Genomic DNA, 69,729 nt, shown 5'->3' on the forward strand with positions numbered 1-69,729 from the left:
CACGGAGATGCCCACGGACAGGAAGAGCACGAGGAGCCCCACTTCCCGGGTGCTGTGTCGCAGCGTGGCGCCGAGGGAGCGCAGGCCTGCCGAGTGACGGGCCAACTTGAAGATCCGGAACACTCGCATCAGCCTCAGGATCTGCACCACCTTGCCCACGTTCTCCAGCTGAGTGCTGTCGTCCTCCATCAGTGCGTCGCAGGTCATCGTGACAAAGAAGGGCACGATCGACAGCAAGTCGATGATATTGAGAGGGCTGCACATGAACCGTCGGGCCGAGGGTGCCACGAGCAGGCGTACAACAAATTCCACGGAGAAGAACACGATGCACAAGTACTCGAAGAAAGTCAGCGCCGGATTTTCAATCTCCTTTTCATCAAGATCCACTCGATGGAAATCTGGCATGCTGTGCACGCACATGGCCACGATGGAGGCGATGACCACGCTCAGGGAGGCGACGGCCAGCGCCTTGGCGAAAGTGGAGAAGCCAGGATTCTCCAGGCGAAGCCAAACGCTCCTGCGCACGTTGCCGCACCAGGAGCCTTCGAACATTTCCTCGCCGTCCTCCGAAGAAGACAGCTCCTCAACAGACGAGCCCGAGCTGTGAAGCTGCACTTCGTCGCTCCTCTGGTCCCAGCACTTGTCCTCAGCCAGCTGCATCAATTCATGGAACTTGCCGCTGCAGCAGCAGTCCAGGTGACCCTTCTTGATGCCCCAGTACTCGATCTCCTGGCAGAACGAAACCACGCACAACCCCTCGACCAGGTGGATTTTCCCCGTGAGGTAGAAGTTAAGGACGTAGCGGAAGAAGCGTGGGTTGCGGTCGAAGTAGTACTCCATCTCGGACGGGCTGAAGTCGTCGCAGAGCTCCATGGCGGCTTCTCTGGAGCCGCAGCAGAGGAGGCGGCCGAGGCGGGTCTGCGGGAATCGTTGCAGAACGGCGTGACCCAGCTGTTGCTTGAAACCTCCGACGTTAACGTTAATGAAGCAGTCGCGGGGTGGATGCAGTATCTGACCGTACACCATGATGAGGCCGTCGCGGGCTGCACTCTGACACCCGGTGAAAATCACAGAGGCGGTGCTGCCTGTGTACACAAACACAGTGACATTAGCACCCGTCACTGCTATCAAGTCTCAGGTTGCATGTGGGTTTCTGTGACACCTTGTAGGCTAATGAAAAGGTGGAAGTGTCAACATTACTTCCTGGTGATCACTTTAAATTAGGTTGTGGAGTTGCAGTGTCTGCACAAGGTGTGACTTACACGTTTGCTTACACGTTTGCTTACATTTGTGCAGCAAATTGCTAGTGAGCAGTACACACTTCATATATTTGCATACAATTATCAACACTATTAACATCAGCCACATGCATGATGAAGTGAATCCGCCTATTTTTTTTTCCAAATAATTCAAGAGTATCACATCAAATATCTACTTAAACTAAATCAGAGTTTTTTTATTTTTTTTATTTTGTTAAAATATGGTGGCCTCCTTTTCACTTGTACACCTGCCCCACAAAATGTCATTTTACCTGATTTTGCACTGTTGTCACGCATTTTTAAGAAAATGTGGACTTTAACGATCAAAATCTGATGCCACTTATGTTTCTAAATCTAAAACAAGCAGCTCTGGCTTACTTTGGTTTATGTTACGCACTGTAATATTGCGTTTCAAACTGTCCCCAGCTCCGAGCAAAGGTCAGATTTTAAACAATTCTGCATCAAATTAAACTGCTGCACATTCAAACGAAATAGTTCCAAACGAGAAATAGTACGACGTATACAAATAAAGTAATATTTTAATAAATAAAACATGACAGAAAGAAGCACCTGTCCAAAAATATTTTGCAAACGAAACAACGACCCAGTAAAGTAAAATGCGCCCCGTTTGCACATGTCGTTGACCCAGATGCGTGCAGCGGCTTACCTGGCCACGCGCTCACGGTGCTGCGTCCGATCGCCTGCTGCTTGACTTCAGCTGGTCAGAAGCGCGCGCACACACAGCCTTGCAGCGCGCGCGCGCACGGCACGTGGCCGGGGCTCTTCGTCCGTGCGTCCGTCAGGTGCGCAGGTTCATGCAAGCTGTGCAGCGTTTATCAGCGTAAATATTTTATCATTTTCTTCGGTTGAGTGCACACATCACTCTTTCCGGGGCCGATTGTGGGTTTTAATTGGTTTTCTTTAGAAAAGTGAGCCGCAGCAGCTCAATATATAAAAGCAGGTGGGGGTATATGTGGTAATATATACATATATTAGAGGGACATATACATCTTTAATTGTTTTCTCTTATTTTCTCTTATGCTTAATGGGCAAGTGTATTTTGTAGTCCAAGAGAGGTGGAACTTTTCAACTCTCATAATTATTAAGTAAATTTTGCATATACTTTTACTTTACTCTCTCTTTTCTCCGTACCTTCCTACAGGATCTCTGACTTGATTTGACATTCCACCCCAATAAAGTCTGATGTGTGTTCATGTAAACTTGTTAGTTCCACTTCAACCGGAGACAGTTTCTATCATTACGCAATGCATTATTAGTAACAGGTTTTGGTGTCATTTAACAAGGAGATGCAGAGAATTTGTTTTGTATTACCTTTTATAGGATTTAACCAATTCTGATTCTAATTTGTACAGTAGATCAACCTTCTTTTTATTGCTAAGCATTAAGAAAAGTGCTCTGTTAAACATTTTTTATATTTGCACTCGTAACTTTTGCAGTGTTTCATGTGAACATTTGAACATAATAAATGCTGTTCAGTAGGTTTTTCTTAAACAATCAGAGTTGTAAAAAGCTGCAGGCTCGCTCCCGGATGAAGCATGTCCTTTTAAAAGAATTAAACCCACAATTAGAATCGGTGACTCTTTTTTATCCACGTCCTCATTAAGTACCACACTGACCTCATGAGAGGTCGTCGTGAGGGATTTCATCTGACCCGAGGGGCTTCGCAGCTCCTACAAATGGTCGACTTCCTTGTTCGTCAATATTCTCAGGTAAAGTGATGCTGGCAGTAAACACTGCTGATGGTGCAGGGTATCGATCGCCGCCTCCAAATGGACCCGTTGGTGTAAAATGGGTGCTGTCAGTTGTGTAATGGTTATTTTCTACGTCATATAAAACGGTCAACCTGAGACACACACAAAAGATCTGCAAGTCAGAAAACATTTGAAAGTCTTTATTCTCTGTGTGAAAATGGTTAAAGCAGTTGTAATCGCAATATATTTTGTGGCGGCTGAAAGCTCTGCTCCCCACGGTGGTGAGGGGGGAGACAGAGAGGCCAATGGAGGAAGAGATCTGAGGGAACGGGTTGGAGATTTTATTGCTGTTTAATTTAAGAGAATTGAGGGTGATCCAGGTTTTTATTTCTGAAATGCAGTCAGTGAGGGTGGATGAGGGTTTACTGGTGAGGTACAGCTGGGTGTCATCCGTGTAACAGTGGAAATGTGTGTTAAATGTTGCAGAAGATATTGCAGAGGGGAAGGAGGTAAATGATGAAGAGGAGGGGCCCCAGGACAGAGCCTTGGGGCACACCTGTGGTGACGGAGAAAGGGGTGGATTTAAGTTGATGGAAGTGAGGTAAGAAGTGAACCATTAAGTGATGCCAATAGAAGTTAAGTCTGTTGAGGAGGGTGATGGTATCAAAGGCCGCACTTCGAGGAGGATGAGGATGATGAGAAGTCCACAAGCAGCTGCCATCAGGAGGTCGTTGGTGATTTTGACCAGCGCAGTTTCGGTGCTATGGAGTGGGCGGAAACCGGACTGGAAATTGTTGGGGGATAGGTAAGAGCGGATTTGGGAGACAACTGTTTATTTTTTCCAGGATTTTGGAGATGAAGAGTAGATTGGAGAAGGGACAGTTTTAGTTCCAGTGGTGAGGGAGGAGTGGATGATGGCAGAAAGGAGGGGCACCAGAGAAGGGAGGCAGGATTTCACCAGATGTTTTTGGGGGGGGGGGGGGGGTCCAGTTGACAGGTGGATAGTTTGAATTCTTGGGTGAGTTCTGTGATTTCTGAGAGATTGGGGCGCCTGAAGGAAGACAACGAGTGTGTGGATGTTGTGAAAGTCTCATGAAGGTTCGTACCAAGGCATTGGTGGATTTTGTGGATTATATTAGTGAAAAAAGACATTATGGCTTTACAGGATGACGTTGTGTACAGATGAGGAGGGAGAGTCTTTGTTGAGGGGGCGGTTGGTGTTAGAAATCACCCAGCAGGATTATGTTGGGTGAGGGAGAGGAGGGATGGGTGAGAAAACCAGCAACTTAAAAAGTCACTTTTCGGGTCAGGAGGGGGGCGGTAGGATCAGGTGTGGAGATGCTCTTGAAGAGCAGAAAGTGTCTCGAGGAACCGCATCGTTCAGCCCACAGCGGCGTGGCACAGGGGGCAGCAGTTGTATTTGCTGATCTCCTGCTCTATGGCGCAGTGTTTGCAGGTGCCGCACATCCAGAGCTTGTAGTCCTGGATCGGCAGGCCCGTCACGACGCACGTTGGTAGTTTTCCCTCAGTCCTACAAGGAGGAAAAAAAAAAAAGAAGAAAAGTTAAGTCGATTTTTCCAAATAGTTTATAATAAAATCCTAATTTTAAAGTTAAACGGAAATCTAATTTTGCTTCCAACTGGCCAAATGTGCACTGGAAGTCTCTGCCTGACTAACGGCCATTGAAATTCAACCAAACATTTCTGTTGGAAAGGCAGAAATTAATTAGGGGAAATAAAGGAAGGGAATGTGAAGTGACAACAACTTAATGGTCATTTTTAAACAATGTGGCACAAATCAACAGATAACTGAACTCTGCTTAAAGCTGTCTGTGTCCAGTTTGTGACACAATGAGGAAATAAATGTAAAATTCTTTTCATTCCTTTGTGATGGTTATCTGTTACTGTCTGAGCTGGACCGACCAGACCAGCGCCTGTTGAGAAACTGAATCTGAGCTCAAGTCCTGGCTGGACTCGGTGGTTTCCTCACCCCTCCATCGAGCTCTCCAGCTCAAACATGCGGCTGTCCCTCGGGGTGTGTTTGGTGAAGATCTCCAGGGCCAGGGTCTCGTAGAGCTGCCGCTGCTCCGGGTCCAGACTCTCCAGGGACTCCAGCTTGATGAAGGCCTGGGAGCACGTGCCGAACGCGTGGCTGGCGGTGGCGCAAAGGGCGAGCAGGGAGTAGATCTCCACGGCCGGGATCACGTCCTCGTACTCCCGCAGGTGGAGCGCTTCAAATATAGGAGGTAAACAGTTGCAGATTCATGTCAGGACCAACTATCCACAGTTCAAAAGGACAAAGTTAAAACTTGTAAGACATAAAGGAATAATGAAAGGAGTGAAAATCATTGAAAAACAAACTGTGGTCATTTTATAATACAGGACAAAAGGAAGAGCAGCTTCCCAGATGTCAGCCACTACCAGTGCAGACTGAAGCTGAGGTGGTGGGTGTCATATTCAGCAGGGAGATCCACTGATACTAATGCAGCCATAACATGAGAGCAGGTTTCTGGCTCAGAGAGATTAGGTGTGTCACAATGGACCGTCTTGGATGGACAACTTCAGCACAATACAAAAGAGTGAGGAAGTCCTGAGTCGTGTCTTTGGATGCTTTTTTTTTTTTAAAGATTTTTTTACATCTGATACAGTGGAAAACATTTAGAGAATGGTCAGTGAATTTCACCTCATAAAGAAAAACTGCAGTCATCTTCACACTCAACAATAACCTTGTGACACATAGACTGAAACATCAAGAGCCTTCTCCAGTACAAACATACTAATATGAAGTTCAGAGTTAGATGAAGAAAAGTGAGCAGACTTTGCATGCAGCCAGTGTTTTCCATGCTGTAGCCTGCTCAGACACTAGATGGCAGTGAAGTCCTGGAAAGACATCTTTCCTCTGTTTAGTTCAAACAATTCCTCCTTCAAGAGCAGTTTGTGTCACATGAACAGACAAATAGACGTCACTAACTATTTAAAACACAACTGTGTGAGGTATGAGTCAAAATAATTGGTTTGAGATACTATTTCCTATGTACCCAGGCCTTTATAGGTTTCTGTTTATCCTACATGCAGACATTTTATTCTCTCTCTCGAATTCAGAGGATATCATGTCTGAAAAAACACACAATCTGAACACTGTTCTGTCTCACTAGATATCCGAAAGATTCACTTGTACAGCAGTTTATCCTTAAAAAGGACCAGTCAAAGAGTCCTTTCCTTTTTTCTCACAGAAAAACTCCGTAAATTACTTTGCTTATGGCCTTCCTCACCAATCATCTGACCGATGATTTCAAGCTGTGGTTTGTGCAGAGGTGTACCTGTACGCATGGCGTTCTCCGTGTAGCCTCCGAACAGCTGCCTCTGGGCCAGCAGGAAGAAGTGGTAGGCTTCCGCTCCACGCCAGGCATGATCCACAATACGACTGTCTGCGGAGGACGCGTCTTCCTCCAGCAGCCCAGCGAGAGCAAATGTTGCCTGTTACGGCCAAAAGACGCAAAAAGAAAACGACGTCCAGTCGCTTATTTCATATAAAGTGCAAGAGGGACACTTCCTAAACCAAATCTCATGGATGCAACCCAATTACTAAGCCTTGCTGCTCATCCTACAAATGCATGTTATTAACCGAAAATGGCACAATACAAAAGAGCATTTTTCTGAAAAATGAAAACCTTCCCATATACATATTTCCTTATTTCTTTAGTGCTATATTTGTATTTAGAGCACAGCCTACACATGTAAAATGTGAGTGTGATGTATATTACCTCAGACTTCTTTTCCTTGGCTTTGCTCTGCTGTGACATCTTCACCTGCTCGTGGTAATTTTCCACCAGATGTGCTGCCAGCACATAGAGCTTCTTCACCCTCAGAGGTCGGGTTCTTTTCCTCGCCTCCTCATCTGCGATCTGCACACAGTAGTTAAAAGTTCACGCTCCGCCGAATAATGAAACAGTGGTGTTCCCTCGTTAATCTACACTCTGGAACCCATAATAACTGCATAAAACCTGTGTTCAGAAAAAACTGTTGCAGAGTCGCTCAATTAAAGAAGAAGGAAAAGGGGGATAGAAAAGAAGAAGAAATGGACTTTTTCGCCAAGCAGAACACTTGGTTCTCACAGTTCAGATTCAGATTACTGGAGACCGAATATGAAGCTGAGCACCCATGCAGACCCCCCGTCCCACCCCTCAACAAGGCTTTACAGATTTTTTTATTTGAATTTTTTTCTCTCAAGATGAAAGTAAACACAACCTACCTTAAACATGAGTTTGGCTGCATCCAGGAAATGGTGAGCTTTCCGGTAGAGTTCTACCGCCTCCAAAATCTTATTCTTCTCCAGGAGATGCGACGCATATTTGGAAAGAAGAGATTTGATCTCCTTCATGTTGAGGGTCCGGGCAAGTTCCACTGCTTTGTTCCACTGCAGAGGCAACATCAGTATTAATATAAAGAAGGCGTTAATATAATTTTGATATGATAACCTTTTTTATATATTGTTGCTTCACTTATACGATCTCCGGTCAATACATTTGAAATGACCAGGAAAAGATAACAACTTAATATATGATGTGAATTTATTATTTTTAAACCATTCAGATCACCTCTATCAAGAAACATATAAAAACTGAATAATGTAAAACAATTATGGGAACATTTATTAAGCATTTATGATCCAGGTTAAAAAGAATAAGTTCAAAATACAAACTTTAGGATAAAATTTTTTTTTTTTCTCTCATTGTGTCAGTGCATTTGGTGGATGTGCAATATTTGTAACTTACATAATTATGTAATTCAAGTAATTGTACATCCACCAAAAATAAAGTTGAATCGCTTTTTTTTCCAGAGCCAAATGTCAACATTCATGTTGGAGCAGCAGCAGCGTTCACACTGCAGAGCGAAATTTCCCTCAGGAAGAGGACGGCAGTGGGAAGACGGCAGTGGGAAGACGGCAGGTGCCACGCTGACTGCCGTGCGTCTCAAGCTGTCACGTTTGTGCGTGCGGCTCAGTTAGGGTGGTGTATCGCGGCGGCGCTCGGTTGCGTCAAAGCCGCGGGCTTTTCTCGTCTGCCTCTCACCTGGTTCAGATGAACGCACGTGTCCACGGCGGCTTTGGGTTGGTTGCACTTCAGATAGGCCTTGACGGCCTGCTCGCACATGCCGACCGTGGCAAACATCTGTCCGATCTCCTGCGAGATGCAAAACGGGTTCAGAGGGGGACACCGCGGTGGGGGTGGCAGCACCGGCGTCTCAACCCCTCACACACAGACTGAATGTGTTGCTCACCGGTAAAAGTTTATGATTCTCCGGCAGAGTCGAGGTCAGCCTCTCCAGGCCGTCGTAGTCCTCTAACATGTAGTAGCTTTCAGCCAGTCTCTCCTGGTTACGACCCTGCAGGTAGTACTGCACTGCGTTCACCCTGGAAAGAGAAGTGTAACGTCAGCTTTTGTATCCACTGTGCCTGTGATCCATCAGCAGGTTTATATCTAAGTTATCTTCCTTTCATAGAATTGGTTTGCTGCTGGCTGTAAGTTGGTGGTTTCTCAACGGCTTTCTTCTTGTCGCCATTAGTTTGATCAATTTAAAACACAGATCACGGAAGTCAGAGGTGTTTTGCCACAATGACGGTCATTGTGTCTAATGAAGACCAAAGGCGACAGGAGGAGGACCGACTCTAGTGCATGGTGGAGGAATGGTTCTGCTTCAACTCATCGCATGAGCTGTACAGTTTGTATCAGAGCCAGTGTGAAGATAAATGTGGGAGCAAGGATGATGGCACAGAAAGACAGTGGAAGCGGAGATTTCATACCATTTCTGTCTATCAGCAAAGTAGTCTCCGATTGCATTGTAAGCTTGTTCGAGCAGAGCGTCGTCAGAGTCCCCGGAGCCCGTTTTAAGCAGGTGGAGCACCTTGAACCAGTCCCCCAACTTGATCCTGAGGCTTATGGCGAGATCCCTGCAGAGAGAGCAGGCGTGGGCCATCCATCATGTCTGAAACAAGCACTTTGTGACAACAGCATGTCACGGTGGCTCGCCATACCTGCGATCCATGTCCAAGTACATGCGATCGGCTTCCTCGAACCTGCCGAAATAAGCCGCCACCTCCGCCTGTTTCATGGGCTCGCTCTGCAGGTGGCCAAGGCGCTTCACAAACTCGATGCCCTGGTAGTCGTTGCAGCGGACGAAGGCCTGCTCAGCTGTCTTTAGATCCAGCTTCTCTAGAGCCGCTTCAGCCAGCAGACGCCTGGACAAAATACATGATTACATACATCTTTGATTTCTGTATCAAAACGAAGCGAGAGGAAGCAGCCTCTAGTTTCTATGCTCTTCAATTATAGAACAACCCTCTTAAAAATCAGCATCAAACTCATCATGGATTGGTTGGAATCAAGCCTGAAGCACTTTAATGTTTACTGGATTGCTTTTATACGTTTATGTCCTCTTGTTTCCTTTTAAAATTCTAGTTCTGTTTCATATCGCTTGTCTTTCTTTAATCCTTCCAAAGACCTCAAATCATACAGCACCTTGTTTTGCCTAAATGGTGCTTTACAAATGACCTTGCTTTGTCGCTACGATGTCATTTGGGTTTTGACAAGAATGGAGATAAATGGATACAAAAAGCAACGGACATGTGAATAAACTTCAGAGGCTGTTTGATATCTTAATAACTTTCTGAAGGTGGTGTAAAGACTGTCTTCATGTCCCGCTTACTGTAACTGACTGTTCGAATCAGAAGGACTAGTTTGTTGCTGTTGCCAGTTTTTGAAAGACCCTGCAAAAAGTGACACATCAGCCAGAGAACACACAAACGCAACAGTGATCGCATTGCGGTTTTAAGACATAAATCTCCAGGACTCCTTCAGTATCCTCCCACATCAACACAACGTATGTCTGTACACACTCAGACAGAAAGTAAAAGCTTCCCGTAAGTAACTGTTGCGGACTGAACAACAGTAAAACCACAAACTCACAGTGGACAAAACAGATCTGAAGAGGCTTTGCAGGAGGAGTCTGAGGTTTACCAGAGTCTCGGATGAGGGTTGTCTTCGATGAACTGAGAAGCGTCTTCAATGCCCACTTTTTCGATCAGCGTGCGACTGTCTCTCAGGGAGCGGATTTCAAAATTCATGAGGTTGTCTTTGTTCGGCCTCTCGGGATCCTGAAAGGAAAACATCCCGCTTGCATTGATTCATTCAAGGAACGGAAAACGATGCCTCAAATCAAACCACAAGAGAGAAAAAACATGCAGTTTTTGCAAATTAACCGGTTGTGAAACTAAAAGACGTGTTAAAAAAAAAACTATTTTTTAAATTTATATTTATTGTCAAACATAGAAAATAAACAACTGTCAAAGGAAAGTAACCTGAAAACTCCATTAAAGTATAATGACACAAGAATAACACTATAGCAACAACAACAATAATAATAATGAATATGATATGCTCCATTTTTATAATTAGCTGTCAGACAAAAAGACCAGTAATTCTCGACACTATAGTAAAAGTTACTAAAAACATCCAAACTTAGACCTTCTCTCTAATTGTGAAAGAAAAATATGCGGTGACAGTGTGATCCGAAAAAAATATATATTTAAAATGCTGAAGGTTTACCTTCATGATTTCATCCAGCAAGACAGACTTGATTTCCAGATCCTCAAAGTTGCAGATGTAACCAGATGTTTGGATGGGCTCCTGTTTGATGTGAAATTAAGAGAAGGTTGTAGTAGTTAGTAATTTAGTTATTTAGTAATACTATGACCAGGCAGTTCAAGTTTTGGTTGTAAAGCAGCGACTATTTCCACGCTCACCTCCGGGTCCAGGTTTCTAAAGACATACATCCTGGTCTTTTCCATCATGGCAAACAGATCAGGGTTGTCGTTCGCCCACTTCATGTCCCAAACATCTTTGCGCTCGAACTTGGACGGATCTCCTGCAGAAGCCTGGTTCCCCGCGCTGTCATCCGCCGAGACGCCGACGTCCAAGTCCAGCAAAGACAGGACGCCCGCGATGTTGATCATGGCCAGACGACTGAGGAGAGCAGAGATCACTTGTGATGGGACAGTGACTGATAAACTCAGCATCAAATTTGAGAGAAAAAAAAGCATTTAAATACTTATTATTTCACTCTGTAACAATGAATAGCTCAGTTGTTGCTTACCTGGAGTTACAGTTCAAAGAGAGATAATAAGCTCTGCTGTTTAAAGAGTATTTCTGGATGAGAACAACATTGGGAAGGCTGTATCTGTGGATGGTGCCCGACTCACGGCCCTAAAAAAAAACACACACACACATTTATTCCAAACTGGATTCCACAGTGGGACTCTGGACTCTCCTTTAAATGCAGGTGTGTACCCACCACTATCAGGGTCTTATCGGTTGCTGTAATGCTGCAGATGGGATCTCGAGTTGCCTGAAATACAAGTGAAAAACTAAATTCTCATTTTGTAAAGAAATTAAGTCAAAATTGTGTTTTACTTGACTGTAATTCGATGGATGAAGTGCTCGGTAAGCCTAAATGTTCAGTGCTCATCAAACAAGAGATGAAAATCATTCTCACGGGGAAGGCTTTCGCAAAGTCTGGACCGCTGTCACTGGCTCCGGATGGGTTACTGTCGATGTGATAGACCCTGAAGGAGCAGTGAGCGAGAGCACGTGAGAAAGAAGCAGACGGACACACAGTAGCCAGCTCCCCTGAGCTGACCTTGTGGTGCAGGTGCGAGGAAAGCCCTGGCAGAACATTAGGTCAGCCTGTCTGGAACCGCTCAGAGCTATTTGATTCAGATGAATAAATCCTTTTCACTGCGCCGTTAATACCAACACTTCACATTGTAGCAGCGAGGCAACAAACCCGAGGTTCCATCCACCGGCTCACAGAATAGAACGCTGTGGATCGGATCATCCAGTAACTTTCCACAAGCAGCTTGACACCTCCTGTGAGCTGGACCTTCCATCACAATACTTCGTGACATCCAGCTTAGATAAAGCGTCATTCTCTTTTTCCTATAAGAATCCAAAAGTAAAATCCTCACCTTTCCCTTCCCTCCTTCTTTGTTCTGTTCACTTGGTTGATCTCCAGCGCCGTCAGTTTCTTTGCCACTCGGTACTGCCACAGGTAGAAAGCGTCTTTGGATGCAGCGATAACGTGAGTCTTGGTCATGGTGACAAAGAGCGGATCTGGGCCGAGACACATGCGACACATTTCAGTACACATTCAGGAGTAAAAAGGCATGCCAACACACAATTCTGTCTCTGGATGGATGGTGCAAACTTTTGCTATAATAATAGCCCCATAGATAAGAGCGCTAACCACTACACCACCTTGTGGCCTCTTTGGGGAAGTGAAATGTATAATAAAAAAAAGAAAGAAAGAAATAAAAGCACATGTTGTCTGTAGGCATAGGCAAGTCTCAGGGTTCCGGTGTTTTATGTCCCCCTGAAGTTAAAATTCGACCCACAAAATGGTCCCAAGAGCAAAACTCCTGGTCAACATCCTGGAGCAGAACAACAGAATTTCGCCCCGTCGCCAATCACCGCAACACAGTATTGAACAAAGTAGAATCTCTCGCTTTCTTGTATATAACCCACTGCCACGATTTCACACTATAGATTGTCATACATGGAAATGTTTGTTCATCATATTTACGTTACATTCGGTTCTAAAAACTTTCTATTCGACAAAAAATATTAGATCACTTTCACAATTCTTTTGACAAATTGTAAAGGAAAAAAAAGATTATTGCAAAAAAGAATGATACTGTATGTGATCCTTTTGGGACATCCATCCATCCATCCATCCAGCTCGCTGCAAACTCCCCGTCAGGGAAACGAGGCAGCATGCCAGCTTCCACGTCTATGCGATCTCTCACACAGGACTGAAGAAATACACCAACCCGATGCTGCTCCACAATTTGATCATTTCACCTCTGCGAGCATGCGAGTTAGCCGAGCCTGAAAAATCCCCATTTGGTAATAAAGTTGTGATATTTAACTCACCAATGTCAATGTGTTTTGTGTCCAGTGGAGTTCCAATGGAGTTGCACAGAATCAGGACGTACTGGAAAACACACGGCAGAGGCGCATTATTCTGCAGTTTGATGCTTCGCTTGTTGTTTCAAGCAAGACAAATAGTCCTCTTTTAGGGTTAAAGTCATACATTACCCTTGAATGACTCCCAGACTCTACCTCAGCGTCCTCCTTTCGTTGCAACAAATTAGAGAAACAGGCAAGACAGCAGAGAAACAATCGTGACGCCGTTTCTCTCACGCTACTTGGCAGAGTCAGATTCAGCACAGAGCTCCTCAGAGGAGCAGAAAAAGACTTTTCTTTATCTCACTTGGCAGAGCGAATGAGCAGTCGATGTTTGTACCTGAGGTTGGGTGTCATCCGCCTTGCTGGCCAGAATACAGAAATCCCCAGAGGTTGTGATGGACATCAGGCTCTTGACGTATTTGACAAACTTCTCGTTGTTCTTGGTGTCCCAGAATACCACGCAGTGCTCTTGGCGCTCCGGCTTTGTGAAGGCATACACCACTGTGCTGCAACAGTAGCCCCACTGGGAAGAGACACGGACGAGGCAGGCGACCATCAATAATCCAAAAGGCAGGTGTGATTGAAAAGATCACCTCTTGACTTACTTCATCTTAGTAATATTCTAAGCAGTTGCTATAGAAGCAATAAAAGCAAATACTAATTTCCAGTAGCCTGCACAACCCCGAATATATCTTAACACGTAATCGCACACATACGTAATGTTCCAGGGTGCTGCAGCGTTATTTGCCTAATAAATACCTTGATTTACCACGATCGAAAGTGTGTCAGTAGAAAACAATAGGCATTTCATGAGTCGTGTTGTCGCTGTTGTCGTTGTTCACCTTATAATCCGGCCTTATGTTGGCAAAGTAAATGTGGGAATCCACGGCCAGGCCAATTCGCAGCCCTCCTCCCTCCCAGGCGACTCCGGTCATCTGCTTCCCGGGCACTTTCAGAGTTCTCAGATGCTGTGTGAACACCAAAAAGGGTTTTATTTATTTATTTATTTAACTTTTGCAATGTCACTATAGGTTTTAAAGGCAAACTGGGGTTAATGTGGGTTTTGGATATGTGGAATGAAGGACGATAATTACCATCATTATCATTAATATCCACAAAAATCATTTCATCATTGCAGAATATTTTCTGACTGCAGTTGCTTTTGTTTTAAAAGTCAATTTTGCAAGCAAAGGTTAGTAAGACTGAATAAATTAGCAGAAGAAAAGGAACCAACTGGTCCGGCTGGTTTCCTTTCAGACGCACACAATGTTATGTCTAAAATGGAAATAGGAAAGCGTATTGTTGGAAACCCCCTTGCTGTAGTATAGGGGACACTCTTTTTCTGTTGCTCTGTCATTTGAATTGCACTAGTATTCATAATTCAAGTTGCAAATAAAAACAACTCTTAAAAAAAAAAAGATTTGCACACGACGTGATAATGTTAGATGCTTGAAGGAGACGGTAACATAAAGGAAACTCTATATAATTTGAGTTACTATAACTTACTATTTTAAAAAAAGCAGTACACTACATTGCAGTACCACTGTCCTCTGATCGATGGAGCCGATACGTTCTTGCACTATTTGGCTGTACTTCATATTTGACCATAAATCTAACTTTCTGAATCATTTGGCCCTCACCTCCCCGAATGGCGTGTAGAACTGCACCACATTGAATTCTTTGTCCACGTTTGAGGCTCGTAGGCAGCCCGCCACGGCCAGCACGCTGCCGCAGTGGTTCCACTGGATGCTGACCACATTCATCATGGTGTCGATGCACACTGGGCCTGCGGGGGAAGGACGCGACGTTTCATTGAGGTGAAAACATCTAAACACGCTGACGTTACAGTACCTGAGAGCGGCGCTCATCCCTTACTTTCATCATTCTCATAGCGCATGATCTGACATCGTCCATTGCCGAAGCAGATGGCGAGGCACGGGCAGTCCGGCTCCACGTAGCCGCCGGACCCCGCATACCAGTGGATCCCGGCGATGCTGACTGCTCCGGCCACATTGGTGTGACAGCTGATGGTCATTTTCATCTGCAAAACAAGGCAGGCTGAAATGTGTCGGCAGAGAGATCGTGCTCTTTTCCACGTGGAAGAAATATAGTCTGTGCTGTGAGACATTATCTGAGCCGAGGGTCAAATGTTTCAGTCCTTCACTGCTATTTGCCGTCAGGCAGCGGACAAAACTTTGAAAGAACAATTTCATCTTTTGGTGTATGAACAAAGCTGGTGGAGGTGAAATATTAATGAGGGATCAAACAGATATATTCTCCTGTATATATTCTGTCAGTCTTGAAATGATCAAAATGATAGAAAGATACAAAAAGACCGGTGAAGCTGTCTTCTGTTCTGATGCTCCATCTGCTATACTTATAAAAAAGCAGATTAAAACCTTCTCATTTGGATTAGCTTTCCCTTAAACTGTTGTCTTTCTTTTCTGTAGGTTTTACTGTTTTTACTGTATTTATTTTGAACTGGATTCTTATCTGGATTATAATCTCATTTTGTTTTTAGTCTACTTTTAAAGTTTTTTTCTCTTTTAATATTGATCTGGTGTTACTATTTTTTTTAATCTCCTTTTTAAATTGATAATCACTTTGAGCTGCTTTTTATGTGTGAAATGTGCTATAGCGATAAAGTTATAAAAATAAGGATTTATTGTTATATGAAGAAGCTGGTTGTCTTGTGCAGATACATTATTGTTTATTGAGTAAAGCAATAGATGAAAAAGCATTTCTCATTAATGCGTTTAGAAGTCTGTAATTCTTGAGCTGCAGTTACTTGGCCAAACCTTCAGGAAGGCCTGAAAAAACTTTTTACATGTCTGCTGCTGAATACAATAAATCTAAATCTAAAAAGGTCATTTTTGGCCGCATGAAATCTGCTGATTAACCCTCAACTTTAACGGAGCCGGCGCACTCACTATGAAGTTTCCTTGATTGTCGTAGATTTGCACGTCGCCGTTGGCCATGCCGAAGAGTAGGATCTTGCCGTCTGGTGACCAGGCCACGTGTGCGAGCTGGTTTCCCTTCAGCTCCTTCCCCCAAATCCTGTTACCTAAAAGATAAATTCAATCATTTCACTGCTACCCTTGTTGGAATTTTACGACAACTTTTTTTTTTCGGCGATCACTCTCAACGGCTGTTCACCGTCTACAGATCCAACGATGACCGCCCCGTCTTCATACACAATGCAGATCTTTTGACCGTCGGCGTTCCAGCTCATGCTCCTCACCACCGACTTGTTCCTGTTGTTGATCATCTCCTCGTACCATGCACCTGGAAATGGAGGGCAAAAGACAACAAAACCCCGTAAAAGACAGACCACTGAGGAAATAACAGGTTGTATTTACGACGGATCGCGGTCGACACCTTTGTAAATCATCCACACAATGATGAGTCCATTCTGGTCGCTGGTCGTCAGCTTTTCGTGCTGTTCGTTCCAGGCGACCACCTGCACCGCACCTGCACGTGTGAAAGAACAAGTACCAGGACATGCTTTACTGGTTTGGCTTGAGTCATTTGTTGGATGAGATTTGGGGTGATAATTGGCTCAGAAAACAGCTTCTTCCACAGTAATTCAATAGGTCTTTACTCCTAAATAGTTAGGTCTGGCTGCTGGAACGTTTCACGGGATTTCTGACGTGATTAAATGTCTTTTTTTCCCCCAAAAAAAACATTTCAACAGGCCCGGCTGCATATTTATAGTTATGACATTCTGAAAGCCTGAATAAAACAGCTTGAAGATTCTAAAGGTCAAAGTAAAAAATGAATGAATACATAGAATATGTATAAAACAATAAACATTTAGTGGGAAAAAGTTATTTCTATAAACTGAGCCTACAAACAATACACAAACAATTATGGTTGCTGAGTGTTGTAGCTGTTCCCACCTCACAATTATACAATTATTGATTTGAGGATCTGTGAGGAGTTTCCATGTTCTCCCTTCTCATGTCATAGTTTTGTCTGCGTACTTTTAGAAATTGACTTTTTTTATGAGATTAATCTGTAACTCCAAATTGCCTTTTGTTATTAATTTGAGTGACTATCTTGGTTTGGCGATCTGTCCAGGCTAGATGGATGAAAGGATATTTATGAACTCCTTCCTCAACCAAATTCTATCTAACATCTTTGTCAGATCATTTCAAAATGGAGTGAACATACTTGACAGAATTCTGTAAATCCAACTTACCACTGTGTCCCTCCAGAGTCTGGTTCATTGACAGATTATTAGGTGCAGCTAGACCTTTAAGTTTGGCATCATCTGTTGACAAATCAAAGAAAAGAACAATGCTTTCATAAATCTGAATTATTTTTAATCGTCGTGTTGTTTATTATGGCAATCACATTCTTAAGTAGATAATGTAAAAAAAGCCACCATGAACATTTTGCCTGATGCTTAATGCAGAGATGGTCAAAAACAGAGAGGGAACAAACTGTGAATTGTGCTCGATAACTATAACGTGTGAACGAAACACAGAGGAAGGAAATCTGTGTGAGTTAATGTTTTTCTTTGTACTAAGAATGCTTCTTGTCGAAAAATATATTGTGCCGTTTCTTTGCTTTTTTAATCGAGCCACATTTATAAGCAGCGTGCATTTGCAGGATGAGCGGCAGCGCATGTGGATTATGCATGAAAAATGTTAAAACGTATACTCGAGAAATAGCACTGCAAAAGAGTAGCCCACATGTAAGATATTAACACCAAATTTGAAAAAGAAAATGACTTAAAACTAGTGAAATTATCTGTCGATGAGTCCAAGGACATTTTATTTGAGAAGAAATCTTTTTTGTATATTTAGATTCAAGATTATACAGTAAAATCAAGTAATAAAAATAAGTACATAACTTTGAAAACAAGGGAAACCATCTATCATGTTGGGAAATAACATTTTAAAGTCCCAAATAATTTGCAGTGAGTGATGAACTCATTGTTTGCCAAACAGAATCAAATTGGAATTAAATTACGTGCACTAGAATAAGAAGAGTAGAATATACCCTACTTACTCTCTGGAATAACGGACAACACAATTTGATCAGTATTTAGCACCATAATAAAGTAAATTATTAGTCATCTTGTCAAGAGTCTGAGGAAAAAAAGAGTAAATAGTTACTCCCAGCGTTTATTACAGAGATACCGATGTGAGCTGAAGAACCTATGTGAGTACCCAGGGTAAAATAAAAAAGCTAAAAGATGCCTTTTCATAGAAATAAACTTGTGAAATGTGATTTCAGAGCCCCACTGAGGGAAAGGTGTGTGCATCTTACTTGTCTGGGTTTCGAGCTTGAGAACTTTCAGGAGGCCATCATCTCCCCCACATGCTATAAAGCCTTGGTCTTTGTTCCAGGAGACACATTTTAGATTGATATTGTTGGGTATAGCGATCTATAGGACAGAAAAACGACAACAATAAGCTGTGCTCTGTCTCAACTGTGGTTAGTGATGTGATGAGTGGTAAACACTCACCTTCTTACTCAGGTAGATAAACATGATGCTGCTGGTGTTAGAAGCTTAGAGAGATCTGTCGATCAAAAACACCTTGATGGAAAACATTGATTTAAATGTATTTATTGGTTATTGACCCCGAGAGCTAAAACAGTTTAAATATGCTGAATTAGTCCTGAGCGGAGACTGTTAGGTTAGCTCGGCTAGCTACTAGCATGTCACGCTAATCACGATTAATTCGTGCTAAAAGCGCGAAGAATTGCGGAAATTCACAACATCTAAAAGCCAGAACTATATAAGGCAAATGTAAGCGCGGACTCAAGAATCAGAAAACTGCTTAGATTCGACGTTGTGGTAACTGAGTTGGCAGATCTCAGCACTCGGAGGCTGGAGCTTCCCCCCGTCTCCCGTGGTAACCGTAAACCGGAAGTTGTGAAGACTGGGCCTTATGGGAGTTGTAGTTTTTTAGAAAACATCGTTCCTACTTGTAAATCCTTTCATAGACTCACATTATTCAGCTTTTCAACAGTTTCATATATACGGAAGCGTATTGCATTCACATGAAAACATTTTTAATTTATTTTGTTTTTCTGAATTAATGACACAATTGATTTTTTTTTATAAAAAAAACCCGTCTGTTTTTATGAATTTATGAGATAATTGTCTCAGAATTGTGAGAAAAAATTAATTTAATTGTGTAAAAAAACTGAGGCTCTGTTTTTCTGAATTTATTAGATAATGTTTTCTGGAAAAAAAAAAAAAATGGCTCTGTTTTTCTGCATTAATGGGACAATGGTGTGTGTTATTCCAAGCAGAAGCTCTGCTAGACTGTTGTAGGAAACAGGCCCGCCCAAGCTCTAAAGTTTAATCCAGTTTTATTCCATTTGGTTTGAGACATTGGGAGATACTCTTGTGTTTAATATTGTTGGTGGTATTGTTATTAGTTTGTCAACTTTGCAGTGTTACCTACATAGTTTCACTTTATCCTCTCAATTATGTAATCATATAAAAATTTGGGGAATTTATTCATATAATGATTAAGACTTGGATAACATGTTTTCTTTGATGTTTGTAATAGTCTCTATCTCTTGTTTTTTGTAATGTTCCATTTGATCGTGTTAGCAGCTCCTCTGGGATGTCACTCACTTATATAAGTCAATTTAATAGTAAAATAAATCCAAAGCATAAATTATTTATTTAGACTTTATATGCCTGTGTTGGTAATTTTGAGTGCAAACACAAGATCCTTTTTTTTTTTTTTAATAAATCTTTATTTTCCAACTACAACAATAAAAAATATACAAACGTTTTGTTTCTATGACACAAGCACCAAAATATTTCATACACGTGTGTATGCACAAAGCCTGCATGGTTACAGCAGAATGAAATACAGTACATGAGGGTTTTTGTTGTTTTTTGGTGTGTGTGTGTGAAGAAAAAGTGAAGAAAATGTTCCAAATATTAAGAATCAAAAGTCGCTCTCTGTGCCCGGGAAAGCTGAAAAAAATAAAGTAGTGCGAGATCTGCCTCAAAAGATTGTACGATCCAGTCATCCTTGAGTTCCATATACGTATTATCTATCTACTTAAAACAGATCTATATATTTGTTATCATCATTGCGCATTAAAGTCACAGAAACACTTTAGGTATTAAAAGCACACATGTCGTCACTGTAATAGAGCATGTCTGGAGCTAGGGATAATTTGATTAGGACATTTATTGTATGATGCTCCAATTAGACAGACAACAATAACACTTAGCAAAACAGAGTTGATTGTCATGCAAAGAGGCTTTCCATTCAGGTTATCATGCTTGACAATTCCAAAAAGCCCTCACAATGAAAGGACAGAATACATTTTTTGCATAGTTTCAGATTTTAGTACATGAATCTGAACTCAATGATTAACATTTAAGAGCCTATTTGGTATTATATGTAAACATCTCTATGAATTCTACCTCACGTGAGGAAGGGAACCACAGACTATGCAGTGAATGCAAAAAATGCAGTTTTAGATAAGAAAGTGCTATCAACAATACAATGAGACAATACCATGTGCTTTTTTTTACTCAAGCACTGAGAGATGTTCGAGGTTCCAGTTGAACGTCCACCGGCGAAGAAATGTAGACGACCTCCTGGAAAATCCCATGACCTGTCGCCTCCTAATAGTGCTGAGGACCTTCAAGCAGGTTCACTTTGTCTGAGAGCTCGTCGAGTGAACAGACCGTCAAGGAAATGGAATTAAATTGGGGACACAAAACAGCATCTTCTCAAACTCTCGTATAATACAGATAATTTACCAATATAGGTGCAAGATTAACTGTTATGTTAGTATCGTTTGTGTGCAGGGCGAGGGAAAGGATATGCTTTCTGCTCAGCTCCTGAATTGATGACTGTACTTTTTTCTGGAACACAATCTGAGCTTCACACATGCATGCATCTTGAGTGATTTCACCTCTCATCTCCTCTGAAAGCATCAGCAGAAATATAAAAACAGTCAAAAGGTGAGTGGAGGATTACTAATGGGAAATAAGGTTATTGAAAGAAAAATAAACACAGACAGAAGCACATTGTAGTAAAAATTCATTCAGCAATAACAAATCTTCAAGCTGAAATGTATGAGACCAGACAGGATTGTTGTTTAGGCAGAATTTCTACAAAAACACATCCTGCCATCAATCTTATATCCCACTTTATCCAACTCAGGGTGCTGCTCCCGGGTGATAGGCGTGAAGGTATGCTTCACCCTGGACAGACTTTCAGTTCAACACAGTCAGAAAATCACTTGCATTTGAAAGCTACAGAGAAATGTAACCCCTTGATGCCTGACCATAGTACAGTGAACATAGCATAGGGCTTGAGTCATGAGTTGTGGTTAGTGTGAGACATTGATGCCACAAAACACTTGACAATTATTTACACTATCACATCAATGAGAGACTAACTAGAACATGATCTCAGACAAACAATACAATGTACAATTTTCTCCAGCTGGATTGGACCCTCGCTAGTGGAATACAAGAAAATAACCCACTGTTCTTGTTGAGGCATGGGATTAGGGCTAGAGGTTAGGATCCATAAATCGCATGTCGGTCCCATTCTGGCTGGCCCATTGAGAAACTAGTGAGTGGAAAAGGTTCCTAGGTACGTATTGTACATGCACACATCAGCTTCGGGGGGATAACTATGATATCTCGGCTGCAATTTGAATGTGAGCAGTATGTTTCAAATTTGAGACCACAGGCATCAAAGGGTAAAAGTCACTAATTAACTTCAATCACATGTTTTTTGGACTACTACTTTACTTTAACTACTAGATCATTGAGGAGACTGTCTTTCATTAATACCATAGCTTTATTTACAGCACCTGTTTCACCACTACAATGTAGACTCTATACGGCACTGGAGCAGTCAATGCCCTTCTTGCTGATCTCCTACTTTAAGTGGCGGGCTAGTCACAACCCAAGAATGCAGGATAAAACTGATTGCAACACTCGTTTGAAAGTTGTTCAAACAAATAAGACTGGTAGTCGTATAACTGGGCACATGCATCAGAATGAAGACAGAGTAAATTAACTCTCTTGGTCAGCCAAGTCTTGAAATCAGGAGGTTTCTTACGTGAGCAGGTTTTCTTATCCACGTTCAGCACGTATCCAGTTCGACATTTGCAGGTATACGATTTCCCACTGCTGACACAAACGTGCTGGCAATCATGTCCTTGGGAGCATGGATCAGAAACTGAACCTGAAAAGCAAAATTTACACCTTAGTGGCATGAAACGGTCTGCCGTTAGGTTACATAGTCCCTTTAAGATGGGATCCCACAGTGATGAGACTTTACCTTTCAGCATGCCCTGTCATCAACATCCCCTACACACTGTGCTGAGTTTTCCACTCCTCAGTACAAACAGGACAAACTGTTGACGAATTTGTCTCATGGAAATGCTTGGAAATGGTGAATCACACCACGCCACAGACACCAAGGGCAATATTCTACACTGACGCTTGTAAAAACTGACAAAATTTGCCAGCACCATTCCATCCATCCATCCATCCATGGAGAAACCCACACACAGTAAGAATGTGTGTGTGTCTGGGAAGAGAAAGACCCTGAGAATCGAACCAAGGTCGTCACTGTAAACGCTTAACCACCGCCCCACCATCGTGCGGCCCGCAAAAGCAAACTAAACCTGGAACCATGATGTGTTAGTCATTAAATGAGGCGCGCACGATGACTTGATGGTCATTCTGATCTTGAGGCGAGAAAAAAAGGGGATGATTGAAACCAGGTTGGAAGCCAGTGTTTGTTTGCTGTTTTCAGGCTGAGGAGTCACTTATTGTCACTTATATCACTAGTGTGCCAAGGAGCGAGCCCACATGATTCCCCAAACTCAACTGAGATAGCATGAAATACGTTTATGAATCATTTAAAGACTAAACACAACACAACTTGATCGAGCCACATGTGAACACATATTATCCAAGCTTTAGACCAGGCGTAAATTCGTAAATCTGTGAATGTCAGGAAGTTACTTGAACTATCACGTTTCATTACTGTCAGACAGTTGACCCAGGAAACAACACCATAATGAAAAAAATTAATAAATAAATCCAAGTTCTTACGTGAACATGTTTTCTTATCTGGATTCAACACATATCCCACTTGACATTTGCAATTGAACGAGTTTCCACTGCTGACACATATGTGCTGGCAATCGTGTCCTCGGCCACATGAATCAGAACCTGAAAGGAGAGACTTTTACATCTGTCTGGCTCATATAGGAAAAAAAAGGAGTGTCTACTGGGATAAAGAAAGGGCCGGGTTCCAACACAAACATTATTTTGATAGGGCTCTTCGGGGAAAAAAAGGGCTGTAACTAATGTACAGAGGCACATTTAAAGAAAAGGTCCATGTTCTTACGTGAGCAGGTTTGCCTATCGAGATTTAACACAAATCCGTCTCGACATTTACAGACGTACGAGTTTCCGCTGTTGACACATATGTGTTGGCACTCATGCTTCTGGGAACATGCATCTAAACCAAGAGCCGAACCTGAAAAAAACAGACTTATTATAGCGACGTGGTCCAGTTCACATCAGTCAGAGGATTCTTCATGTTCAACATGACCCAGCGCTTCAAATATCAACCTAGACCACATCCGAAAGAAAGAGCCGAGTTCTTACGAGAGCATGTTTTCTCATCCCGATTCAGCACATATCCCACTCGACACTTGCAGGTGTAAGAGTTACCACTGTTGACGCACGTGTGCTGGCAATCATTTCCCCGTCCGCACGCGTCTGAACCTGAACCTGAAACTAAAAACAGCATAAACTGCCACATCTTACCAACCTCTGCTTCCATCCATCAGACAAACTCTTGGTGACAGAACATGATAGATTCAGAAATAGAGCCACGCTGTAGTATCTCAAAGAAGTCCAGACGCTTACGTGAACATGTTTTCTTATCTGGATTCAATATGTATCCCACTCGACAGCTACAGGTGTATGAGTCATCACTCTTTACACAAATGTGCTGACAATCATGTCGAAAATCACACGGACCAGAACCTGAAAAGAAACAACATGTGATGTAGAATCTCATATCGTCAGTCAAGAAGTTTTTCGGCTATCTGATGTATTAGACTCAGTGTCCCAACTTGCTGCCCTTTGAAAATTAAACTTACTGTTAAGTGTTTTAATCACTCATTTAAAGAGTCTTTTTAAACTCTATAAATATATATTACATCAGACTTTAAACAGTTTTACTGCTTTAATAAGAAATTTATAGAAGTTATTTCTGAACATCGACTCTCGACTCTATTCAGGTAAAAGTCACTTCTAACTGTCAGAATCCACTTGCAAAACAACTAAAGAACCCTTAAAAATGTCATGCATATGAAAGACAGTTCCTGACACTATATAAGCGGGTTATGAATCGTAATCATTGATACAAATCTGCTGACAATTTCAAATTGTGTCTGATCACTGAGGTTGTAACCTGAGAAGACCACTGGCACAGCTACACATTGATTTTATCCTTGACCACAGGTTGAGGCAACAGGAACAGAAACCAAAAACATTACCCTCAAGAATTAACTATATCAACTTCTTTTTTCTTTTGTCAACAATCCTGATGCAGGTACTGCGTGTTGTCATATCCACAGGAAGGATACCGCTGCTTTATTGAGCAATCGCTGCAACTTTAAAGGATATTCGCATTCTTACGTGAGCATGTTTTCTGATCTGAATTCAACGTGTATCCGTTGTAACACTTGCAGATGGGAGATTCTCCATTTCTGACACAAATATGTTGGCAGTCATGCCCCTGAGCACATGAATCCAAATCTGAGAAGAGACATGTCTACATGTGAGTGGATTTCAACAACTTGCACCGGTCTAGATCAGGCCGGATGAGCAATACTCTCGGCCAGATGGTTCTTCCCGAATGCTAAAAGTCTAATAATATGTATAATACCTAAGATGAACATTTATGATAGGGTGCAAACATCAAGCCTACCCAAAATATCGAGGTTTTCACTCGAGCACGTTTTCAGATCTGCATTCAAAACATATCCTGACCGGCATTTGCAGACGTATGAACTATCAGTGCCGACACAAATGTGTTGGCACTCGTCATCCTGTCCACATGCATTTGAACCTGAAACAAAAGACTTTCACATCTACCCAGATCCATTGGCATCGATCATAATGACAGACCTCCAAAGGAAGGTATATATATATATATATATATATACCTTCCTTTGGAGGGTATATATATATATATATATATATATATATACCTTCCTTTGGAGGGTATATATATATATATATATAAAGAAAGGCCCAGGTTCTTACGTGAACATGTTTTCTTATCTGTATTCAACACATATCCCACTCGACATCTGCAGCGGTACGAATCATCGCTGTTTACACAAATGTGCTGGCATTCGTGTCCCTGTCCACATGCATCTAAACCTGAACCTGAATCTGAAACTGAAAAGAGAAACTTCAAATAGTAGAATAAACTTTTAACATTATCTGGGGGACAAAAAGGACCATATCCTTACATGAGCAAGTTTTCTTATCCAGATTTAAAACATATCCCTCATGACACCTGCAGCTGTATGAGCCGTCACTGTTTATACAAATGTGCTGACATTCATGTTCCTGGGCGCATGCATCGGAACCTGCATCTGAAACTGGAAAGAGAGACTTTCACAACGATGTTACACAGTTTACATCAAAAAGAGAACTCTTCATCAGAAAAAAAAAAAAACAACTTATGAAGGTCACAAGTTCTGCAATCTTCAAATGAAGGACTCTGATGTACACGTGTGACACATCTGAAGGAAACGTCCATGTTCTTACGTGAGCATGTTTTCTTATCCGGATTCAACACAAATCCCTCTCGGCACATGCAGTCGTACCAGTGTCCACTGTTGACACATATGTGCTGGCAATCGTTTCCCTGGGCGCACGCATCTAAACCTGAACTCGAACCTGAAAAGAAACACTTTTACATCTACCTGGGTGAGACTCATGGTAAGGAACATCACATGCGATGGGTCATTATCATAGAGCACTGAAAACAATGGTTAAGACCTGTGGCAGTGGTTCCCAAACTATTTCGGTTGCCCAGTCAAAAACCTGTCCATTATGCTTGCAGTGTCCAAGTATTTGTCTTTTTCATTCATTCATACTGTCCTCCCCAACCCCACTTTGCAATGGCACTGCGCCCCCCACTTTGGGAACCACCGACCGATGGCATGTTTTGAAGCAACGCCCGGGGTCCTTACGTGAACACGTTTTTTTATCTGGATTCAACACAAATCCCGCTCGACATTTGCAAATGTACGCGTCGTCGCTGTTTTCACAAGTGTGCTGGCAATCATGTCCCTGGGAACAAGCGTCTGAACCTGAACCTGCAAGTACAAAAAAAAAAAAAACAGATTTCCACATCTATCCAGTTCAGTTTACATAATTCAGAGAACCCTTCGCGATTACGTTCATTACGTTGGAGCACTTAGAATACTGGAATTTACAATGAACCTAAGCCGTACTGTATCTACAAGAACGGACCAGGAGCTTACGTGAACACGTTTTCCTATCTGGTTTCAAAATATATCCCACTCGACATTTGCAGGTGTACGATTCATCGCCGTTTACACAAATGTGTTGGCAATCATGTCCAGAGCCACAAGGGTCAGAGCCTGAAAAGAGACCACACGTGATGCAATACCTCACGTCAGCAGTGAAGCACAGACAACCGAGCCACTGGAAAGTCTTTGGCGTCATTTCAGTGCTCCGAGGAGTTGTCGCGCACGTTGGACACGGAGAGGTTGAATTCACCCAAAAATGAGGAAGGATTTGTGCACCGACGCAACAGACAGAGGTGGGGATTCTTACGTGAGCACGTCTTCTTGTCCGGGTTCAAGACGTAGCCCGGACGGCACTGACAGTTGTAAGAGTTGCCGTCGTTGACGCAAATGTGCTGACAATTGTGTCCCAGGGCACATGGATCCAAACCTAACAAGAGAAACAGTCCAGTGTTTGATTGATTGAACTTTCTTGTGCGAAACGATTTGTTTCTTAGTTATATTGTGGCAAGTCGATATTATGCAGGGAGTCATCTGCCACATGCAGGTTAGTTTCCTTGATCTCTCCACTCCCGCTTCACTAGAAATTCTGTATGAGGAAAAATACTCTGGTTAAATGATCAGGATCGACTGTTACTACGAAATAATCTCTTAAACTTCATAGTTTAAAAAGGAAAATATGACGTAATTATTGAGACACGACTGTCGTTTAAGACAACTGTGATGTTAAGCAAACTAATTAGGGGAAAAGGGAGAAGCTTTGCTGGATCAAGCATTACAACAGCATATATATATGTGTGTGTGTGTGTTGGGCAGAAGTAGTAGTAGTTGCAGTATATTATGTATTAGGCAAAAGATATGCAGAAGATATTACAGGAAAGTTATATATTAACATCCATCCACATCTTTATATTTGAGCAAAATGAATCCTCCAAAGGTTTGTTATTAAATTGCTCATCTCAAACTCTTTCTAGTCCGATATAAAACGAGCCGTTTAATTTCTGCCTTGTTTTCGTGTCCCTGTCTGGAAATGTCCTGTCAGGGTTCGCAGAAGCTCCCAGAAAGTTACCAGCTTAGCATGCCTTCAGGCAGAGCGGGGCCATGAGGCGCAAACTATGCGATGCAGAGCTTGCACAGCAGCACGCCCCCTGTGAAAGTGACAAACAGCACCATGGTGGGCGTCAAGCCATTTTAAAGTACTTCGGTGAGTAGATTTTGAATCGAAACAGAGATCAACTAGTGGTCGAAGGGTTTGTCTTCTTCTTTCAGGTAGTTAGTAGACAATTACTCGTACGTGTTTTGCGTTTACTGTGATTAGACACCTCAGTGTTGCCACCACGTGCACCGGCAACAGTATGTGAGAACTTTTTATATGTAGAAAATCCAAATGAAACAAGTGGCTGTAACTCGCTGGTTACTCCACCCTGTTTCTTCAGAACAAAGAAGAGGACCAGAGGCTTTAGAATGGCGACTCCCTCTATGGTGCTGCCCATACCCTCACAGGCGGCTATGTAAAGGACGGCTCTGACGTACCGTTGGTTCCTTTTTCATTTTTTTTCCCTTTATCCTTCTTCCTGCCACCTAGGCCTAGTCCGAAATCACCGCCTCCGCCATCTACTGGAATATCTCCACTGCCATTCTCATCATCCTTACCACACAAGGTTTCCCTAAATTTGGAAGTGAGCTTCTCAATGACACCGTAGGTCTCCGCATAGAAGACGTGCTCCTCATGCGGGGGGCTGGCCATGAGCCGGAGGGACGACAAGTCGGCCCTATCAACCCCCACGGCGTAGATCTCAATCCCGGATGCGCGCGCCACCGCCGACACATCCTCCACCCTGTCCTGTGGCCTCCCGTCCGTCACGATGATGGCCACCTTGGCGATGTTCATTGAGCCACTTCGGGCCCCCGCTTCGGCGGTGAAAGCACTTTCCATGGCGGTCTTGATGGCCAGGCCCGTCATGGTGCCCGAGGCGAGGGGTTCCACGCGGGCCAGCGCCTGCTTCAGGGACGACTTGTCGCTGTAGGTCTTGAGGAGGAACTCGATCTTCACCGTGCTGGCGTAGTTGACGAGGCCGACTCGAGTGGCGTGGGAGCCGATTGCCAGACTGTCCACCGTGTCCTGCAGGAACTCCTTGGCCTTTTCGAACTCAGCGGGGCGGACGCTGCGGGAGCTGTCTACGATGAAGACCAGGTCTATCGGTCGGTTTTTGCACTTGGATGTTGTTGCTGTAGAGAAAATAGGTTTGCGAATTTATTTAAGCATTACTTCTTTATGGATGAATGTTCAATGTTAATCCTACGTACACTTTAAATGGAGTTATGGTTTAAAGCACAGTGTCTATCTAGTTCACGATTCACCATTTGATGATTTACACTTCTGCTGCTTTCATGAAAGAAATATTGGTCACTACCCAAGCATTGACTGTCTAGAAACTACAGAACATTGTTGCTTCAACACTGGTGACCGCATCAATTTGAACCACCTTCAACTCAGTGACTATTAGTAACTTCAGGGATGGTATCATAACATTCTACACAAATTATCCTTGTAGGATGTTAAAATGGGAAAAATAGACAATGTCCACATACTAGTCAATGGAGGAGCAGAATAAGTTCAATCTGTAACACAGTTGGACGTGGTCCCACACCTGCACTAGTTCTGACGGGTGATTCTGAGCCGCTTGAGCCCCGACTGGCCTGCCAGGAGGCCGATTGTTCAACTTTGTGCTGACGTGGTGAGGCAGGCTGGCTTCGTTGTGGCGGCTTCTGATGCAAGCCCTGAAAACCATGAGCCCTGGAACCAGCAGCACCAGCTTTGTCAGGGGACAGGGGGGGGGGGGGGGGGGGGGGGGGGGGGGGGCAGTCATTTATTTCTATACTGGCACATGTGATGTTCAGACAGACTTCAAGTTTTGTTCTTGAAGGTTTCTAATCGTCTGTGCAGTATAAAACTCAAGATTTTCAAAATATGAAATAAAGCAAGGAAAAATATTTGACGAACCAACGGTATTAAGAAAACTTTAAACAGGATGATTTTTTTGCTTTATTCCCAATAACAATTTCCAGTGAAAACACTGCTTTTGATTTTTGCTCAGTACAATTTTAGTGTACTCTAGGTTTCAATAGTCAAGACAGCATAAGGAAGCAACGCTAGTAATCACACTGTAATAGTCTCTCAGACATAATAATTAATCTTTCGTGTAGGAAAAATTAAGTCATGGGTTCATAAAGTATTACAGGATGAACCCATACCATATAATGTGCATTCACAGCGCCCTGAACTCTCGAAAAAAGATCCCAGGAAAAGGCATTAATCTCACTCCCAGATTTGTCCCAGGTACATGTAAACTTTCCATTCAAGTGGAAGAAACTAAAGAATATAGTTAGATCTCTATTATTCTCTGTGATGGCTTCCAGAGACTGGATAAAGAACGTTTTGCATCATTCTGTATATAATATTGGCTTAATAATTCCAGATTGTGTTATTATGTAGTTTGCATTTATATTGTTTGCATAGATGACATTTGATTCGATTAAATTAAATTCAACTTTATTTATATAGCACCACACACAACACAGTCATTTCTAGGTGATTTTAACAGAGAGACACCCAACACATTTTGCCTTTATTTCATCATTAATTGCCTTCAGATAAAAGCAATCTTTTCAGGGGCACTTGGTCAAGATGCAAACTGATACAAGAACAAGCAGAAGTTGAAAAAATTTAAATAAATAAAGCAATAAAGACAACATTGAAACATTTACCTAAAAATAGCAGTTACACTCTTTTATTTTGTTAAAAGAGTTCTGGGTTCCCTCAGGGAGATAACATTCTGAAGCTGGAGTGCTTGTATGCAGATTGTTCCATGGATGCATGCTGCACCAGAGCATTTCTAATTTCTATAAGGGAGGGAGACATGAATGCATTGGAGGGACTACCTGAACCAAGCGCACAATTTGTGGGAAGCGATTAGGAAATGCGCACACACCTGCACTGTCCCTCCTCCGTGCGTCCTGCAGCAGGTTGTCCCCTGGTCGGTCCCCGAGTCGGTCCCCAGCTCGATCAACTCGCCTCTGCTGCTGCTGCAAGCCTCGGATGCTGTGGTCGTCGTGCTGCGCCCTCTGAAAACTCTCCGCGCTCCGGAACTCGTCCGAACTTTGTTCAGTAGATCCGAAATCGTCGACGCGCCGGTAGAAACGGGACGTGTCCCGGGGGGTGACAGGGGGGCCCAGAGGCCTCGCTGAGTGGATGTGCTGTGGTCCGGGCTGGAGGAGAGATCCGAGAGATCCCTGGAGCAGGATGCCGGCGACGCACAGCAGCACCGGGGTCATGATGCTGATCGGTGCGCTTCATCCGAGTGTCTCCTCCAGCTCAGTGCGGCTTTTTATACGGACAACACAGAGGCGTGGACAGCCTGGTGGACAGCCTGGTGGACGGCCAGGGGTCCAACCAGAGCCTTTGAGGGGGGGGATGAAGGGGATTTGTCCGCTGGGGTGTGAAAATCTGCGCTAACATGTGAGCCCTGGTTCGAATCCCAAATTTGACCTCGACAATTTCTTATTTTTTAAATTTTTTATATCAAAATCCGTTTGTATCCCATTTTTGGACACTGTAAATTAAAAACAAAAACTCGCACTTTAAGGTTATTAAGTATACTAAAATGCATACATGAATGCATTATTCCTGGTGATAATTCAATACTTGAATACTTGAAAATACAAACACCGTCAAATAGCTATTGTTCACATTAACTGACCAAAAAGAGGAATAGGCTGAAGCCAGTGGCTTATTTACGAATAGAATAGAATAGAATAGAATAGAATAGAATAGAACTTAGAGCAACCCAAAACAACAAAACCCAGAACAATAGAAATAAAAACAGAAGAAAAGATTTGAAGAACATGAAAATACATGATTATTGCTATTTCCTCATCTTCAGTCCCTTAATAATTGTTTTGTTTATTTTACATTAAATCATCCCATATATTCAAGAAAGAAACGTTCACCATCTCCCACAATGTGATACAATATTGAATAGTCAAACCATGACATTAAAACTAATCTAAATAGTGGTTTTCATTGTTCTATATAAAAATCCAGGCGTTTACATATTGTCAAAATGTTTGGATTACTTGCTAGACAGCTTGCCTGCCCTGAAATCCTGTATGTTTCTGAAGCAGCCAATCGAAAAGAAAAAATTTCTTCTCAAAACTTTGGTGACGAAAAAAACATATTTACCTGAGAAAATAATTGTGTTTAGGATAATTTCCTTCAGAGACCAACAAAGTTTTTACTATAAGCAGGACATTGCCCTCTCGTGGTTAATTGTGTGAAATGCAGTTTTGCAGTTTTGGCCTACACGTTTTTCCACATGTATGTAAGCGTTATGTTTTAGCTTTAGGTTAAGTTTATAGTTGGGTTTTCTTCATTAGTTGGACAACTCGCAGCATCCAAAGTAACATGACACCTTGTCTAAAACATCTTTGTGTGTATTCCAGCATCTGGTGATCACGTCTGTCTGATTGTGTCCCATGTTTGTAATGTGCACGTAGTTGCTCTATTGTAATGTTGCTGTGATATATTAGCTGAGCTGCCAGTCTCATGATTGATTCATCTGAAGCTACATTAGTTAGTTGGAGGAAGACGCTCAGAATTCATGAGAGACTTGAGTAAAAAAGGAGTTTAGTGAAATAGTAGCCATCAACACAATAGCTGCAGCTACAGTTAAAGGCAGGATAGACACACAGGAGTGAAAAACAGATGAAAACAAAAACATTAAAGCATTTAAAAAATGACAGATCCTCTCCAAGGGACATTTGTTTGTTTTTGACTCGACCCGTTAGCCACTGGCCAGGATACAATGAGACTTATGTGATTATGAATGACTTCTTTTGTTTGACAGATTCTAATCAACATATGGTCGATTAGCATCTCACATAAAAAATCTGTATCCTTGAATGCAAATGATACATAAAGGGAAAGTTTTCTACAAGCTGCTGACAGGGAACCAGTTTATATTCCGGGGGAGATGAGCAGATGTACCAGAGCACAGTAACCATGTCTGTGTCGTGGGTGTGTGTCAGCATCCTCTGTGTGTTTCACTCTTGTAAAGGAGAAACCAGACATGTATATTCTCCTGGCGACATCGTTATTGGAGGACTTTTCCACACTCACCTAAAAACCAACAGAAGTGGAGAACCTGGATCCCTCGTCTGTCACAAGTAAGTACTCAGTGAAATGATTCCGTTCAGACACATTAAGACAAACTAACCGTCTCCTGTCACCTTTTCTTTTTTTTCTTTTATTGTAGCTTTGACATCAGGAGTTTCCTGCACTTACAAGTGATGATTTACGCCATCAGGGAAATAAACCAGAACACGCCAAGAGTTCTGCCCAACTTCACCATTGGATATGACATCTACGACACCTGTGCAGACGTCAGCCTCGCCATCAGTGCGACGCTTCAGCTGCTGAACAAGAGGTCAGATAACCAGAGCTGTGGTCAGTTTGGTTTCGGTGAACCTGAAACAAAGGCCGTGGTTGGCGAAGCATTTTCTGAGACGTCGATCGCAGTGGCACGAATCGTCTCTCTGGCATCAGTAGCTCAGGTTTGTCTCATTTCTCTGTGGTACTGCTGACTACCAACTGTGTCTTTAGATTTACACTCATGAATAGTCAGTGTCAAAGGTCGGGTGTTTTCTTTCCGTTTTTGATGTATTTTTGAAGATTTCATCCCCCGTCAGAAACTGGTGTATACTCAAGTAGCACTACATACATGAGTATTTCTTAATATTAATGTATTTATCTTTATAAATAAAAATGGAAATCTAACAATGTTTACCTTATGTTGAATACAAGAATTTACAACCTTTCTTTCAGGTTAAAATCTTGAAAATTTCAATTAAAACCTATTTAGCTAATTATTTTACTGTATTTAGACTCACACTGCCTGCAATGTTAGTTTTGTTTTTTCAAGAACTTCTAAAATATTGCCAAATTCATTGGACATCGAAAGTCAGCTTGTCCAGTTTTGCTGGACAAAAAATCTGGCATGATTGTTGCAACAACCACTGTGTCAAAGCTTTAAGGAGAGGTAGAAAAACGTTGCAAAGTGAGAATTGATTTCAAGAATGTAAACGCTACTGGCTTGTTTTCATCAAATAACCAAATATAAATTGAAAGCAGGAAAGACAAATTCAAATTGGATCACTATGTTTGCATGGTTACTCTTCAAACGTGGAACGATTGTAACGTATATGTTTTCCTCTTTGCTGCAGATTAGTTATTCAGCGTCCAGTGAGCTGCTCAGCAGGAAATACAAGTTCCCCACTTTTCTCCGCACCGTATCTAGTGATGCACATCAGACAAAGGGCATTTGTGAGCTGGTGAGCAAGTTCAACTGGAAAGCAGTGGCCATTGTGGGGAGTGATGATGAATATGGGAGGTACGGCAGCGAGAGTCTCAGCGATCACTTCTCAGCCAAGGGTGTCTGCGTTGAATTCATGGAAATCCTCCCTGGTTACTTCAACCTTAACACCACTAAAAGCAGCAGACTGCTGGTTCAACTGGTGGAGCGTATCGCTAACTCCTCAGCAGAGGCAATCATTTTGTTCACCAAGGGCAGTAATGTAGAAATAATCATGGCAGAAGCTATTAAAAACAAACTCAACAGAACCTGGATCGCAAGTAACGCGTGGTCCACAGAGAAAAAGATAGCTACACTGCCGGGCATCGAGTTGGCCGGCCAGGTTTTCGGATTCATCGACCAAGGAGGAGAAGTGCCGGGTTTCAAACACTACATCATGACACAGTTCGACAGGAGCCACAACGCCTTGATGGGAGACTTTCGGTTTTGCTCGGATCAATCCAGCAAGAACATTTCGAAGGACTGCACAATGACAAACGACCAACATCAGCCCAAGCAGTGTCTGGACCCACAGTGTTTGATACATTTCATGGACCAGGATTTCTCTTATAGCATCTACTTGGCTGTCAGGGTCGTTGCCGACAGTCTGAGACGCTTAATGAAATGTGACAGCCAACGGTGTGAACGGACGTCCAAATTCACAGCATTGGAGGTGCAGTATCAACATCTAATATAAGGACCCGTTTACACGACAACGTTTCATGTGTTTAACCTAATCCGTTTAAATTTTTAAAAAAGTGTTGCATTTATACTGGCGCAGCGGACACACTGACAAATATGTAGTTAGTATGCCGGGCCACCGGAGGGCGCGGTTGCTTGTTATTGTAATGGAACCACACAGACTTGTGTGCAGAGAACAATACGCTGCAAGAGTGAACAGAATCGAGAGAACCCGACATCAGTATGGACAGATGACGAATCGGATGCTATCAGGGGTGAGTCTCCATACTGATATGGACTATATTACTTGAATACGGACCGCGAATCATAACACCACGGGCGCCATTTTTGTTGACAGGCGCATGAGCAGAAGGAACTATTTTAAATGGGAAGGGTTTATCTTCACACTTATTCTTTTTTTAAATTGTATTTTTCGTATCTCTTATATGACTGTTGACTTCTACAATTGTTCAAAAATGATTTCTTCTAATTAAAAAACAAATCAACGGGAAGGAAGCGGAGATTTGCGCATGCGCAGTAAGAGCGTTCCATCGCCCCCGGTAGTGTCTACAATAAGACATTTCCATCTTGGGAGCCGGTATAAAAACTTCTCGGATCCGCACACCGGTGTCGTGTAAACGGAACCCCTAAAAGTGAAGAAAGTTTTGCGGATACACTCGTATTTGTTGTCGTGTAAACGGGGCCTAAACTGCATTGCTACTGGATGTATGTTGTGTGACCAGAGATACCATGAGTTTAGAGGCAAGCTTGGATTACAAAATATAACCAACCTTTACCCTGAGTTTGAAACTATGACACAAAATTGGTAAAGTTTCAAGTTCCAAGTGTCAGGCCAAGAAATAGTCTTGCACACCAAAACACTTCTTCTTTTAAATGAATGAATGAGAAACCTAAATTGGTCCTGGAAGGACATACCTGAAGTTTTACATCATTTCCTTCCCGTGTTTCTAATAAAAACAACCAATAATGAGCCCCATCAGTGAGAAACCTGAATCATGCAGGACAGGGACTCTCCAGGACCAAGTTTGGACACCCTTGATCTCCAGTGCAAAGTTAAATTTCTGGCTCCAGGAAATTCAAACTTTGAGAAACTCAAAATATCATACATTCCCACTCAGCATTCCTGCACTGTTTTCTGTCTTGCAGCTTCTTGAGGAAATTAAAAAAACCAATTTCACAGTGAACACCACGCATATATTCTTTGACGAGAACGGGGACCCCAATTTAGGATACGACATTGTGTACTGGAACAGATCTGACGCCAAAAGGGGCACCGTTATAAAAAACATTGGAGGATACTGGCCAAATGGAGACATTAAACTCCCAGACGAGCTTGAAAAGGCCATGGCTGCTGTTGAGGTGAGACGATCATGTCGGTATGTGTTCATTGATTGGAATGATTTATATACAGCATGCACTGATTCTGTTCTGTTCTGTTCGTCAAAGGTGACTGCTTACAACTGCTCTAAAACATGCAAACCAGGACTGGAGTTAAAAACGTCACACAAGAAGTGTTGTTCTTATTGTGCTCCCTGTGCGGAGAGAAACTTTTCCCCTGGAAACGGTAGGTGTCGTATTAGACACGTCCAACAACACCATCCGACATGTAAATACATAGATGACATCCGTGAAATTGATTATTATTTGATTGGGCAAATGTTTTTTTTAATGATTTCAATGCATTGGTCATAAAAGTCTCAACATTTCCCTTTATGCTATTGATTATACGTGTTGATTAAACCTGTAATTGTGTCGTTACGGACAGGTTGTTAGCAGTTCCAGTAAAGACAGTAAAGCAAATATCAAGAAGGGGAAGTGAGCAAACCTGCCATGTGCTCACTTCCCGGTCTGCCACACGTGTAATGTCGAGAAATCGTTGACTGAAAGCACATACAACAAATATGAGCTACTTACGGTGTTTGCGATCCAGACAGTTAGAGAGTACTGACAGACAGGAGGCAGTCATAAGCTTTCATAACAGTTATGGATTAAAACCAATAAGAAGGCATGCTGGAAACAATCCCCGACACCCTCCTTTTCAGCTACTTTGGAATTCTGTATTTAGAAATATCTCGCTCGGTTTCTGTGTAAGAATACGGTTCATCACATTTGAATGTTTTTCCTCTACAGGTACTGCGTGCAAGTCCTGTGATGAAAAGCACTATTCCATAGAAGGACAGAGAGACAAATGTTTCCCCGTCACTGACCAGTACCTCCGCTGGTCAAGTTCCTTCTCCATCATCCTGAACTGCTTGGCCGTCTCGGGGATAATCATCACCATATTGTTTGCCATTCTCTTCACCGTCTATCGGGGAACTCCCATCGTGAAGGCTGTTGGAGGGTACCTGTGTCTCCTGGAGCTTCTGGCCCTGCTGGCCTGCTTCTGCCTCACGTTCAGCTTTCACAGCAAACCCACGCTGGGTTCCTGTCGCCTTGGCCTGCCTCTCTTCGGCGTGGCGTTTTCCCTCTGCATATCATGCATTCTAGCCAACCTGCTCCAGATCTTGGTGAGTTTTGACTTCAACATAAAGGTGGCGTCCTGGATGAAGAAGCTCAATCAACCGTTCGTCGTGGTGACTGTCGTCTCTGGCGTCCAGCTGATCCTGTCGACGTTGTGGATGGTCTTTGAGCCGCGGTTCCCCTACGAGATGGAAATCCAGACGGAGAATCTGCACACATGTAATCTGCAGTCGCTGGGGTTCTTTGCAGCCACAGTAGGCTACCTCACCTTCTGGGCCTTTATTTGTTTCCTGTTTGCCTTCAAAGGCAGGAAGTTGCCCGATTTGTATAAAAATGCAGTTTTAATCAGCGTCAGCATGCTGCTGTTTTTGATCATATGGATCATCTTCATCCCGCTCTTTCTCACGATGAAGGGGAAGAACAAAGCAGCAGTGGAGATCGTGGCCATTCTCATCTCCAGCTACAGCATTCTGGTCTTTCACTTGGCCCCAAAGTGCTACATCATGTTGTTCAGAAAGGAGCTCAATAATGAGAACGCCATAACCGGGTACATCAAAAAGTATTATGAGCAGCAAGGCAGAGCAGTGATTAAATCCTGACAAAATGACCACAGATAGACAGTGACTAAAATAAAAAATAAAGTCACAGAAAGACACAAAACTTTCACAAAGGGACATGAAACTATCACAAATGGATAAAAAATGACAAACACAAAAAGACAGTTGCAGTAAAACAACTCAGACCTAATATAGGCGTAGATCTGCCAAAATTAGAAAAAAAAAAAGAACATTCGACAGAAACGACCACAAAAATACACAAAAACATCAAAGAGCCACATGAAGACAGAAAGAATTTAGTTGTAAAAAACAAAACAACCAAACATAGAGAAATACCTTTACAGAAGAGTTGTGAAACAACAACTAATCATCAGGTTTCCTTAATAAGAGACTGAAATGACCACGAATGTTGCAGAGGGAGTTGACAAAGTAATTAAATACTTTGACAAAAAGATTCAAAAACAGACAAAAATCTGCACTCGGGGCCTAATACTTTCATAATCCGCTCCTGACGACTGTAAAAAGTGTAAATAGTTTCACTTGCTGGTTCATGTAAACAGACTAATTGAATATACATTAAGGAATTTTCCTCTATAAAGCATTTCGATTCTTTTTGGTGCATTTAATTTATTGCCTGTTAAATTAAACTTGAAAAGACATTCTCAGATACATATAGTTTGGTTTATTTATATCTCTTGTGCATGCAGCTTTTTTCTTTTGTTTGCTTCTTGCTGAGAAAGACATTTAAAAAAAATAATGCAATATAAATGTCTGTTTACTTTTGAATTAAATAATTGTCCTTATGAAACCTTCCATTTCAATAAAGGACACTTAATTGTTTGTTTTTTGCACCAGATTGGATCACTAACACGAGGATCTGTCTTTTTAAACGCAACCTAATGCGTTATGTTTTAGCTTTAGTTTAAGTTTATAGTCGGGTTTTCTTTATTAGTTGGACAACTCGCAGCATCCAAAGTAACATGACACCTTGTCTAAAACATCTTTGTGTGTATTCCAGCATCTGGTGATCACGTCTGTCTGATTGTGTCCCATGTTTGTAATGTGCACGTAGTTGCTCTATTGTAATGTTGCTGTGATATATTAGCTGAGCTGCCAGTCTCATGATTGATTCATCTGAAGCTACATTAGTTAGTTGGAGGAAGACGCTCAGAATTCGTGAGAGACTTGAGTAAAAAAGGAGTTTAGTGAAATAGTAGCCATCAACACAATAGCTGCAGCTATAGTTAAAGGCAGGATAGACACACAGGAGTGAAAAACAGATGAAAACAAAAACATTAAAGCATTTAAAAAATGACAGATCCTCTCCAAGGGACATTTGTTTGTTTTTGACTCGACCCTGGAGCCACTGGCCAGCATACAATGAGACTTATGTGATTATGAATGACTTCTTTTGTTTGACAGATTCTAATCAACATATGGTCGATTAGCATCTCACATACAAAATCTGTATCCTTGAATGCAAATGATACATAAAGGGAAAGTTTTCTACAAGCTGCTGACAGGGAACCAGTTTATATTCCGGGGGAGATGAGCAGATGTACCAGAGCACAGTAACCATGTCTGTGTCGTGGGTGTGTGTCAGCATCCTCTGTGTGTTTCACTCTTGTAAAGGAGAAATCAGACATGTATATTCTCCTGGCGACATCGTTATTGGAGGACTTTTCCCCACTCACTTAAAAACCAACAGAAGTGGAGAACCTGGATCCCTCGTCTGTCACAAGTAAGTACTCAGTGAAATGATTCCGTTCAGACGCATTAACACAAACTAACCGTCTCCTGTCACCTTTTCTTTTTTTTCTTTTATTGTAGCTTTGACATCAAGAGTTTCCTGCACTTTCAAGTGATGATTTACGCCATCAGGGAAATAAACCAGAACACGCCAAGAGTTCTGCCCAACTTCACCATTGGATATGACATCTACGACACCTGTTCAGACGTCAGCCTCGCCATCAGTGCGACGCTTCAGCTGCTGAACAAGAGGTCAGATAACCAGAGCTGTGGTCAGTTTGGTTACGGTGAACCTGAAACAAAGGTCGTGGTTGGCGAAGCATTGTCTGAGACGTCGATCGCAGTGGCACGAATCGTCTCTCTGGCATCAGTAGCTCAGGTTTGTCTCATTTCTCTGTGGTACTGCTGACTACCAACTGTGTCTTTAGATTTACACTCATGAATAGTCAGTGTCAAAGGTCGGGTGTTTTCTTTCTGTTTTTGATGTATTTTTGAAGATTTCATCCCCCGTCAGAAACTGGTGTATACTCCAGTTGCACTACATACATGAGTATTTCTTAATATAAATGTATTTATCTTGATAAATAAAAACGGAATCAAACAATGTTTACCTTATGTTGAATACAAGAATTTACAACCTTTCTTTCAGGTTAAAATTTCGAAAATTTCGATTAAAACCTATTTAGCTAATTATTTTACTGTATTTAGACTCACACTGCCTGCAATGTTAGTTTTGTTTTTTCAAGAACTTCTAAAATATTGCCAAATTCATTGGACATCGAGAGTCAGCTTGTCCAGTTTTGCTGGACAAGAAATCTGGCATTATTGTTGTAAAATCCACTGTGTCAAAGCTTTAAGGAGAGGTAGAAAAACGTTGCAAAGCAAGAATTGATTGCAAGACTGTAAATGTCACTGGCTTGTTTTCATCAAATAACCAAATATAAATTGAAAGCAGGAAAGACAAATTCAAATTAGATCACTATGTTTGCATGGCTACTCTTCAAATGTGGAACGATTGTAACGTATATGTTTTCCTCTTTGCTGCAGATTAGTTATTCAGCGTCCAGTGAGCTGCTCAGCAGGAAATACAAGTTCCCCACTTTTCTCCGCACCGTATCTAGTGATGCACATCAGACAAAGGGCATTTGTGAGCTGGTGAGCAAGTTCAACTGGAAAGCAGTGGCCATTGTGGGGAGTGATGATGAATATGGGAGGTACGGCAGCGATAGTCTCAGTGATCACTTCTCAGCCAAGGGTGTCTGCGTTGAATTCATGGAAATCCTCCCTGGTTACTTCAACCTTAACACCACTAAAAGCAGCAGACTGCTGGTTAAACTGGTGGAGCGTATCGCTACCTCCTCAGCAGAGGCAATCATTTTGTTCACCAAGGACAGCAATGTAGAAATAATCATGGCAGAAGCTATTAAAAACAAACTCAACAGAACCTGGATTGCAAGCGACACATGGTCCACCTCGACAAAGATAGCTACACTGCCGGGCATCGAGTTGGCCGGCCAGGTATTCGGATTTACCTTTGATGGAAGAGAAGTGCCGGGTTTCAAACACTATATCATGACACAGTTCGACAGGAGCCACAACGCCTTGATGGGAGACTTTCGGTTTTGCTCGGATCAATCCAACAAGAACATTTCGAAGGACTGCACAATGACAAACGACCAACATCAGCCCAAGCAGTGTCTGGACCCACAGTGTTTGATACCTTTCATTGACCAGGATTTCTCTTATAGCATCTACTTGGCTGTCAGGGTCATTGCCGACAGTCTGAGACGCTTAATGAAATGTGACAGCCAACGGTGTGAACGGACGTCCAAATTCACAGCATTGGAGGTGCAGTATCAACATCTAATATAAGGACCCGTTTACACGACAACGTTTCATGTGTTTAACCTAATCCGTTTAAATTTTTAAAAAAGTGTTGCATTTATACTGGAGCGGCGGACACACTGACAAATATGTAGTTAGTATGCCGGGCCACCGGAGGGCGTGGTTGCTTGTTATTGTAATGAAACCACACAGACTTGTGTGCAGAGAACAATACGCTGCAAGAGTGAACAGAATCGAGAGAACCCGACATCGGTATGGACCGATGACGAATCGGATGCTATCAGGGGTGAGTCTCCATACTGATATGGACTATATTACTTAAATACGGACTGCGAATCATAACACCACGGGCGCCATTTTTGTTGACAGGCGCATGAGCAGAAGGAACTATTTTAAATGGGAAGGGTTTATCTTCACACTTATTCTTTTTTTAAATTGTATTTTTCGTATCTCTTATATGACTGTTGACTTCTACAATTGTTCAAAAATGATTTCTTCTAATTAAAAAACAAATCAACAGGAAGGAAGCGGAGATTTGCGCATGCGCAGTAAGAGCGTTCCATCGCCCCCGGTAGTGTCTACAATAAGACATTTCCATCTTGGGAGCCGGTATAAAAACGTCTCGGATCCGCACACCGGTGTCGTGTAAACGGAACCCCTAAAAGTGAAGAAAGTTTTGCGGATACACTCGTATTTGTTGTCATGTAAACGGGGCCTAAACTGCATTGCTACTGGATGTATGTTGTGTGACCAGAGATACCATGAGTTTAGAGGCAAGCTTGGATTACAAAATATAACCAACCTTTACCCTGAGTTTGAAACTATGACACAAAATTGGTAAAGTTTCAAGTTCCAAGTGTCAGGCCAAGAAATAGTCTTGCACACCAAAACACTTCTTCTTTTAAATGAATGAATGAGAAACCTAAATTGGTCCTGGAAGGACATACCTGAAGTTTTACATAATTTCCTTCCCGAGTTTCTAATAAAAACAACCAATAATGAGCCCCATCAGTGAGAAACCTGAATCATGCAGGACAGGGACTCTCCAGGACCAAGTTTGGACACCCTTGATCTCCAGTGCAAAGTTAAATTTCTGGCTCCAGGAAATTCAAACTTTGAGAAACTCAAAATATCATACATTCCCACTCAGCATTCCTGCACTGTTTTTTGTCTTGCAGCTTCTTGAGGAAATTAAAAAAACCAATTTCACAGTGAACACCACGCACATATTCTTTGACAAGAACGGGGACCCCAATTTAGGATACGACATTGTGTACTGGAACAGATCTGAAGCCAAAAGGGGCACCGTTATAAAAAACATTGGAGGATACTGGCCAAATGGAGACATTAAACTCCCAGACGAGCTTGAAAAGGCCATGGCTGCTGTTGAGGTGAGACGATCACGTCGGTATGTGTTCATTGATTGGAATGATTTATATACAGCATGCACTGATTCTGTTCTGTTCTGTTCGTCAAAGGTGACTGCTTACAACTGCTCTAAAACATGCAAACCAGGACTGGAGTTAAAAACGTCACACAAGAAGTGTTGTTCTTATTGTGCTCCCTGTGCGGAGAGAAACTTTTCCCCTGGAAATGGTAGGTGTCGTATTAGACACGTCCAACAACACCATCCGACATGTAAATACATAGATGACATCCGTGAAATTGATTATTATTTGATTGGGCAAATGTTTTTTTTAATGATTTCAATGCATTGGTCATAAAAGTCTCAACATTTCCCTTTATGCTATTGATTATACGTGTTGATTAAACCTGTAATTGTGTCGTTACGGACAGGTTGTTAGCAGTTCCAGTAAAGACAGTAAAGCAAATATCAAGAAGGGGAAGTGAGCAAACCTGCCATGTGCTCACTTCCCGGTCTGCCACACGTGTAATGTCGAGAAATCGTTAACTGAAAGCACATACAACAAATATGAGCTACTTACGGTGTTTGCGATCCAGACAGTTAGAGAGTACTGACAGACAGGAGGCAGTCATAAGCTTTCATAACAGTTATGGATTAAAACCAATAAGAAGGCATGCTGGAAACAATCCCCGACACCCTCCTTTTCAGCTACTTTGGAATTCTGTATTTAGAAATATCTCGCTCGGTTTCTGTGTAAGAATACGGTTCATCATATTTGAATGTTTTTCCTCTACAGGTACTGCGTGCAAGTCCTGTGATGAAAAGCACTATTCCATAGAAGGACAGAGAGACAAATGTTTCCCCGTCACTGACCAGTACCTCCGCTGGTCAAGTTCCTTCTCCATCATCCTGAACTGCTTGGCCGTCTCGGGGATAATCATCACCATATTGTTTGCCATTCTCTTCACCGTCTATCGGGGAACTCCCATCGTGAAGGCTGTTGGAGGGTACCTGTGTCTCCTGGAGCTTCTGGCCCTGCTGGCCTGCTTCTGCCTCACGTTCAGCTTTCACAGCAAACCCACGCTGGGTTCCTGTCGCCTTGGCCTGCCTCTCTTCGGCGTGGCGTTTTCCCTCTGCATATCATGCATTCTAGCCAACCTGCTCCAGATCTTGGTGAGTTTTGACTTCAACATAAAGGTGGCATCCTGGATGAAGAAGCTCAATCAACCGTTCATCGTGGTGACCGTCGTCTCTGGCGTCCAGCTGATCCTGTCGACGTTGTGGATGGTCTTTGAGCCGCGGTTCCCCTACGAGATGGAAATCCAGACGGAGAATCTGCACACATGTAATCTGCAGTCGCTGAGGTTCTTTGTAGCCACAGTAGGCTACCTCACCTTCTGGGCCTTTATTTGTTTCCTGTTTGCCTTCAAAGGCAGGAAGTTGCCCGATTTGTATAAAAATGCAGTTTTAATCAGCGTCAGCATGCTGCTGTTTTTGATCATATGGATCATCTTCATCCCGCTCTTTCTCACGATGAAGGGGAAGAACAAAGCAGCAGTGGAGATCGTGGCCATTCTCATCTCCAGCTACAGCATTCTGGTCTTTCACTTGGCCCCAAAGTGCTACATCATGTTGTTCAGAAAGGAGCTCAATAATGAGAACGCCATAACCGGGTACATCAAAAAGTATTATGAGCAGCAAGGCAGAGCAGTGATTAAATCCTGACAAAATGACCACAGATAGACAGTGACTAAAATAAAAAATAAAGTCACAGAAAGACACAAAACTTTCACAAAGGGACATGAAACTATCACAAATAGATAAAAAATGACAAACACAAAAAGACAGTTGCAGTAAAACAACTCAGACCTAATATAGGCGTAGATCTGCCAAAATTAGAAAAAAAAAGAACATTCGACAGAAACGACCACAAAAATACACAAAAACATCAAAGAGCCACATGAAGACAGAAAGAATTTAGTTGTAAAAAACAAAACAACCAAACATAGAGAAATACCTTTACAGAAGAGTTGTGAAACAACCACTAATCATCAGGTTTCCTTAATAAGAGACTGAAATGACCACGAATGTTGCAGAGGGAGTTGACAAAGTAGTTAAATACTTTGACAAAAAGATGCAAAAACAGACAAAAATCTGCACTCGGAGCCTAATACTTTCATAATCCGCTCCTGACGACTGTAAAAAGTGTAAATAGTTTCACTTGCTGGTTCATGTAAACAGACTAATTGAATATACATTAAGGAATTTTCCTCTATAAAGCATTTCGATTCTTTTTGGTGCATTTAATTTATTGCCTGTTAAATTAAACTTGAAAAGACATTCTCAGATACATATAGTTTGGTTTATTTATATCTCTTGTGCATGCAGCTTTTTTCTTTTGTTTGCTTCTTGCTGAGAAAGACATTTAAAAAAAATAATGCAATATAAATGTCTGTTTACTTTTGAATTAAATAATTGTCCTTATGAAACCTTCCATTTCAATAAAGGACACTTAATTGTTTGTTTTTTGCACCAGTTTGGATCACTAACACGAGGATCTGTCTTTTTAAACTTAACCTAATGCGTTATGTTTTAGCTTTAGTTTAAGTTTATAGTCGGGTTTTCTTTATTAGTTGGACAACTCGCAGCATCCAAAGTAACATGACACCTTGTCTAAAACATCTTTGTGTGTATTCCAGCATCTGGTGATCACGTCTGTCTGATTGTGTACCATGTTTGTAATGTGCACGTAGTTGCTCTATTGTAATGTTGCTGTGATATATTAGCTGAGCTGCCAGTCTCATGATTGATTCATCTGAAGCTACATTAGTTAGTTGGAGGAAGACGCTCAGAATTCGTGAGAGACTTGAGTAAAAAAGGAGTTTAGTGAAATAGTAGCCATCAACACAATAGCTGCAGCTATAGTTAAAGGCAGGATAGACACACAGGAGTGAAAAACAGATGAAAACAAAAACATTAAAGCATTTACAAAATGACAGATCCTCTCCAAGGGACATTTGTTTGTTTTTGACTCGACCCTGGAGCCACTGGCCAGCATACAATGAGACTTATGTGATTATGAATGACTTCTTTTGTTTGACAGATTCTAATCAACATATGGTCGATTAGCATCTCACATACAAAATCTGTATCCTTGAATGCAAATGATACATAAAGGGAAAATTTTCTTCTTCTCTTTTTGTTTTTTTCTTCTCCCTTGTTCTGTTCAGCCAATATGATGTGATTGAGAGCCTTCTGGTGTCAGAACAGTTTTTGCTCTTGCTACAGGAAGAGACTTGGAGTCACAACATACAATACCCTTGTTTGTGCTACATATACTATTTACAGTTATCACACTGATCCAGATACTTTCCAACTGTTTTTAGATTAAACGAGCTTGAGCAGCTCTATCTAGACAGTAACCAGGCCATTGGGCCCGGACACCGCCACCCGGTGTTCGGCAGCCCCCCAGACCCGGGGGGGCTCCAGCGAACCACCCCAGAGAGCCACACCCCAGCCCAGAAAGCACCAGATGGAGAAGCCCCCCCCCCCCCCCCCCCCATCCCCATGCAGCCAGGAGGAGCCCACAAGAGAAGGATAAAGGCCACAGGGCCCCAGGCCCCAACGCAAGCCACCAAACCGAGACCGGCCTGAGCAGGGCACCCGAGCTGAGGGGTCCGGGAGCCCCCCAAACCTGGCGGCGAAGCTCTCTGTACTCCGGACCCCCCCCCCCCCGAGGCCAGGAAGGCCGGGCCCGGTCGGAGGCCCGCCCCCAGGAACCTTGTATCCCACAAAAAAGGGGAAGTTTTCTACAAGCTGTTGACAGGGAACCAGTTTATATTCCGGGGGAGATGAGCAGATGTATGCATACACACTGTACCAGAGCATAGTAACCATGTCTGTGTCGTGGGTGTGTGTCAGCATCCTCTGTGTGTTTCACTCTTGTAAAGGAGAAATCAGACATGTATATTCTCCTGGCGACATCATAATTGGAGGACTTTTCCCCACTCACTTAAAAACCAACAGAAGTGGAGAACCTGGATCCCTCGTCTGTCACGAGTAAGTACTCAGTGAAATGATTCCGTTCAGACGCATTAACACAAACTAACCGTCTCCTGTCACCTTTTCTTTTTTTTCTTTTATTGTAGCTTTGATATCAAGAGTTTCCTGCACTCTCAGGTGATGATTTACACCATCAGGGAAATAAACCAGAACACGCCAAGAGTTCTGCCCAACTTCACCATTGGATATGACATCTACGACACCTGTTCAGACGTCAGCCTCGCCATCAGTGCGACGCTTCAGCTGCTGGACAAGAGGTCAGATAACCAGAGCTGTGGTCAGTTTGGTTACGGTGAACCTGAAACAAAGGTCGTGGTTGGCGAAACATTTTCTGAGACGTCGATCGCAGTGGCACGAATCGTCTCTCTGGCATCAGTAGCTCAGGTTTGTCTCATTTCTCTGTGGTACTGCTGACTACCAACTGTGTCTTTAGATTTACACTCATGAATAGTCAGTGTCAAAGGTCGGGTGTTTTCTTTTCTGTTTTTGATGTATTTATGAAGATTTCATCCCCCGTCAGAAACTGGTGTATACTCAAGTAGCAGGACATACACAAGTATATCCAATAATTTCTTAATATAAATGTATTTATCTTGATAAATAAAAACGGAAATCTAACAATGTTTACCTTATGTTGAATACAAGAATTTACAACCTTTCTTTCAGGTTAAAATCTTGAAAATTTCGATTCAAAGTTATTCTGATTGTTAAACTTTGCATTGAATAAATTACAATGATATTAAAAACAAATTTAAATACCATAATTTCAAGATGCAAAACTTAAAAACAAGTTCCTGTATCTCAGTGAAATCTTCCTTGTTAGCAGGTCGATTCTTACATTGGCATTTGATGAGATTTTGACTTGTTATAATGCCAGGAAAGATTTCATTTGGTAACTTTAGGGAGGAAAATAACCATACATTTTGTTTCTGAAGCCAGCTACAGCTGATTTTTGGTCTCAGAGGCAGTGTACAAAATTATCATTTGTACATTTGGAATGGAGGGGAGAAAAAAACTACTATATGCAAGCATAGAGAAAACATTTGAACTCCATACACAATTTTGATTGGAACTTTCCAAAGGTCTTCATGCACCCACAAACAATTACAACGTTTAGTCTAAAGCCTGGGAGAGCTCAGCACTCGAAGTTTAAAAATGACAAGTGCAACAACATTCAGACTCACCCAGTCTGCAATGTTAGTTTTGATTAGTCAAGCAATGAAAATTTCTGACCGAGAGGCGACTTGTCCAGTTATGCTAATAAAAATCTAGATTTTCACGAGATGTGATAATTTTTGGCATTATTGTTGCAACATCCACAGTGCTGTGTCAAAGCTTTAAGGAGGGGTAGAAAAACATCACAAAGTGAGAATTGATTTCAAGAATGTAAACGCTACTGGCTTGTTTTCATCAAATCCATCCATCCATCCATCCATTTTCTTCCGCTCATCCGTTTCCGGGTCGCGGGGGTGACAGTCTGAGCACTGTCACCCAGATCACATCGCACCGATTAAGAACCTTTCTGCAGGTGGTGAGCCCACGGGAAGGTGGCGCCCAGCGTGGGACACTAACCCATGACCTAGAGATTGTTAGTCTCATGCTCTACCAACTGAGCTAGCCGGGGGACGTTTTCATCAAATGACCAAATATAAATTGAAAGCAGGAAAGACAAATTCAAATTGGATCACTATGTTTGCGTGGTTACTCTTCAAATGTGGAACGATTGTAACGTATATGTTTTCCTCTTTGCTGCAGATTAGTTATTCAGCGACCAGTGAGCTGCTCAGCAGGAAATACAAGTTCCCCACTTTTCTCCGCACCGTATCTAGTGATGCACATCAGACAAAGGGCATTTTTGAGCTGGTGAGCAAGTTCAACTGGAAAGCAGTGGCCATTGTGGGGAGTGATGATGAATATGGAAGGTACGGCAGCGATAGTCTCAGTGATCACTTCTCAGCCAAGGGTGTCTGCGTTGAATTCATGGAAATCCTCCCTGGTTACTTCAACCTTAACACAACTAAAAGCAGCAGACTGCTGGTTCAACTGGTGGAGCGTATCGCTAACTCCTCAGCAGAGGCAATCATTTTGTTCACCAAGGACACTAATGTAGAAATAATCATGGCAGAAGCTATTAAAAACAAACTCAACAGAACCTGGATCGCAAGCGACACATGGTCCACCTCGACAAAGATAGCTACACTGCCGGGCATCGAGTTGGCCGGCCAGGTTTTCGGATTTACCTTCCATGGAAGAGAAGTGCCGGGTTTCAAACACTACATCATGACACAGTTCGACAGGAGCCACAACGCCTTGATGGGAGACTTTCGGTTTTGCTCGGATCAATCCAGCAAGTACATTTCGGAGCACTGCACGATGACAAACGACCAACATCAGCCCAAGCAGTGTCTGGACCCACAGTGTTTGATATATTTCATTGACCAGGATTTGTCTTATAGCATCTACTTGGCTGTCAGGGTCATTGCCGACAGTCTGAGACGCTTAATGAAATGTGACAGCCAACGGTGTGAACGGACGTCCAAATTCACAGCATTGGAGGTGCAGTATCAACATCTAATATAAGGCCCCGTTTACACGACAACGTTTCATGTGTTTAACCTAATCCGTTTAAATTTTTAAAAAAGTGTTGCATTTATACTGGCGCAGCGGACACACTGACAAATATGTAGTTAGTATGCCGGGCCACAGGAGGGCGTGGTTGCTTGTTATTGTAATGAAACCACACAGACTTGTGTGCAGAGAAAAATACGCTGCAAGAGTGAACAGAATCGAGAGAACCCGACATCGGTATGGACAGATGACGAATCGGATGCTATCAGGGGTGAGTCTCCATACTGATATGGACTATATTACTTAAATACGGACCGCGAATCATAACACCACGGGCGCCATTTTTGTTGACAGGCGCATGAGCAGAAGGAACTATTTTCAACGGGAAGGGTTTATCTTCACACTTATTCTTTTTTGAAATTGTATTTTTCGTATCTCTTTTATGACTATTGACCTCTACAATTGTTCAAAAAGGATTTCTTCTAATTAAAAAAAACATCAACGCGAAGGAAGGGGAGATATGCGCATGCGCAGTAAGAGCGTTCCATCGCCCCCGGTAGTGTCTACAATAAGACATTCCCATCTTGGGAGCCGGTATAAAAACCTCGCGGATCCGCACACCGGTGTCGTGTAATCGGACCCCCTAAAAGTGAAGAAAGTTTTGCGGATACACTCGTATTTGTTGTTGTGTAAACGGGGCCTAAACTGCATTGCTACTGGATGTATGTTGTGTGACCAGAGATACCATGAGTTTAGAGGCAAGCTTGGATTACAAAATATAACCAACCTTTACCCTGAGTTTGAAACTATGACACAAAATTGGTTTCAAGTTCCAAGTGTCAGGCCAAGAAATAGTCTTGCACACCAAAACACTTCCTCTTTTAAATGAATGAATGAGAAACCTAAATTGGTCCTGGAAGGACAAACCTGAAGTTTTACATAATTTCCTTCCCGAATTTCTAATAAAAACAACCAATAATGAGCCCCATCAGTGAGAAACCTGAATCATGCAGGACAGGGACTCTCCAGGACCAAGTTTGGACACCCTTGATCTCCAGTGCAAAGTTAAATTTCTGGCTCCAGGAAATTCAAACTTTGAGAAACTCAAAATATCATACATTCCCACTCAGCATTCCTGCACTGTTTTTTGTCTTGCAGCTTCTTGAGGAAATTAAAAAAACCAATTTCACAGTGAACACCACGCACATATTCTTTGACAAGAACGGGGACCCCAATTTAGGATACGACATTGTGTACTGGAACAGATCTGACGCCAAAAGGGGCACCGTTATAAAAAACATTGGAGGATACTGGCCAAATGGAGACATTAAACTCCCAGACGAGCTTGAAAAGGCCATGGCTGCTGTTGAGGTGAGACGATCACGTCGGTATGTGTTCATTGATTGGAATGATTTATATACAGCATGCACTGATTCTGTTCTGTTCTGTTCGTCAAAGGTGACTGCTTACAACTGCTCTAAAACATGCAAACCAGGACTGGAGTTAAAAACGTCACACAAGAAGTGTTGTTCTTATTGTGCTCCCTGTGCGGAGAGAAAATTCTCCCCTGGAAATGGTAGGTGTCGTATTAGACACGTCCAACAACACCATCCGACATGTAAATACATAGATGACATCCGTGAAATTGATTATTATTTGATTGGGTGGATGTTTTTTTTCATGATTTCAATGCATTGGTCATAAAAGTCTCAACATTTCCCTTTATGCTATTGATTATACGTGTTGATTAAACCTGTAATTGTGTCGTTACGGACAGGTTGTTAGCAGTTCCAGTAAAGACAGTAAAGCAAATATCAAGAAGGGGAAGTGAGCAAACCTGCCATGTGCTCACTTCGCGGTCTGCCACACGTGTAATGTCGAGAAATCGTTGACTGAAAGCACATACAACAAATATGAGCTACTTACGGTGTTTGCGATCCAGACAGTTAGAGAGTACTGACAGACAGGAGGCAGTCATAAGCTTTCATCACAGTTATGGATTAAAACCAATAAGAAGGCATGCTGGAAACAATCCCCGACACCCTCCTTTTCAGCTACTTTGGAATTCTGTATTTAGAAATATCTCGCTCGGTTCCTGTGTAAGAATACGGTTCATCACATTTGAATGTTTTTCCTCTACAGGTACTGCGTGCAAGTCCTGTGATGAAAAGCACTATTCCATAGAAGGACAGAGAGACAAATGTTTCCCCGTCACTGACCAGTACCTCCGCTGGTCAAGTTCCTTCTCCATCATCCTGAACTGCTTGGCCGTCTCGGGGATAATCATCACCATATTGTTTGCCATTCTCTTCACCGTCTATCGGGGAACTCCCATCGTGAAGGCTGTTGGAGGGTACCTGTGTCTCCTGGAGCTTCTGGCCCTGCTGGCCTGCTTCTGCCTCACGTTCAGCTTTCACGGCAAACCCACGCGGGGTTCCTGTCGCCTTGGCCTGCCTCTCTTCGGCGTGGCGTTTTCCCTCTGCATATCATGCATTCTAGCCAACCTGCTCCAGATCTTGGTGAGTTTTGACTTCAACATAAAGGTGGCGTCCTGGATGAAGAAGCTCAATCAACCGTTCATCGTGGTGACCGTCGTCTCTGGCGTCCAGCTGATCCTGTCGACGTTGTGGATGGTCTTTGAGCCGCGGTTCCCCTACGAGATGGAAATCCAGACGGAGAATCTGCACACATGTAATCTGCAGTCGCTGAGGTTCTTTGCAGCCACAGTAGGCTACCTCACCTTCTGGGCCTTTATTTGTTTCCTGTTTGCCTTCAAAGGCAAGAAGTTGCCCGATTTGTATAAAAATGCAGTTTTAATCAGCGTCAGCATGCTGCTGTTTTTGATCATATGGATCATCTTCATCCCGCTCTTTCTCACGATGAAGGGGAAGAACAAAGCAGCAGTGGAGATCGTGGCCATTCTCATCTCCAGCTACAGCATTCTGGTCTTTCACTTGGCCCCAAAGTGCTACATCATGTTGTTCAGAAAGGAGCTCAATAATGAGAACGCCATAACCGGGTACATCAAAAAGTATTATGAGCAGCAAGGCAGAGCAGTGATTAAATCCTGACAAAATGACCACAGATAGACAGTGACTAAAATAAAAAATAAAGTCACAGAAAGACACAAAACTTTCACAAAGGGACATGAAACTATCACAAATAGATAAAAAATGACAAACACAAAAAGACAGTTGCATTAAAACAACTCAGACCTAATATAGGCGTAGATCTGCCAAAATTAGAAAAAAAAAGAACATTCGACAGAAACGACCACAAAAATACACAAAAACATCAAAGAGCCACATGAAGACAGAAAGAATTTAGTTGTAAAAAACAAAACAACCAAACATAGAGAAATACCTTTACAGAAGAGTTTTGAAACAACCACTAATCATCAGGTTTCCTTAATAAGAGACTGAAATGACCACGAATGTTGCAGAGGGAGTTGACAAAGTAATTAAATACTTTGACAAAAAGATGCAAAAACAGACAAAAATCTGCACTCGGAGCCTAATACTTTCATAATCCGCTCCTGACGACTGTAAAAAGTGTAAATAGTTTCACTTGCTGGTTCATGTAAACAGACTAATTGAATATACATTAAGGAATTTTCCTCTATAAAGCATTTCGATTCTTTTTGGTGCATTTAATTTATTGCCTGTTAAATTAAACTTGAAAAGACATTCTCAGATACATATAGTTTGGTTTATTTATATCTCTTGTGCATGCAGCTTTTTTCTTTTGTTTGCTTCTTGCTGAGAAAGACATTTAAAAAAAATACTTCAAAATAAATGGCTGTTTACTTTGAATTAAATAATTGTCCTTATGAAACCTTCCATTTCAATAAAGGACACTTAATTGTTTGGTTTTTTTGCACCAGATTGGATCACTAACACGAGGACCTGGCGAACCACTACATTACATTTCACCTTTGTTTATTAACTGTTGTCTTCAATAAAACTACCAAACTATTGTTGAATTGGTGTTTCAGTCACTTCAGTGCTAAATAAATTATTCTGGATCTAAAACTTGTGATTGTGGGGATGTTTTTTCTTCTTCTCTCTTTCAAGACTTCAGTTGCATGTCTCAAAACATCATATATCAAGAAGTGGTCGATTATCTATCGTGTGAAGCTCCTGCGGTCTTCACCAGTCGGCCAGATTAGGGGACAGGAGACATACAACTTAAAAAAAATTTAAAGATTTGAATGGAATGTAAATTAACGCCATCTACCAGTATAGATTGTAGTTATAGTAACCTAATTTTGTGAAATATCAGGTGTAATTTAAAGGCTTACTGTCCATTTAAAATTGGACAAAATCTAAATGAAATTTGAACTGTTGTACAATATCTTTGGACAGTTGCTAAAATAAATTGTGGGTCTTCAGTTCATTATGTTCTCAAAAGTATGAGCAGGCCTCCCCTGGGGGGCGCCAGAGAGCTTCAGAGGTGATGAACTCTGCTGATGTAGAAAGTTTGGGGTCAGAAATTTATTATCACATAATAGATACCCTAATAGAGAAACTTTAAGTTGTATTTGCACAAAAAACACAAGAGTAACTCGGCCCTCAAACATTTTATTAATTAAAAAAAAAAAAAAAAATACAAAAATTCAGAAAAGTTTCCATAGGAACGCAATGTGAATCTGCAATCCCGTCTCTTTCATATCCATTTTAAAAATGTGAATAAAACACTGCCGATTTATATCAATAGCAGAGTTGCTGCATTTTTTTTTTTTTTTTTTTTTTAAGAAGTTACAAAACAAAGCAAGCGAGAACAATACATCAGAGGAGAAGAGGAGAGGTGCAGTCTGCTTCTTGAGTCCCTGTGATTTCAGTGTTAATCTTTAAGAGTTGCCTACGGCGGCTCCTGTGCAAAACCGCCGGGCTGAGAGTCGGAACGATGCTCTCCTGCAGCTGCACCAGCGCAGACTACAGACAGGGAGCGCTGTTGTGCCGACTACGGTTAAGAGTGCAACTTATCCGACAATGTTCATAAACACACCGACGGATCAGAAACTAAAATATAGAATAATAAGTTTGGCGTGATACGATCGTGACGATTAACACTTTTAGGGTTCTGTACTGAAGTGGAGATCATGGAAAAGATAAATATGAATATAGCAGCCATCTTTGAGGAATACAAATCAGCATTTCCGACAACTCCTTCGTGGGACGTGAACTCGAGCGATTATCGGGGCCTTGAGAGGGCGAGCCGGCGTCGCCGGGAGTGATTCAGTCAAGTGGTGTGTTTTGTTTTAATGCAACGGTTCCTCCCGCTGCAACGCATCCAAGCCTAGGCCGCGGCACACTGTGCGATTTTCGGAAAAACAACAGATAATTCACCTATGTTGACCAACTAACCAATAATAAAAATAAAAAAAATACACTGGCGTCTAAATCCAAATAGATGATGTGTGGTGACTCCCTAAAAAGTAGGTTGTGTGTAAACAAAGTAGAGCTGTGGCAGCCCAACTTTTTTCCCTTTTTTTTTGAGGGATTTCTCTTCAAACATTTAAAAGCCACAAGGGCGAGGGCTCCGTTCATGCTTCGCTAGTTTGTTTTTGCGGATGGATGTCGCACGTTTATGACGTTTTATTCTTGTGCGTTCAAATCGACTCACGTACGTCGTAGGCTGTGATACAGCCCGAGTTTTCATCACGCAGTCTGGCAATCTGTGAACTTATTACTGTTAAAATCACAGTCTGTAGTGAGCTTTACACCCACAAAAGATAATCAGGAGTGTGATTTGGCCTCATTCCATTGAGGGTTTGATCCCCAGCCTCGGTACAGAACGCAGCATTATGTGCAACGACGTGTCCCTCTCATTCTCCTGTCAAGTAACTGGCCTTTAAAAAAGTTTTTTTTTTACATTTGCAGATAAAAAAAAAAAAAAGGGAACCTGTTTTGACTACTTAAGATGCTATGGACTGATCGCAGGGTGTTCACACTACGTGGGGCTGGCACGGCTTCGGGGGCACATCCAAGTTGCTCTCACGGCCGCAGCAGGCTGGCATTTCAGAGGGGCAGGCCGCCTCCGGAGGAGCGGGCCGGTCTCCACTGCTGATGTGCTGCACATATTGCCTGGAGAAAGAAAGATGGATTTATTTCCACTTGAAAGACTAAACACAGGATAATGAACGTTACACACGTACAGCCGATCAGAAACTGAACCCAATCAACTCCAAACACGAATCTCAGAACGGTTTGAAAACTAAACTTCAAGTGTTAAAATGTCGACTCATAATTTGCACCATCAGTGTTGCCGACTCACCATGCAGGGCGCGACATGACATTGCTGACCTCCGGCGCCTGGAAGCCGTTGAAGGTGGAGGCTGCAGCTACGGTGTAGGCCCCCATGTTGTCAAAGAGCAGCCAGTCGCCCACCTGCAGGTCCGGCAGCTTACACTGCTCCACGATGCGGTCAAGACCGTCGCACGTCGGGCCCCAGATGCTGCAGGGGTACAAGACCTCATCTGGCTTTGGCTTCTGATAAAATAAAGAGAAGAGAAAAAAAAATTGTCTTTAATTGATTCATCTTCTAAGTAGCTTTTGCTGTGATTTTCTGCCCTTGACTTTCTCTTGCCTTGTGCAGCATCGGCAAACAGTGAGCGTGGTCGAACAGTATGCAGTTAAAGGATCCGTACATCCCGTCATTAATGTAGTACATAAGGGTCCGGTCACCGGTCCCTTCGTCCTCCTCTGTGAGAGAGAGAGAGAGAGAGAAGTTAGGTTTCATGAAAAGAGACATTGTGGATTCAGTCTCAGAAAAGTTTAGTTTCAAGGCTCGTACCATCAGAGGCAGAGTCCTCATCCATAATGACTTTCTTGGCAATGATGTTGACCACCAGTGTGTAAGCAGAAGCCACATAGTAGCGTCCTGGCTCGGCGATGATGCTAATGCCAGTGTCAGCAGGGAAGTACTTGTCCAGGGCAGGATTGATTACTGCTACGATCTGAAACAGACGGGCCCACTGGTCAGCATCCAATCCAAGTGCAGGAATTAATTACAGTACAGAGGAGGGGGAAAAGAGAGGCAGCGTACCTCCTCAAACTTAAGCTCAACGTCATCCGAGCCAGGAAACCCTCCTCCGATGTCGAGCAGATCCATGTTGAAGCCCAGTTCAGCCTACAGGTCACAAAAGGTGAGATTTAGAGGATGCTGCCGTGTGCAAAACAATGCTTCCGCGAGAGAATTCTCTCCCAACTTACCCCCAAGTCGAAAACATAGCGGGCATCTGCAATCGCCTGGGTAAAGGCCTTGGGGTCGGTGCAGCCGCTGCCGACATGGAAGCTGACGCCGATCACGTTCAGCTGGAGTTTCTTTGCGCGCTCCAGGAGACCCCGGCAGGCTTTGAGAGAGGCCCCGAACTTCATGCTTAATCGACACACTGACTTAGAGTCGTCTGTGGCAATGCGTAGCACCAGCCTGGAAACAATGAGGGAGAATACATTTTTAATAAAAAAGAAAGAAAGAAAAGGCAAAAAAAAAGAGAAATTACAGGAATTTTACCATTCTTATTATGCGTTTGAAGAAATCTTACTTGGCATTGCTATGGAAGTTGGCCACTTTCACAAGTTCTGCCTCACTGTCAAAGGTCATCGTCTGAACCCCGTGGTTTGAGGCATACTTTATCTGGGACACTTGCTTGCAGGGGTTGGCATAGATGATTCTGCTCTGGTCCACTCCCAAAGACTGAACCAGCTCAATCTCCACCTAGAGGGGACACGAGGATCAAACTAAACGTCAGCCGTTTGCTCCGCTGCTGCATGAAACGCCGGTGTTAATCAGAACATTCAGAAGCGCACCTTGCTTGCACAGTCAAAGCCGGTTCCCAGGGATGCTAGGGTCGCGACCACGGCACGGCTGCTGTTGCATTTGACTGCGTAGAAGGGGGTGACGCGAGGCAACAACCTGACCCAGCGCAGGTGTTTCTTCAGTATGTCCCCCAGGTCACACACAAAGAAGGCATCCCGGTCATCCTGTGAAAAGGAAAAGCAGCTCCAGCTTATTACACAGTAATAAACTAAATTATGCAACATCTGAGACCGGATGAAAAGACTTCTTGCACGACAGAGTAACTTAAAAGTGACATGAAGCAACAGGCTTTCAGATTACTCTTATTTCAGGTTGTGTTGACAATTGTTCAAATGCTGACATCATTTTTCAGAGCTGAAACAGCTCACTGACATTTACAGCACATTTTAAGAATCTCACAATGAATTCAGTCATACAAGACGGCGTCTCCACATCATTTGTGCAACAGGAGATTGAAAATACTCAAAATCGACAGAAGGTGGTTTGTTGACAGCTCTGATTTAAACAAAAGGGGCTCATTCGTGTGTCTCCTCCGTCGTGATGCTTACCGTGATGGACGCCTCGTTTATCTTCTGCTCAAGAATATCCCGGGCAGAGAAGCCTTCCTCCAGGTAAGAGAACTCAGAGCTTTTGAGCACGGATGTGTTCATGATGACAGGAAGTGTTTCTGAAGAGTCACTAGTAAACTGGAGATCAATAAAGACGAGACGAACATAATCAGGCTACAGAAGTGTTTAAAAACTTTCCATACATTTTAATTTGCCTTAAATTATTGTTATAAACAGCTTAATTCAGTCCACTTATTGACAAGGCGGAAGGGCAAGTTATTCTCATATCATGACGCTGGTATCTGTAATATTAGATAACACACAGACAAGTTACATACTCCAGATAGTGAGGCACTTACGTGGATATGAAAGAGACAGAATTTGGCGGAGCTGTTACTCAGGTGCAGAGAAGCCAAGGAGGTTCACCAGTGAAATTAAACCCTTTTAAATAAGACTCAAGGCCGGGGCCTGCCGAGTAGCCAGTGTGCGATTTCCTAGAGTGTGATTTCTGGAAAGGAGATAAGAAGTTCATTGTACTCGTGAAGGCAAATACTGGAAAACAAACTGTTTCAGAGTCAGATTGAATATGCCACTGGGAAAGACATATCTTAAGCCTAATTCAGCAAAAGAAATCTTTTCAATACTCGAGCTGGATTGAAAATCGTGTGCGGGGATCCTGATCCCCACGTTTCCCGGTCCAGCACCATTTCATAACTGTCATGACAACCCGACACCGACCGCAGTCATTCAAAGGAATGGGCGTCTACGCCCCGCCCACTCCCCCCGCCCCAACCAATCACAAAGGAGAGACGCCAGCCGACGTGTCTCAGGGATATCGGAATTGACCAATCGCAGGCTCGGGAATAACGCCGACGTCAACTCACCGGTTCCGCTCCCGGTTCCTTCACGCCATGCGGCGACTTAACGTTTCATATTACCGGTAACATGTTTTTTTTTTAATAAAACCAGAGTCACGTCACTCGTTAAATCTTGCAGTTAACACAACGGCGGCTATTCAAATCATCGCTACAAATCATCGGCTGAGGAAGTCAACAATGAAATAATGGCCGAGTGTAAAAGTGTAAAACCGGGCGAGTATGACGTTCGGCGACACTGCAAACCTTTTCAATTTTGCATTAATACGAAGTCACGGCTACTTTTAAACATCTAGACTGCCGGAAGTCATAAAAACATCACGTTTCTTTGTTTCTTTCAAAAGCCGCCATGATCGGAACGGACTACAGAATAACGGTATTACTACGACGCAGCGGGAAGTCAAAAAAAAAAAAAAAAAAAAATGGAACACTCACCTTAAAAAGCATTTACAAAGTGTTTGTCCATGAGACTCAAACTCTGGGGTGATAAAAGTTCAGTTCTCCTTTCCGGTGGAGTCTGCTGGCGGAGGAGGGTTCGGCTCGCTGTGTGGGCTGAAGTTGAAGTGAGACTGCGGGCTCGAGGATGGCTCGTTTTTATAGCGCGCGCGTTACCGCGGAAACGCAGCCAGCTGAAACCGGCCTCCCTTCCACGTAGGAACCGGTTTAAACTCGTCACGCGCGCGCACGCACACACACCTATATCCTGATTCATCGGGACTTTTTTTGGACAAGCTATGGCAGTTGGATGAAAACAAACAATCAAAAATAATTGTAATAATATTAGTTCGCTCCAGCTCTCAAATCCAACCATACAACTCTATACTCACCCATCCGATTCTATTGTGGTTTTTATTTTAGAAAACTGAGTTATGAGGCCCAAACAAACACTATCTGGTCTTTAAATGCCCCTTTTTCCAACCCCTCCTTATTTACAAAAATACACACCTAACGGTAAATATCATATAATGAAATTAGATAATTCCTTTTTGTGCCTTTTGCTGCTATAATTTTGTTTTATCAGGGTAACGTCACGTGATGAAGAAAAAAAAAGAAGTTTGATTTTGTTATTAAAGATAAATCTTTGTTATTGTAGATGCATACACTGTAAGTTTGCACAAATTAATCCGCACAGATCACTCTCCTCACTAATGATGTCAGTTACATTTTTGGGAAATTTAAATTTTGCACTTTTTTGCTATTTTTCCGGAAACGGTTTGCCGAATTGTTAAAAAAAAAAAAAAAAAAAACATAGCACACACTATTCCTAAACTTCCTGCATGTTTTGATGTGCTTTTTGTGTCCATGCTCCCAACAGTGTGAGACTAGTTACAAGCCAACAAAACAGCAGTAGGAAAAACGGTGTTATGCAGGCCCAAGAATAACTAGATTTGCAACTCATGCTGTTTTTGAACACATGGGAGTATTAAATAAGTGACATTTGATTGACATTTGGTTCATTTGAATGACATTTAGTTTATGTTAGAAAAGTTTTAATACTTGTATTCCATTATTTAAAGTAATTTAGAATGGTATGAAGTTCTTTAGGGTTTTGTACATGCACACTATTATGTTTTCTAAATTAGGTGCATTTTTGTAATATGGTGATACACAGTTTTTAAATGCTGAAGACATTTAACAAGACTCATCTTTAGTGTTTATGTTGCCTCTACAGTATAATTTCAAGCAATGAACACCCCCACATTTTATGAAAAGACTTCTGTAATTAAAATGGAATCGTAAATCACCAATGCAACAGGACATTTAAAGAAATGAGTAATGACTTTCTTGCATCAAATTAGACCTTTTTCCTTTCTGACTGTTGATGTGCAAGAACCTCACCCTCAGACTGTGGTTTCTTTGTAACTCTTCTGGAATTATGTTCTTAATTCTCTGGAAGATAAGCAAAAAAAACTAAACGAAACTATTAGACCAAATTTTACACAAGATTTGTATTGATACACTTGTTTAATGATGAATAACATAAGCATATTATTCCAAAGAGAAAAATAAAATCTTTTTTATAAATTTTATTTTGCAATGAGACCTATATAATTATTTTTGGCATTTACATGCTTAAGTTTTCATTAAATAAGAACACCAAAATTGGTAGCCACGGACCACAAATTTGCTTCAAGGTTTCTAACCAGTAGACATCTGTCTAAATTTAAAAATAAAAAAGCAATCTTTGTTGACAAACATTCATTTGTAGTTTCCACACACAAGTAATCTTGGTTTATTGACCACTTGTGTCTAATCTTTTCTCAACAAAGCGTGATAGAGCATCCACCATGCTTGTTGTGAGCAGAACTGCAATCTTTCTGACCTTTTGTCACAAAACAACATCCAACCACCCACACTTGCATGTAGGGCCTTTTATTAGAGACCAATTTGATATTTTACCAAATTTTCACTGTTGGTCAATCATGTTGGTAAAGTGACTGCTGATAAATGTTTTTGTGCCACACAGGTTTTGCCACAAGGTAATGCATATAGCCGTGGTAGTATCTACTAAAGAGCAAATCCACTAAGATCAATGCACCATTAAATTGGTCATTTGAATGACAAGCCTTCTTGCATCAGTAAGAGAACTTGAACAGATCTCTCTTGAAAATGAGAATTATGTATCGAACGAGATCAACTGTATGAATGGCAAATTAAAAAAAAAGAAGTAAACATGAATATGAATTAAAGATGCTGCGTAGTACTGGAAATGCCACCCAGTGCTACTTTGAAAAGAGTTGTGTTAAGGCTTATGTTTTGTCATCCCAACATTGGCACCTAGGTTGTAATATGATGCGTGAAGTCAACACAGGGTACAAACAAAACCAAATGTCTTTGTGGTTCATGCATGCAGCTGTGGCCGTGTGCATGCTTTAGTGCAGGTACAGAGGGAGAGGGAGGTAAGCGCTTTTGAAGCGGCCGTGAAAAGTGCCGTTAAGTGGATTATGACAAGCTTGAAGTTGTTGGTGGTGGTAAGACTATGTATGTGGTGCAGTTTAATTGATGAGGGGAATTCTTAGAGTGGAATATGACGGTGGGGATATTTCATAAATTCTAGAACAGTACTTAAAACTTGGGAAAGGGTGTCAGGAAGCTGGAGTTGATGCATGATTAGACCTGCTTGCAATGGGGCAAAAGGCAGAGTAAAACCTGGACAGGATGCCAGTCCATTCGAACAAACAAAAGAGTCAAACAACTACGCAGTCTCTTACACCTACTGTCACTTTAGAGACACCAACACCAACTGTCTAGGGACTGTGGAGAAAACTGTTGAGAAATCTCCAGCTGAGGTAAAAACATGGAGACTCCACACAGCGAGGACCGAACCCGAATCAATCCAGGGATATTCTGGAGAAATCAGTGCAGAGGGCTGCCGAGGGTCAAAACTAGAATAGGATCCACAAGATGTAGTCAGATGAACTGGCAACAGACAGCGGAGGCAACACATCAACAGCAGGGAGGGTGCATACGTCTAGAAGAGCAGCACAGAGGATGACGTGAGACGGTCACCTGGAATGAGAGGATACTGTATTTAAGATTTTTGATGTAAAGTCATTTTATTAGATGCTGCATTCTTAGGCTGTGTAATGTCTTGCTGCGACAAGTAATTACTGCCTCAGTAATTACATCGCGCTGAAGTTCGACTTGACTGTCGCAAGGTGCGACGGACAAAACCGTCACCGCATTAATCCGCAGAATGCTCACTCACGCTAGCAGACAGCAGCCGTCTGTTCACTTTGACCTGATTTGCGGCGCTGTCTGATTGACATGACCCGGCTTCGCAGTGGTCTGCTTAGCGTTGTTCTCTCGCTTCCTGACCTACCTCATTAGATTAAAAGAGCTCAGGGGTTTGACTTACAAACGGCAAGAAGGGCAGCACGGGCACGTATGCCTCGAGTAGCTTTTTTTAAGCTGCTCCCATTTACAAGCGGTCAACACCACAGCAAGTTACAACTTGCATGGCGGACTTGGTCAGTTTCATGCCAGGTGGCCTTCCTGTTGCAACTGGGATCCAAATGCAGATAAGGATGGTTGGCTCAGCGTCCTTACCTGCTTTGAGGACACGCAAGATAATGACTAAACCCAATGGGCCGCCAGGGGTATGATGTATCACATGATGTAAAGTTAAGTGAGTGTTTTTATATTCATGTTCAGGTTTACTCGCATACACACACACACACACACACACACAAAATCCATGCTTAATGGTTGCAAATGGTAGAGTGAATATAGCTACTTCCTTGATTGCGAAATACATACAGCTTATCTGATGATCAACAAGTAGAGTGACAAATTAAAGTAAAATTGTCCCCCAATCAGAAATCAAACCCCATATGGTGTCATCGGGGGTTTAGCCAATCCCAATTAAGGTAGCTCCTCCATTTGACCCTCCCACAATTAAGCAGTTCTGCTCTGGCACATGGCACCACGAGAGGACGTACTTCCTCCTCTTCCCAAGACGGGCATGTGTGGGCGGAGCCAGTCCAGCTCACAAAGACACAGCAGTTTATGAATGCAGCTCCTATGATCCAACATTCAAATGGCTGAAAATCAAGCAAAAGCTGGATTTGGGGCAATAAACTTTGAATAGAATGTTTTTGGACCAACGAGACCATGTGAAAGTGTTGAAAAGCTGGATGATATGACCCCTTTAAATATAGCTGGACATTAAATACTGGTTATAAAAAATGGAAAATTAAACAATTCTGATGAGATTTTGAAATCCAATTCTGCCATCAAGTTCCCAGTCACCCCTGATGTAGCCCCGGGGACTTGGCATGACTGATGGTGATGCTTCCTGAGTAACTGGAACCATTTGCAAATTAAAAATATAAAAGCATGTCGTGTAGAAAATAAGTTCATTAAAAGAACTTAGCAGCATTTTAAATAGAGTTACTAAAAATAGAAAAAAAGGCTCCTGGAAAGCGCCATTTTTGGAAATGCTCTGCCCTCTGCTTCCGTAACTTTTCTGAAACACATGTTCATTACTGTCGTAGTTCTCATTCTTCAGACTTTAACAGTGGTTCTTCAATACAAAGCACAATTACTACGCTATTGTTTGGATCACGTGCACATTATTTATATATATATATATATATATATACACCAGATACTGAGTGGGCCAATGCAGTAAAGAAAGACAGCTTCAAGATTTGGATGTTTACGTCAGACTATTGTGTACATGGATGCATTATTTCATTACAAAACATCAACTAGTGCCGTTAACATGAAAACTTTCAGCATTTCTGGTGTTTTCATGTGTGCAGTGGTCATTTTCAAAATATTGTTGTCCAAACGTGAAACTTTTTTTTTCTAAAATGAAAACTCAACAATGATGCTGATTTTAGTCGATCGTCATGTGAACTTAGATCACAATTGACAACAGGTGCGTTAAACCTTCTATTGATCTGGAGCCAATCCAGGACAGGGAGAACATGCAAACTTCACACAGAAAAGCCTCTTACTGGAGTCAAACCGGCAATACTCTCACCAAGCAGCCAAAGCCAAGCAATACAATGCTTTTCCAACCAGATTCCAGACATTTTCCCCCTCAGCGCAGAAGCTAATCGGTTCAAAGGTTGCCTTGGTGTACGTTTGGTTTGCACACAGACATGACAAATTAGTGGAGAATGTGGAGTTTGGTTAAAGTGACCCAATGGTACATGTGGAAATGTAGGAAAGGAATCAGTTTCGGGACGGCAAAAGGAAGTTTCAGGGCTTCAAGGAGGACCGCATATCTGTGGGTTGTGTGCTTTAATATCTTTTCCAGGTCTCGAGGCCACAATCAAGATGGCATTCTACTCTCTGCACGACGGGGTTTCCAGTGAAGTCATTGCTTTTCCAAGAGGTTTCCTCAAAAACTCCAGAGGTGCAATAGTCGTCCACCATGTGAGAAAGTTCAAATGAGCTCCAGCGACACTTGCATGGTGATATAACCTGCGCAATTGTGCCCCGAAGTTGAACTTGCAGCAGACAAGCTCCTCTGCCGAGCCATGCCTGTCGGGCAGGAAGTGAGCCTGCGCTCGGAGGGCTAATTCATTTTCTGCTGATGTTTATCGGCTTGTCCAGCATCACAAGATCAGAAGACATTGAGAAAAAAGAAATACATGACGGCAAACTTTTCCTCTTTGCTTCAACTTTTCTTTCACAGATTTTCACCGTCTTCGCACTGTCCTTCACCAAGCTCTATCGTCTCTTCTTGTACCGTCTGTGTATGTGAGGAATTTCTGTTATCGTTCAACTGTGAGCCATTGTGAGCTAAACCCCCCCCCCGCCCCCACACACACACACACACATCTACAAGGCCTCACAAGAACAAAAAAACAAAACAAAACAAGGATGGTGATTGTTGGTGGCCTCCCACATGATACAGTACAGTGTTCTGGGCTGTTGTGGCTGGGAGTGTATAGCTACTAATTCCTCTGGTAACACACAATGCCATCTGACACAAATGTCACAAACAACTTCAGTGTTTCTCTCAATGATGCATGAATATTATATAAGATTGTCTGTGTCTGTTTTCTTCAAGATATGTATACAAAATGTCTCGTTAAATTGAAAGTAGTGAGGTTATATCTGATGGTGGACAAAGTGAGCATGTGTGCTTTTCAAATGATGTATTTTACAACCTGCAGCAAACGTAACTGCTGTGTTATGATGAGTGAACTATTAGAGTTTATGACAAGGGACCTTTCAGCGGTACGAATGTAAAATAGCAAATGTCGCACTTTTCCACTGCTTGAGCAGCCCAACGTGCTTTACACTGCTGACCTTGGTCTTTTTAAAATCTGGTATGGTGACCTTTTATCTTATTTAATTTCTCTCAGATGTATATTTTAGTACCGTTTTGTTGCTCTTTTACTGTATAATTGATTGCTTTTATTCCTTTTTATGTTACCGTGTTGCTTAGGCGGTTGTCAGGACCATAAAAATACTTCTTGATTGATTGGTTATCACTCTCGCCCGTTCGCACTCTCAATGACGCAGCTGCCATGCCAGGTGCTCATTCCATTCACTGGGAGCAGGTTGCGGTTCAGTGTCTTGCTCAAGGACACTTCGACATGGAGGGGGAATTGAACCTGCAGCTTTCTAGTTGGGAGACAACTACAAACCGAGCCACAGCTACTTTGGTTGGGGTGGAGACACGTGACCTGGATACAAAAATCATTAAATTGTGATTTTTCCTTTTTTCAGGAGTTCTATTTTATATATAGTTTTTTTTCACCCCCCCTAGAAATAACCGAACACGATTTATGCTTATGTATACTCCTTGATCATCTCATAGTAGCTTAGTACACAAATCTCCTGTAAAAATAAAGCAGACAAAGGCGCCCTAAAGGAAATAACATCTTTAAAAATGTTCCCGAATCATTCCGAGTTGGTCTCTCCCTGTTTTTCCTGTCTGGCCGAGAGATGACCCACTCTACCAACAAACGGTTGCACAATCGCTCCCCAGTCTCCATATGTTGAAATGTCCTCGAGTCAGACACTGGTCCAAATGGGGGAAATGGGTGAAGTCAGTGTCTCGTCATGGGGACAGCCTGCCAGCTGTCACTATTGATGTGTGAGTGTGTGAATGGGTGAATCACCAACAATAAAACTAGCTTTATGGGCCGCGAAAGCAATGAAGGACTATTTGACTGATTGAAATCTATTGACCATTCATTTGCCCTAAATAAAATCAGGCGCAGAGAAAACATTAATTGTCTGTGGGACGTGATTATAATCGGCTGTCTCTTTGTATGATATACTCTGTGAATGCTGAAGACAAAGTACGACTTGTTAATGCCTTAAATATCGACTGGTTAGTCGTGAGGTGTTTTAGAGAGTCACAAACCTTTTCCATTGTTCTATTATCCTTCTTGCAACTTTTTTTGAATTTGGTTGCGGGAAAAAAAGATTTAAAACTTTTTATACCTTTATAACTCAAGCTGGGCTGCTTCTTCTTCTTTTCGCAGGATTTTAAACTCTGCCGAAGTGAGCATAACAGTACGTAAGACACTAGTTCACACTTTTCTTCCATTTTCTTACTCGGGAGTACTGCCACCCCAATAGAAACGAAGTGTGTCACTAAAACACATAGGATCATACGGTTTGATGAATTCAAGCAGAAAGCTTTTAAGCAATATGGTACATTTTTGACATTACTGAGTGTGATGGAGATCACCAGAGAGCACATCCTTGCACATTACGTCCAGACGTATGATCATATGGTGACAGCTCAACCCGACTGTTCATATGAGGCATACGACTGCAAAACAGTCAGACTGCTGCCATTAGAAATGCAATGCTTGATGCATGTGCATGTGCTGTATGTCTGGCACAAATACAGTTTGTATGTATGCACACCTTGCACAAGAGGAGAGCATATTAACTACAAATGCATTTTCAGGTCAATATTACTTAAAGAAGGAGGCAGGTCCAGTTGAAAATGTCTCTCCTTTGCATGTTTATACGTTTTTTTTCACAAGTTTTATTAGTATACATGAACCGTTGCTCATTTCTGTGTACATTTGGCACGTCAAGTATCCATGTTGACACTGGCATCCAAGTGGAGGTTGCAGCAATTTGGCAACGGCAATGATACCACCTGGACATCCCAGCTTTTCCTGTGCTCGAATCGAGTAAACAAGTAAACAAAGCGAGAGTCAGACAGAGCAAAGGACCATGAATTTACACATAATTTACCCCAAGTAGATTCATCTTTTGGTTGATCACATATTAAGTGGAGTATTTTGATTGCCCCGTCTGAAAGGAAGAGCTTTCATGTTTGTGGCATTCGGCTGGAGTCTGTGGCCTCGTCAGCAAGATGACAAACAAACTAATATACGTCGCATTATTTGACGATTCGTTTGCACTCTGAGGAAAACGGCCAGAGGACTTCGGTTGATTTATTTACAGTGGTAAGCACTTTTTGCTTTGGTTCAAGCGAGAACTTCTGTTTGGAATTTGTATTTTTCTCTTTTTGTGCGTTTGAAATTTCACATTAAAATAAATGTAATATTAACTGTAAGTGTGATTGTCCGTCTCGCTGTGTTCACCCTGTAATGAAGCGGCGTCGTTATCCAAAATATATGTCCTAATTATATATCCCGAAAGCCTAATCGGTATAAAATAATGACCCTTTGACCATGCGGCTGCCCCAGTTGCCCACTTGTCAGCTCTGTTCCTGGAGTGATGAGAGGGGAGCTGTTTAATCTGGCTCTCTGCTGACTCATCATATCTTCTTCTTTCAGAGTTGAGTTCCCCAGAGTTTGTCCGTTCGGCCCGGGGAGAAAAAAAAAAGAATTTGGGGGTGGGGGGGTGTAAGTGATCATATTTTCACTGGAACATCATTGGTGCTTCCAGGGTTGGCCTGAAGCTCGGTGCACAAGCTGCATCAGCACATTTCACCCCTTTGATCCTTTTTGTACAGAAAAAAAAAAGAAAGAAAAAGTCACAGACTGAAGAGAAGCGTTCACAGCTTTACAGTCTAGGTGTCATGGTGCTGCCGTTTGCTCTGGGAAACTTTAAAGGGTGAAAGAACGAGAAGCAAAAGTTCAGATTCAAAAAAAAAAAAAGTTTCAGTGAATTCGCTTGCATGTGCAAAAAAACATGGCCTTATTTGATGCTGTGAAGTCTGGTCTTCTTAAAAACAATCGGTTTCAATCAGTGTCCAAAGTGCCGTTCAAGGTGCCTCATGTACCTGCAGTCACCATGAAGAATGTGGAAATGCAATATATCTTGATATTCAAGGTTGAGACGTGTCTATTTTAATTCGGAACGTTAACGTTTCATAAAGCTAAACGAGATATAAATGTGTTAATAATGACCCTGCTAATGTGCAAATAAAGCATATATCTTGCATTAAAATGTTCATTTTTGTTTCTCAAAGTCATGATATTTCAGAAAACACCTTAAAACAACCACATGGAGCCAAAGTGCTTTGCACAAAATAAATAATACAATAAAAAAAAATTGTTAATGAGCCCAAACGCACCTATGTAACCTGTTCAGTGTCTATTTTAAGAGATAAAATTTGTTAATTATGTAAGAACTGTCGCTCATTAGTCACCACATTAAATCCCCCTTAATGTCAATGTGTAATCAACAAATAACCGTGTTGAAAACAAGGAATTAGTGTCGAACTTTTCTGTTAGTCAAGCTGAAATGGACTCCAAAAAATAAATAAAGAAAGAAAATATTTAGTGTAGTAAAAGACCTTGCACAGTTACTTACTGTTATTTGTATGCAATCTTTTTGACCTTCATCCAAAACTAAAGTGCCAAAAACACAGTGAAACACAGCAGTGTGTGTCTGTTTTATCACTTTATTTCTATTTTAAAATCACTTTCCAAAGGCAAAAATAGTCCTTATCCATCAGCGATTCCGCATGTGGTTGCATCTGCAGGATCGATAATACGCACAGTTTTTATAATCTCACTAAAACTTTTTTATAAATTGCAAAACTGTCAAAAATAATATTTGAAGCGTGCACCATTTCAGCCTCAGAGTTAAGTTTAGGGTTGTCACATGCACTCTATTTTCCCAGCAGTTAAATAAAAATATCTATTGTTTCTTTGCCGCGGGCAACAACAGATCTGTTCCCATGCTCAATTTATTGTGGTCATTTGAGGTGGTTGAAGATCCTTGAAATCTCAAAATTGAACTATTTTCATCTTTGGCCCACTCGTATTATTTATTCATATTTATTTATATATAGGTACTGCCCAAGATGGAGAAGAAAGTGACTCTCAAGTTGATGGAGGAGGGCGATGAAGAAGCATTGTGAAGGACAAGGCAAGAAGTAAGATTACAAGATGCGCTCCACGCATTACTTTGAAAATTGTTTACAAAATGGGATTGCGATTAAAAACTATTCAAGTCATTGTGGCGTCCATCCCAGATAGGGGAGGACGTTGTGTTCAGCGCTCACAATAACAACTTGGCAGGTGTTATAGACCTTTCAACATGGCCAGAGCGTCATTGAGATAAAATGGGGAAAAAAAATTGTTAACCTATGAGTGACTGGAAAGTAATAGTAAGATAAAGAAATTCTTTTTATTTTTTTAAATTTTGATTTATTCCCAACTTGGAAAACAAGCCGGTTCAGAAACGGACATCAGAGGATATTGTGCACTTTAATGAAACGTAAGCTACCCCCCAAATAACTTTGTTCTCATAGCTCATCACGCGGTTCTTGTCGCTTCCTGGTTGCACTACTTCAGGGCTTTGCAACCTTTTGCAA

The 69,729-nt window shown here is 42.1% G+C and overlaps 7 protein-coding genes across 14 annotated transcripts in view; 3 read left to right on the top strand and 4 right to left on the bottom strand.

The window, feature by feature from the left end:
* Positions 1 to 1,969, bottom strand: part of LOC308120361 (delayed-rectifier potassium channel regulatory subunit KCNS3-like) — a 2,348-nt gene extending 379 nt beyond the window's left edge. The window contains exons 1-2 of the mRNA XM_080480938.1: positions 1,927 to 1,969; positions 1 to 1,085 (exon numbers count right to left, since the gene is read on the bottom strand). The exon at positions 1 to 1,085 is cut by the window's left edge and continues 379 nt beyond it. Of these exons, the coding sequence (XP_080337064.1) occupies positions 1 to 1,026 (1,026 nt within the window). The 5' untranslated portion in view covers positions 1,027 to 1,085; positions 1,927 to 1,969. The remainder of the gene's footprint in view (positions 1,086 to 1,926) is intronic.
* Positions 1,970 to 4,351: 2,382 nt separating this feature from the next.
* wdr35 (WD repeat domain 35) lies at positions 4,352 to 18,574 on the bottom strand (the record flags this gene model as incomplete). 5 transcript variants are annotated; one of them, XM_080479404.1, is made up of 28 exons in its annotated part: positions 18,469 to 18,574; positions 18,270 to 18,387; positions 17,194 to 17,265; positions 16,371 to 16,463; positions 16,149 to 16,277; positions 15,923 to 16,056; positions 14,868 to 15,033; positions 14,633 to 14,778; positions 13,835 to 13,960; positions 13,330 to 13,515; positions 13,122 to 13,157; positions 12,957 to 13,017; positions 11,993 to 12,137; positions 11,521 to 11,590; positions 11,320 to 11,373; positions 11,122 to 11,231; positions 10,772 to 10,991; positions 10,575 to 10,655; positions 9,987 to 10,123; positions 9,005 to 9,208; positions 8,774 to 8,920; positions 8,251 to 8,383; positions 8,043 to 8,153; positions 7,223 to 7,387; positions 6,735 to 6,875; positions 6,291 to 6,447; positions 4,961 to 5,201; positions 4,352 to 4,502 (listed from the first exon to the last, which is right to left on the bottom strand). In XM_080479404.1, the coding sequence occupies exons 1-28, from the start codon at positions 18,490 to 18,492 to the stop codon at positions 4,352 to 4,354; spliced, it is 3,558 nt and encodes a 1,185-aa protein (XP_080335530.1). In that variant the 5' UTR covers positions 18,493 to 18,574. The 5 variants fall into 5 exon arrangements, with proteins under 5 accessions (XP_080335530.1, XP_080335529.1, XP_080335528.1 ...); XM_080479403.1 differs by lacking the exon at positions 13,122 to 13,157; XM_080479402.1 differs by lacking the exon at positions 13,122 to 13,157 and having other exon boundaries at positions 12,957 to 13,047.
* Positions 18,575 to 19,707: 1,133 nt separating this feature from the next.
* Positions 19,708 to 30,903, bottom strand: LOC308119949 (matrilin-3-like). Of its 4 annotated transcripts, none has more exons than XM_080480272.1 (7): positions 30,533 to 30,903; positions 29,192 to 29,356; positions 28,194 to 28,769; positions 26,851 to 26,970; positions 22,064 to 22,189; positions 20,811 to 20,912; positions 19,709 to 20,660 (listed from the first exon to the last, which is right to left on the bottom strand). In XM_080480272.1, exons 1-7 carry the CDS (start codon positions 30,873 to 30,875, stop codon positions 20,608 to 20,610), a joined length of 1,485 nt encoding a protein of 494 aa, XP_080336398.1. In that variant the 5' UTR covers positions 30,876 to 30,903; the 3' UTR covers positions 19,709 to 20,607. The 4 variants fall into 4 exon arrangements, with proteins under 4 accessions (XP_080336399.1, XP_080336398.1, XP_080336397.1 ...); XM_080480271.1 differs by having other exon boundaries at positions 28,074 to 28,769; XM_080480273.1 differs by lacking the exon at positions 29,192 to 29,356 and having other exon boundaries at positions 19,708 to 20,660; positions 28,074 to 28,769.
* Positions 30,904 to 32,590: 1,687 nt separating this feature from the next.
* LOC308120226 (G-protein coupled receptor family C group 6 member A-like) lies at positions 32,591 to 37,918 on the top strand. Its single transcript, XM_080480700.1, has 6 exons — positions 32,591 to 32,765; positions 32,855 to 33,152; positions 33,822 to 34,622; positions 35,798 to 36,010; positions 36,098 to 36,215; positions 36,782 to 37,918. Exons 1-6 carry the CDS (start codon positions 32,602 to 32,604, stop codon positions 37,708 to 37,710), a joined length of 2,523 nt encoding a protein of 840 aa, XP_080336826.1. The 5' UTR covers positions 32,591 to 32,601; the 3' UTR covers positions 37,711 to 37,918.
* Positions 37,919 to 39,192: 1,274 nt separating this feature from the next.
* On the top strand, positions 39,193 to 44,559 carry LOC308120194 (G-protein coupled receptor family C group 6 member A-like). The gene is made up of 6 exons (XM_080480645.1): positions 39,193 to 39,409; positions 39,499 to 39,796; positions 40,465 to 41,265; positions 42,441 to 42,653; positions 42,741 to 42,858; positions 43,425 to 44,559. Exons 1-6 carry the CDS (start codon positions 39,225 to 39,227, stop codon positions 44,351 to 44,353), a joined length of 2,544 nt encoding a protein of 847 aa, XP_080336771.1. The 5' UTR covers positions 39,193 to 39,224; the 3' UTR covers positions 44,354 to 44,559.
* Positions 44,560 to 46,523: 1,964 nt separating this feature from the next.
* Positions 46,524 to 53,285, top strand: LOC308119681 (G-protein coupled receptor family C group 6 member A-like; the record flags this gene model as incomplete). The annotated part of the gene is made up of 6 exons (XM_080479830.1): positions 46,524 to 46,687; positions 46,777 to 47,074; positions 48,446 to 49,246; positions 50,417 to 50,629; positions 50,717 to 50,834; positions 51,401 to 53,285. 6 exons carry the CDS (start codon positions 46,524 to 46,526, stop codon positions 52,327 to 52,329), a joined length of 2,523 nt encoding a protein of 840 aa, XP_080335956.1. The 3' UTR covers positions 52,330 to 53,285.
* Positions 53,286 to 53,957: 672 nt separating this feature from the next.
* Positions 53,958 to 59,072, bottom strand: odc1 (ornithine decarboxylase 1). The gene is made up of 11 exons (XM_080479574.1): positions 58,938 to 59,072; positions 57,987 to 58,135; positions 57,628 to 57,765; positions 57,070 to 57,243; positions 56,805 to 56,977; positions 56,473 to 56,689; positions 56,306 to 56,389; positions 56,054 to 56,216; positions 55,847 to 55,962; positions 55,535 to 55,749; positions 53,958 to 55,344 (listed from the first exon to the last, which is right to left on the bottom strand). Exons 3-11 carry the CDS (start codon positions 57,727 to 57,729, stop codon positions 55,206 to 55,208), a joined length of 1,383 nt encoding a protein of 460 aa, XP_080335700.1. The 5' UTR covers positions 57,730 to 57,765; positions 57,987 to 58,135; positions 58,938 to 59,072; the 3' UTR covers positions 53,958 to 55,205.
* Positions 59,073 to 69,729: the final 10,657 nt, after the last annotated feature.

Source organism: Lipophrys pholis (assembly GCF_963383615.2).
Source record: "Lipophrys pholis genome assembly, chromosome: 14".
In the NCBI taxonomy this organism is placed as follows: domain Eukaryota; kingdom Metazoa; phylum Chordata; class Actinopteri; order Blenniiformes; family Blenniidae; genus Lipophrys; species Lipophrys pholis.

Coding starts and splice junctions, on each gene's coding strand:
- LOC308119949 (XM_080480271.1), bottom strand. CDS start 30,875: ATGACCCCGGTGCTGCTGTGCGTCGCCGGCATCCTGCTCCAGGGATCT. Junction 28,770..29,191: donor ACCCGTCAGAACTAGTGCAG/GTGTGGGACCAC, acceptor TTTTCTCTACAG/CAACAACATCCAAGTGCAAA. Junction 22,190..26,850: donor GGACAAGAAGACGTGCTCAC/GTAAGAATCCCC, acceptor TTTGCTTTTCAG/GTTCAGTTTCTGATCCATGC.
- LOC308120226 (XM_080480700.1), top strand. CDS start 32,602: ATGTCTGTGTCGTGGGTGTGTGTCAGCATCCTCTGTGTGTTTCACTCT. Junction 33,153..33,821: donor CTCTGGCATCAGTAGCTCAG/GTTTGTCTCATT, acceptor TCTTTGCTGCAG/ATTAGTTATTCAGCGTCCAG. Junction 36,011..36,097: donor AGGCCATGGCTGCTGTTGAG/GTGAGACGATCA, acceptor TGTTCGTCAAAG/GTGACTGCTTACAACTGCTC.
- LOC308120194 (XM_080480645.1), top strand. CDS start 39,225: ATGTACCAGAGCACAGTAACCATGTCTGTGTCGTGGGTGTGTGTCAGC. Junction 39,410..39,498: donor GGATCCCTCGTCTGTCACAA/GTAAGTACTCAG, acceptor CTTTTATTGTAG/CTTTGACATCAAGAGTTTCC. Junction 42,654..42,740: donor AGGCCATGGCTGCTGTTGAG/GTGAGACGATCA, acceptor TGTTCGTCAAAG/GTGACTGCTTACAACTGCTC.
- odc1 (XM_080479574.1), bottom strand. CDS start 57,729: ATGAACACATCCGTGCTCAAAAGCTCTGAGTTCTCTTACCTGGAGGAA. Junction 56,978..57,069: donor GCTTTGACTGTGCAAGCAAG/GTGCGCTTCTGA, acceptor TGTCCCCTCTAG/GTGGAGATTGAGCTGGTTCA. Junction 56,390..56,472: donor GCTATGTTTTCGACTTGGGG/GTAAGTTGGGAG, acceptor TGTGACCTGTAG/GCTGAACTGGGCTTCAACAT.